A 68,005-nucleotide genomic window follows, 5' to 3' on the forward strand; every position below is an offset into this window, starting at 1 on the left:
GACATGTGGGATTCCAGCTGGGAATGGGCTTGAGAAAATCACGGGCTGCCTGGGGAAAGTACATCCAGATCCACCCGAGTGTGCCTGGAGAGAGCAGAGGAGTGCTCACCCCCAAAGCATCCCCGGGCTGAGGGGTTCCTGCTTCCCCGCTGAAGGGTTTCCAGAAAGGTCCCACGGAGGAGCTGCAGCTCCCCACCACTGGATCTCACGATGCCCTGCTCAGGGCACGGGGGAGGAAGAGCCACCCAGGTCTCCCAGAAAACCGGACTCAACGCTGGTAGGGACTGGGGGACCGTGACGGCCCTCCCCAGGAGGCTCCCCCATCACTCTCATGCCCGGCTTGTGGACGCGACAGCGCTGCCATCGCACGTGTCAGCCCGGCCCAGCCCCGGCTCGCACTCCCCTCACCGCTGGTTTTGCTGAAGCAGGAAAATCGATGGCGGCTGTCTGCTGCTGGCCAGAGCGGGGCAGGGGGATCAGACCAGGAGAGGCGGGGGCTGAGGCAACGGGGGGAGGCAGAGGAGGAGCAGGGGGACCCCAGAGGCTCGGGGAAAGGCAGCGGAGCCGTGTGGCAGGAGAAGGTTTGGACGGAGGAGACCTGCCAGGATTTGTCTCCCGCCCCCGGAGGGTCTGGAGGACTCACCCCGCTGATGGAGCCCCCTCTCCCAGCCCCCCCGGCAGAGACCCGGCTGCCGTAGACACACGGGAACCGCCAGAGACTCTGCTTTAATGCGAATCACTTATTGACCCTGCAGAGCCGAGGGCGGAGGAAGATTGAAAGGAGGAAGTGTAGGGAAAGAGCTCCAATTAGCAGCATCAAAGCTATATATTATCCTCTGGAGCGAGTGCCCGGGCCGGCAGGCAGCCAGCCAGCACAGTGGCCGCTGCGCCGCATGGTGCTGGGGGTGACCTGGCCTCGCACGGAGCCTGGGCACCCCCCAAAGCATCCCCAGGAAAGACCCCGGTGCCCACCACCCTCCTCCGCAGGCAGAGGCTGCCCGGCGCGGAGTGGCCTCTTCGGCAAATGCGGAGGGTTGGGAGAAGGGAGCGGAGCCGGGGAGCTGCCAAGCGGCTGCTGGGACCAGGGAAGGGGCAGGAGACATTGTGGCAAAGGAGGGGCAGAGAGAGACCTTCCTCCTCGGCCACTTGCGCTCTCCTCGCTGGCCCCAGATGCCCACAGCGGTGCCCTGCATCGTTCGAGCGATCCCCTCCAACTCGCGCAAGGCGCTGAGATGCTGGAACAGATGAGGAACTTTGCTGGGAGCCCTGGGAAAAACTGCTCCACGGCAGATGAGCAAGAGGTAGAAGAGCTGCTGGGGTGTGGGGCCAAGGCAGGAGGTTTGGGAGCCGCCTGCGGTGCCTTGGCTGGGAGACGTTCCAATCTCCTGCATGAGCACACCAGCAGGAGCTGGGTGGTAGAGGGTGACACCCGTATTTCCTACTGTCCTCTCCAAAGGAGGGGACACCCAAAGCGTGTCTTCAGGCCCCCTCCACTGCTGCAAAGAAAAGTCCACTGAGAGCGAATGCTCCATTTCTAACAGAGAGACAACCCCCTGTCACCTTCTTGCTCCAGCATTTTCCAACACACCACTCCCTCCAGCACCTCCAGCATCTTTGTTTACCCTGGAAGGGTTCCAGAGACTCGTCTTCTGAGCCCACCCAAATGCGTCTCCAGCCCCAGGGATCCTGGGGGACGAGGCAGGGTCTCACCTCCCCCAGAGCCACCCCAACACCCCTGCGCAGATGCTCTTCCCAGGAGAGCTTCAGAAGTTTCCTCATCTGACCAAGCCCCCGTTGCACATTTGTCTTTCCCTTGACCCACATCCCTGCCCTCAGCTGGGAGCAGGGAGCCAGAAGACAACAAAGCCTCCAGCCCCCGACCCATCACTCACTCACGGCACATATTCAATACCCCATAAATATTCGCCTTTTACAGGCCACATTGAGACCACATTCCAGCTTGGAGGAAGGAGAGACTTTCCAACCCAATGGCTCGCATCAGGAGCCGTGGGATGAGCTCCTGACGGATTGCTCAGAAATTGGAGCATCCCCATCTCCTCTGTCTGGGGTCTGAACTGGGCTCGGACATCACTGGATGTCTGTGGTTTAGTGGGACCTGCCTGGACGAAGAGGGTGAAGGTCTGTGAGAAGAGCACAGCTCACACCCCCTTGCGGGTTCCCCCCCTCCATGGTTCCAAAGCCAGGGGTGAACCGTGGGTCCCAGCCACACCGTGGGTCAGCGGCTCAGAAGACGACACCAGGGCAGGGCAGAGGGATCATGGGGAGATGTTCTCCTTGCAGACGTCCCACCAAGAAAGGTCCCGTGAGCTGTGACAAAGGCGCTGGCTGTCTGAGGGGGAGCGGAGGGAGCAGAGGCAGCTGGCAGCCCGCGGCCCCCAGGCCAAGCTAATCGGAGAGAAACCCTGACGTCAGGCTGGGGGAAGCGGGGTCCTGGCCTTTCCCAGGCTCTGCCGTGCTCCACGCTCCAGTTCCTTGCCAGTTTATCGGCCACTGGAGCGCGACCAAGGGAACATCGGCCAGGACAGAACAAACAAACATCCGAGTTTGGGCTTCCTTCCTTCCTTCAAATAACCAAAAAAAAGAGAGGGGGGGGAATGGGAATTAAATTAAATTAAAAAAAAAATGATACCGAAACAAGTCAAATAAATAAGCATTTGTGTTTCCATGGGGATGTGATGCATTCTTGGGAGTGGGAGCTTGGCCTCGGGGAGAAGTAACGCCGGAGCAGCAAAGCCAGCGACACCACGAGCAGCCCCGTGGGCAGCACACTGCTGTGCCCGGAGGGACCCGGCACACGTCCCCTGGCTCCGATGGCCCTTGGATCAGGCGCTGTGCAAGCGGCCGCACACCGCAGTCAGGATCGCATCCGCATCAGGGGCTTTGCTTCAGTTTTAGCTCGCTTTCGTAACACAGCTGCGCGCTCCAGGTTCTCCTGCTGGGCTCTGTTCCCTCAATCCTCTTGAAATCACTGACCAAAGTCACTGTCAGTGACAGATGTTTAGAGGTGACTTTAGTCCTAGTGTCATGAGAGTGCTAGGAGGAGCAGAGAGGCTCGACCCCTTGAGGCTCAACCCCTTATTACACACCAGAAAATCCCCCTGGACTCCCAGGTCCCTAACACACAGCCACGTTTCTCCAGTTCATAGCCTGTTTAGAGGGGAAGTCCTGGCAGGCAGAGGTTGTTTTGCTCTTTAAATTTCATTACAACAGCCTTGCAGCAGGGATAGGTCAGGACCAGTCAGCAACTGGAGCTCCAGTCCATGGACCCTCCTCTGTCTCACCTTTCTAAAAGGTTCTCTGGATTTTCCTCTGACCTTGTTGTGCTGTGTCATCCATGATGGGTTTTGTTGGACTGTGTTGAGTTGGGGCACGTTGCATCATTCATGTCAGGTTGGGTTGTGTCATTCTCATTGAGTTGGGTTAAGTTGGGTTGTGTTATGTTGGGTCATTCGTCTTGGTTTGTGCTAGGCCATTCCTGTTGGGTGGGGTTGGATTGGATCAGATCATTTGTGTTGGGTTGTGTTGGGTCGGATTGTGCTGGGTTGTGTTACGCTGGGTCATTGTGTTGAGTCATTCCTGTTGGGTTGGGTCATTAGTGTTGGGTTGTGTCGTACTGGGTCATTCACATTGGGTTGTGTTGGCTCATTTTTGTTGGGTTGGTTTGTGCTGGGTCATTCATATTGGGTTACGTTGGGTCATTTGTATTGGGTTGGGTCATTCGTGTTGGGTCGGGTTGTGTTGGATCATTTCTGTTGGGTCGGGTTGTGTTGGGTCATTCGTGTTGGGCTGAGGTGGACTGGGCCGCCTCCCTCATGTTGGGTTGCACTGAGTTGTGCTGCTTGGGTTGCATCAGGTTGAGCGTGGCTGGACGGTGACATTCAGGTCAGGCTGGACATGCAGCAAAATGAAACAGTTCCGACACCCGCAGTGACATTTTTCCGAATTTCTGTCCTACGAACCATTTCCAGGAACATCCCCCATCTGCTCGCCCGCCCTTTGTTCTTGCTGCTTTTGTGGAAATTGCCACATTTCCTGTAAAATGTGAATTCCCTATCCTGACCTGTGGAAATATCCCCCTGGCCAGCCCAGGAGCCACGTGCAGAGAGAAACCCGCGTGTGCCCTGCACGTCACAGAGAGCTCCGCTTGACATCAGCGCCCACAACGCGGCCTCCAAGAGACCCCGCAAGCAGGGAAAGACCCATTTCTTGCAAGACCCATCAGAGGGGAAGGAGCGAGCCCAACAGAGGATGCATCTGTAGGATGCGGAGCAGTTTTCCTCCATGCGTGGTGATGCGTTGCTGAGCTCAGAGCCCCACAGCGCTGGAGCTGTCAGCAGAGCCTGGCAGCGCCGTTCCCAGGCTAATTTGGGATCCTCCGGGCCGGATGCAGTATCTCGTCACCAGCACCCGTTGGAGAAGGGAAGAGCATTGTGTGGGCTGTTGCTTTTTTTAAAACCGTTTGTGACCCCGGGACTAGCACGCGAGTGAGAGCCGCTGCGGGAGGAAGGAGGGGAGAAGAAGGGGAGGGGGCAGAAAATTCCCAGATCCCAACTCTCCCTGGGAAATCCCCAAAAAGCTCCCAGGCACTTTCTTTCCCAGCACACGAGATCCTATGTGCCGGGGCCAAGTGGCAGGTGCATGGCCAAAGTGCTGGGGACACCAGGAGAGACGGCAGCCAGCCAGCGCACCTCCGAGGGGCAGCCCCGGCCCCACACGACCCAGCTCTGCGGGGCAGAAGAGGGACGGCAAATCCCAGCGAGCTCCAGAGACCCCGCTCCGCACCCCGAAGGGTGGCACAACCTCACAAGCCACCAACTGTGAAACCTCCTGATGCCGCCGCACTGCCCGTCCCAAACAGAGACACCACGTGTCATTCATTTAGTGGCCAGCCCAGCCACTAAAATTACTGGAAATTGGCTGTTCTACCCCAAACGAGGACACCACAGGAGGGGGATCACCCCTCCTCAGAGTCCCCCAGTCTCCCCCAGACCCCTGATTGTAGCCCTTCACCTGATGCACTATTTGTTCATATTTGCTCGCATCAGGAATGCGCCTGGATCCTGCAGACACCCAGGCGAGTCCTTGCTCGGCTCCGGGGCTGTGGCAGAGGTGCCGCGAGTGGGAGAGGGGCCAGGGCTCCCTGCCAGGACCGCGGCGCACAGAAGGACCAAGGGACAGGCAACGGGCACTGCCCAAGCACGAGGAGCACAGGGCCAGCCATCACCTCGTCCGGGGAGCCAGCACCGGGGCACACTCACACCCTGGCAGCCTGGGAAGGGCCCGCGACAAATTCTCATAGAGGCTGAGATGCCTCTGCCATGAGCTCAGCGAGTGACTAACTTGTTTATCTCCCCTGGGAGCTGCACCGAGTTTTTGGGAAGCAGCAGATCCCCGCCAGCTCCTCTCCCCGTTCCAGGCGCCGCCCCCACCCCTTTCCTGAAAAACACTCTTGGAAAACAAGCAAGCGGCGGTGACACACCACCACGTCCCCTCGCTGCGAAGGCAATCACAGCATGCGGCTGCTCTGCTTCTTGTCAGACCACAGGAGTGCGATGGCAGGGTAACTGGAAGGACTCAAAAAGCCTGAATTTTGGAAAACTGGGTGTGGAAAGTATAGCACAGCACAGATACCACACTGGGTAAACGCACTGGGCACTCCACTGGGGCGGTTTGTCTACACAGGTAGCGGGCAGGGAGAACTGAGACCTCGACCTGTCCCATCGCCAGCACGTGAGCCAGGGCAGCTGGCTCCCAGGGCTGCAGTCCCCATCCCAGAGTCACCCGGTCATGCAGCACCTCTGAGGACGCCGGGGCTCAGCACCGCTCAGCATGTGCCCGATGTGCTGGGTTAGCCCACTCCGGCAGGTTCTGCCCTCCCCACCGCCTGCCAGCACAGCTTGTCCCCAGCTGTCAGGGACATCCTGGGACACCCTCCGGGCCAGCCAGCCACCCGCAGGGAGGAACAGGGTCGGGAGGGGCTTCTCCACAGCACCACAGGCGCAGCAGACAACTGCTGATAGGACGAGCAGAGGATGGGGGGCGGGTATCAACCCCTCTACAGAAACATCACATTTAAGCATAGGACGGAGGGATTCAAGCCACCCACACGTAACCAACCCTCAGCGCTCCAGTGCCACCGTGTGTCATGTTGTCTCACCCCTTGCCACCTGCGTGCTCCCGCTCCCCCCGTGCCCAAAGGCACCTCGGTACCACTATCCTGCCCTGAAGATGCTTCGTGCCGGAGAACAACCTGACGCACCCGGTACCTAAGCTGCTGCCCCAAGGAGCCCCGCGGTGTGTGTCCCCTGCCCAGGGCAGGGTCACCAGCAGGCCTGGCTGGGAGAAGCCCCCGGGCATTTTCAGGGCTGGGAACAGGCTCCCAGCGAGGCGGAGGGGAGGCGGCAGCCGCCACCACCGAGGCGAGACGGCCCTCCAGCGGGCGGACCCGCGGCCTGCCCGCCTCCGCCGCCCGGCTCCACGCCTCCCCCGCACGCGAGACGGCGTCACGGTGCCTTTACATGAAAATCAGCACTTTATACCCCAAAAGGTGATGTCTGAGCCCCACTCCCCACCCCCGGCCGATGCTGGCATCTCCCGACAGGCCCACCAGGCCCGGCCCGCGGCCATCATTAACATGGAGGCCCCGGCGCCGCCCCGTGACGCACGCCCCGCGACGTTCTACACTGCAGCATGCCTCTCTATGGTCTCCCCCCCGGGGAGCTCCACGGTTAAAGCAGTAATACGCCTCTTCGCCGCCCCGCCTGCTGGCCGGCGGGACCCTCTCCACAGACACTCCCTGTGCGCAGCGACTTTCCGCCGCTCCCGCCGTCTCCACGCTCTCAGGACACCGGCTCTCGCTGCGGCGCTCTAACCGCCCATCTAGGTCTCTATGGTGTGTGTGCGGTGCTCTATCTGCCCTGCTGGGTCTCTATGGTGTATGCGGCGCTCTATACGGCGGCCTCCCAGCTCTTTACAGCCGCTGGAACCGCTCACGGCAGCGTTTCCCGTTGCCGCCCGATGCAGGCCGTGCTTTGCCCCTCTCCCGCGGAGGGCGGCGTTGGCCCGGCCCGTTCCGACCCTGTCCCCTCATCATGCCGTACCGTCTCTATGGTGCGGGCGCTCTACCCCACCCCCGCCGGCCTGTCTCTATGGCGGGCGGCGCTCTAGCCGGGCCCGCCCGCGCTCAGTGGCCCGGCCCCGCCTCGGGGCGGACCCGCCGCGGCCCCGCCGCCGTTTGACGCCGCCTGAGGCGGCTCCGGCTCCGCCGCCGCTCCCCGGCCCGGCCTCGCTGCTCCCTCGCGGCCTCGGGGACCGGGAACGCCGCGCAGGAGGAGCTGCCGAGGTGGGTCGGGGCCTGAGGGAGAGCCCGGCTCCGGTCCCGGGCCTGGCAGCGTGGGTCGGGCCTGGCACTCACTGGGGTCCGTCCCTCCCTCCCGGGGCCCGCCGCGCGCTGCCGGGACGGGCGGTGGTGGTGCGGGGGCTGCTCTTGGGCCGCCTCAGCTGAGGGACCCCGGAGCTCAAAGTTGCAGTTTGTAACGTGGTTGTTACTTTATTTTTATTTTATTTTTGTCTTTAAAAGGTCAGCGAGGCCCGGATTTAAGAGCCATTGGCTTCTCGGGTAGCATCGGCATCCTGATGTTCGTGCGGCAGTAAATGTGTAAAGGCTTTCCAGCAGTGTTCTTGGCCTGGTGGGTGCAGGGACCAGGAGAAGGGAGCAGAGAAGTGCCGTGGCCATCAGCAGAGACCGTCTAATTCGTTTAACGTCCCAAGCCCCTCTTGAAGCCTCGCTCCATCTTTTCCCCCACCTCAGCCCCCTGCTCGCACGGTCCCAGGTAACGTGAACTGTCCCAGGTTGCTGTCTCCCGTGGGGACAGGCTGAGAGAGCTGGGGGGGTTCAGCCTGGAGAAGAGAATGCCCTAGGGAGACCTTCCAGTCCCTAAAGGGTCTCCGGGAAAGCTGGGGAGGGACTCTGGATCAGGGAGGGGAGCCATGGGACAAGGGGGAAGGGTTTTCCACTGACAGAGGGGAGATTGAGATGAGATCTGGGGAAGAAACTCTTGGCTGTGAGGGGGGTGAGCCCCTGGCCCAGGTTGCCCAGAGAAGCTGTGGCTGCCCCATCCCTGGAGGGGTTCAAGGCCAGGTCGGCCGGGGCTTGGAGCAACCTGGGCTGGTGGGAGGTGTCCCTGCCCAGGGCAGGGGGTGCCACTGGGTGGGCTTTAAGGTCTCTTCCCACCCAAACTGTTCTATGAACATTTTGTGACCCAGAGGTCGGCAGGGATTAAGAGGTCAGATCCCGTTAGTCTGTGAATGAAAGCTTGCAGCCAAGGGCAGCTCTTGGGCAGAGCTGTTGTCTCCCCTTCCTTGGTAAAAGACAACCCCTCCCTGCCCAGGAGAGCTGCCTGGCCCCTCTCTGCCAGGGCAGGACCCAGAACGGGTGAATGAAGTGATTTAATAATAAGAGTTTACTGCAATAAGTATCCCTGTGGGGGAGATACACCACGAGGGCTGGCTGCTTTGCTGGAAAAAAGAATTAGAGCTTTTTTTCTGCTAAGCTGGGCAGCCTGAAAGGGTTTTGCTTGAGATAGATGAAGAAACTGCAGAGAGGAGACTGCAATAAGGTTATGGGAAGGGGGGTCTGGAGTCAGGTGGTTGGTGTTAAATGTGGGGTGAGCAGATAATTACCTTTACTTCTAGGAAAATGAAGTAGCTGTGAAGCTGGCAGTGTCTGGGATGTCTTTATTAGCTCCTTAATTTAATTGAAATCCCTTGCGGGGCAGGGCTGGAAGGGGAATCTGATTCCTGACAGCTGAGATCTAATAGAGTTGTCTGCTGCAGCAGTGTGGGCTGCGGGGGGGCAGGAGCCTTGCTCAGCAGGGGCAGCCAATCTGCCTTTTGTTTCTTTTGTAATTAATAGGTAAGCTGGGTCACCTCGGGCTGTTAAACCTTTAACTCTGCTGGCAATCTAGTGTCTGAGATGCCAGCCATCCCAGCGGGCTTGGCCTGCCACAGCAGGGTGTGTGTCACCAGGTTAGTGTACTTTGGGCTCATCTGGTTCTGGCAGAGCCCCCTCAAGGCAGCAGCCCTGTCTCAGCTACTTTTTCTATCTGTGCTACCTTCGCTCAAGCAGTGGCTCTGTGTGGTGTTGGGGTACGTCTTCCGAAGTGGATAGAAATGTCAGTTTATACGAGCCATATGTAGCCAAGAGGCCAGCAGGATGCGTGCCCTGTCTGAGATTCACAGACAGTATGTCTCAGGCTGCCTTGAAAAACAATTTATTTTCACTTTCTCTCTCTTTTTGAAGTGTAAGCCTTGTTGCGCTACTGAAATTTTCCTGTTTCTTATGAGCAGAAACCTTTGCTTTAGCTGGATGCTTCTAGCAATGAAAAAGGATGTGTGAGTGTAAGCAACTGAATGTTTGGAAGTGCTTAATGGAAAACAGATAATTGTTTTCAGATGCCAAATGAGCTTGAAAAACAGGCTGGACACACTGTCACAGAGTGCTGAAACAGGTCTGATCACGGCATCAGCAGCCAGGGCATCAGAGTGGCTTCCCTAATGCCAGCAGGCCGGTGTCACCGTGTTACTGGAAGGTTTTGGCTGAAGGCTGGCTAAAGACCACAGATTTTGTGTGATTTCTCCTTCCATACATGTTTTCATTGCTGAAACTATTTGGTTACTTATTTTTCCAGCTTGGTATTTTTCTTTGCTCAAAACGGTAATGTGGCTTTTTATCAAAGAGCTTAACCCCCAGTATTAGTTACTTCAAATGCTGCCTGTGTCAGCAGTGAGACAAAGTGCTGAGGGGCCAGGCGGGAAGTCTCCTGGACGGACCAGCCCCTCGTGAGGCCCACTCTTCCTTCCTCCTCCTTTCACAGTGTCTCTCTTGTCTTTTCTCTCAAGAGACTTACAGCAGTTCCTCAAATTACAGTATATTTGAGTTTTCTGTCTTTCCCTCCAGCACCCACAGCTCTGTTCCTCCTGCTCACCCTGTCACTTCTAGCGTGGGTTCCATGCATACTCCTATTTTTCATCCACCCTGCCGTGGACTCTTGGATGGTGAGCCATGCAGAAGATATGCATATTTAATGTCCGCACGGGATTTTGTCTCGCTTGGGTGGCAGGGCAGACTTGGTAATTGAACACCTCTCCCCTCTCAAAGTCCACTTGCGTTTATGCATAGGGTAGTTTAACGTCTTCTCCCTCCTGCCCTTTCTGTTTGAATTTCAAGGGAAATTTTGTCTGGGAATCTCTCAGCTGCTGCCTTTCGCTGTTGCCCAGGTGAGCTGCGTGTGGTCTGGACAACGTAAAGATGAGAAGCGTAAAGGTCAGGTAAACAGGAGGACTGGGGGAAGGAGTTAGCTGTCCATGTAATTAATTCCAGCCAGGAGAGAGCTGTTAGTTCTGATTAAACAAACACAAAGGCAAAATGTAAATCCTGTCTAATCATATCGATTTTTTTACTTCCATCTCCTCTTAGACTTAGTATATCTCAGAAAGATTTAATTTAAGGCTTCTCTGTGAACTGTGTGGTGTCTGCTTCCAGCAAGAACAGCAGAGAAGCAAGAGGTCTCATTGATTAGATTAAATATCTGGGTCACTTTCCATTACCTGTGTTTATTCGCTGGTAAGTTTTGATATTGGAAGAGGCCAAGATAAAAGGAACACGTGCAGAAAGAGATAACTACGGCTGGAGCTGCCCCAGGCAGAGGCCACTTTCTAAATGGATTTGTAGATGAGCTTTTCCTATCAGTTTTGGGTCCTGTGTGAGGCGATATCAGGCGTGTGCAAACAAGCTTGCGTCTTTTTTCCCCCCTCTTTTGGGTTAGTGGATATCCTTCGTGTCCAAAAGCCAACCTGGACAGAGTCTTCTGTCCTGTGTGTCTCAAAGAATAGTCTTCAGCTTTGTGAGTTGCAGTGCTTGGTTCAGGAGGTTAAATCATTTCTCTAGGCTTTGTAAAGCCACTAAACATTGTAATCAGCTCCTGGTTTTCTATAGCTGCGGATTTTCTTCACTTAGTTATGAAGTTTGTGTATTAAAGTTGGCTAATTCTTTTTCCTATACTAAATTTTCAAAGCTGGGGTGGGTTGAAAAGCATTCTTCCAGAACTTAGCATTGGCATTTCTACAAAAACTCATATTCTGGCTGGAGACCACCAAAGGGAAAAGTGAGTGTTCTCGTGTGTGTTCAGATGCCCGGTAACTCTGGCTCAGGCTGTGCAAGTTCTCTGGTGCCCCAGTTTCTCTGTCTGTAGTGAGGATGCTGGAGCCTTTCAGGATGTTGCAGCTCAGTCAACATCGATAAAGAGTTTCACAGGCTTCAGTCTTTGTATTGAAGAGTTGTTACAAATCTCCCTCTTAGAAATCACCTTCTAATCTCTGGCCCAAGGTTAACCACGGCTGGTTTCTCTTCTGTGCCAGCTGTGTCCTTCATGGGAAACAGAGATTTTCTTCCTCGTTGTTTTGCGTACTTTTTTTAGAAGTGGCTGGCTTACTGCTTCCTCTAGTTCTTGCTTCTCTACCCAAGGTCACTTTTCTCTGCTTCCTTGATCACTCTAGTTCTCTTCAGGAATGGTGATACAAACTGGGAAGGCTGGAGAGGGGACAAGACCTGCAGCAGATGAGGTTTTGCCAGTGTTTTGCACAAGAGCATTGAACACACAGCTGCCTCTTCTGGAATTGCTTTGCCTGGTAAATCCTAGGATCTCAGTGGTTTCTTCTCGGGACTGTTTTCTGCTGTTGCTTATGGTTGTCACAAAATAAGCAAGACACCCTCGTCTCTCCTCCTTCTGTTTCCAGCTGATGTGTGTGGATTGGATCAGCTTGTTTGTTTAAAAAATTCATTGATCCCCTAATAGTTAATTCCCTGTTGCTTCCATTACATGCAGTTTTTGAGGGCAGCCAGTTTTCACGTGCAACTTCATGGTCCTCCTCCAGGGTGTTGGTGATGTCTGCAGAAGTATCTGCTGCAGCTGGCCTAAGCAAGGGTAAAGCACTCAATTTCATGGAGGTTGTTGCGTAGTCTGTTGTGTGTTGTTAACAATAAGCGTAGATTGTAGGCACTGGAAAAAGCTTGGCAGCATGCCTGGTTGCCTTGTCACTGGGAGAATGCAAAAGTGACGCTGGTACTTGGACTTCACAGTGAAGGTGTTTAATACCAGACTCTCCAAACTCTGTGTTTAGTTGTTTTTCATGTCCAAATGGTGCCTGGGAGGTGACTTGCTCCTCTGGCCAGGCTGCCGGTCACTGTACCCTCTTCTTTTCTTCCTCCTCAGTGGGCTAGTTCTCACTTGCCTCGTTGTTAGTAGACTGAATTGTGCAGGACAATACCAGCTTTCCGAGAAGTGCTTACAGTGCTGGCATACGAGCACAGAGATCCACACTGGGATGTGATGCAGTAGCACAACTGAGTCACCTTGTTCTTTCTCTCTCTCCTGGCTGCTCAGGATGTGGTGCAGGAGGCTGGCGTGGCTCTTCAAGGTGCCGTACCAGCTGAGGGGAAGCACTCGACATAGCTCGCTGTGGCTGCCCTGTGACAGAAGGACCGTCCCCGCTGCTGCAGCTCGCTGGCATCACACGGCCCCAGAGTCCCTCAAGTGTGCCTGGCAGTTACACGGTGACCATCTAGGTAGGTGTGTTGGGTGCGTGTGTATCTGCTTTTGAGTTGGTTTGGGGAAAGGAGTGAGACTTTCCTGACCTCGTTCCCTGGGAGTGATTTTTGGGTTTTTTTTCTGAAATGGCCTGTGTTAGAGGGATGCACGCTGGTGTCTGTGTTTCATGTTCCCTTTGGGAATTCCCAAAGGCAGGAGCAGGTTTGTCTGCTGGTAGTAAGTCTTTTATGACAAACAAAATGATGCTAAATTGGAAATCAAATCAAGGGATTCCTGAACAATAACTGCGTCTGAGCCTTGCCCTGTCAGTCACTTGTCTTCTGTGTAATGCTCCAGGCTCTGACTTCAATCAGGATGGCTGGTTTGGTGTGTGCCCTGCTCCCTAGCCCCCACTTGTGCCGGTTTTCCTTAAAACACTGATGGTGAAACGCAGTTGTTGGAGCAGGTTTGCAAGCAGCCTATCTGTGTGGCTGGATGGAAAGGGTTATCAAACATTGGAACAGGCTGCCCAGGGAAGTGATGGAATCACCGTCCCTGGAGGTATTTAAAAGATGGGCAGATGTGGTGCTGAGGCACATGGTTTTGTGGTGGTTTATGGCAGTGTTAGGTGAATGGTTGGACTGGGTGATCTTAAAGGTCCCTTCCAACCTAGACAATTCTATGAGCAGCAGGAGCCAGCGGGGCACAAAAGCCTTTTTTGATGCAAAGTGTACCTCACTGTGAGACTGCTTAATCAAAAAGCAAGGAGAGTGTGTCTTAATGGAAGGTGACGCAGCGAGCCAGTTGTAAATGCTGTCTAATGCTGATTTTTGGTAACTGAGGCACATGTTTCCCCACGGCCTGTTTGGTTTCTCCAGCACCTGTCTGCCTGGATGATGTCTGCTGAGGCTAGTTGGTGCTCTGAGTCACTTGTAACCAAAGGGTTCAGCACTTTATCCAACATAGTGACCCCAAGAAAGGATATTGTTTTCCCACTGCAAAATGACCTCGGATACTTGGAGTTCAAAACTGAGCAGGGCTAGAGCGGGAAATGCTCTCCTGTTGCCTCTGCTGGCTCTGACCCCCTTCAGAAGGGCTTTGAGTATTCCTAAGCTGTCCCAGGATGGAACAAGCAGGAGAAGCTTTATTGTGATGCTAAATGGATATCAAGGCTTTGCGTCGAGGTGGTGATGTCTGTAATGTTTGGATGTTGGTGTGATTATTTGGTTGACTCTTACCTGTATTCCTGTGCTGGGGACTACAACTATGTTTCGTACAGCAGCTGCTGTACAGCTCCGAATGTACCATCGTTGAAGAGAGACGATAGAGGTAAGTGTGTGGCCAGCATGTTTATTAGCTGTGCTCCTTCCTGTTGCGGGATGAGATTGCCTGTAGACTTGGTAAGAAGGGAGACCATGGCGAGAGCCAGGCTTTCTATGAAGATATTCTGCGTGGTCTTCATCGTATGACGAGCTAGCTTAATTTATGTACAGAGGTGCTAAGTCTCACAGCCTCTGCATCCCCTATGAGTAGGATCATAACTTGTGGGCTCTCGGCTTCAGTTCTTGGCTTTGTTTTTTCTCACTGCTCACGCCGATGCGTCATTCAAGCCTGACCTTCTTTGCAGAGCTCAGGTATGCGAACACCCTGATGCGCTTCGATTTTGTCTGGCTGCGGGACCACTGCCGCTCAGCTTCCTGCTACAATGCCAAGACGAACCAGCGCAGCTTGGACACGGCTAGTGTGGACCTGGGAATCAAACCCAAGGCTGTCCGAGTGGATGAGACCACGCTCTTCCTCACGTGTAAGTGGCAAAGTGACTGTACCCTGTGTGTTTTATGGACCACCAGCCCTGCTCAGAGGGAGCCTTGTGGATGAATCCCACCCTTAGGTTTGCTGTGAGAGGGCAGCCTTATCTCTAAATCAGTAGCTGTTTTGGGAAGAGATTTAGCTGTAAGCAGAACTTAAACACTGCTCATCTGAGCAGTGCTGTTACTGTAAACATGCCTTAATCTTAAATTTGTGTCTGTTTTTCCTCCCCTTCTCCCCCCAGCCCTTTTTGGGTAGAGAAGTGTGTATCTTCAGGGTCTGGGTATTTTACTGGTTTGTTTGAACACAGCAGCAATGCAGGTAGTGAACAGATTGGTCAAGAAACGGTTGTTTTCTTTTTCTTACCCTGTCCTATTTGAGCTGGTGTCCCTGATCAGAATTCACATCTTCTGTCCTTTCTCCTCAGCTTTCTCCTCAGCTTCCCAGCTGCTTGCTTCCTTTTGTTGTAGCTTACCTTTATTTATGGGCTTGATTTCAGTGCTTTACTTCTCCTTGGAGTCCTGTCAATAGAAAACAAAACCGCTGAAGTTGAAACACTTAGCTCTGAATTTGGAGTTGTTGCAGCAGGGGCAATGCTTTTAGGACTGGTGGCCTTAAGCAGATAATATTTTGGGTGGCATCAGGGTGCAAAGAATCTGTCACCAAACAAAATTAAAAGAGTGAGGACTGTCCTCGGCTGATGGTTGCACTGACCACAATCTCGGGCTGTTCAGTGCAATTGTGGTGACTGTGACTCTTCTCCCTTGTTGAAGGGCCGGACGGGCATGTGACGCGGTATGGGCTGGAGTGGCTGGTGAAGAACAGCTACGAGGGGCAGAAGCAGCAGGTCATGCACCCGCGCATTCTCTGGAACGCAGAAATCTACCGCCAAGCCCAGGTCCCATCCGTCGACTGCCGGAGTTTCCTGGAGACAGACGAGGGGCTGAAGGAGTTCCTGCAAAACTTCTTGTTATACGGGATTGCTTTCGTAGATAATGTCACTCCCACCAAAGAGGACACAGAAATCTTAGCGGAAAGGATCAGCTTAATCAGGTAACTAGGGCTGCCCTGGGAAGGCCACTGACAGCTTTGGAGAGGAGCTGTGAAGGGCAGACTGTAATTTTACTTTTGTTTGGAAAGGTGCTGCTGTCTGATCCCTATGTGTTGTGCAGTGCAGCCTGGTTTGCAAACAAAAGGTCTGGGTCTTCTGCAGTCTCTGTGCAGTCCACTTGAACTGAGGTGGAATATTTCAGATCCCCCAGTGCACTCTATTTAGGGGGGAGCCTGGAGTCACCAGGTTGTGGAGCTGCCTCGGGAGCATGTGATGACTTTTGTGACAGTGGGACTGCGCACAGAGGAGTGGCTGAAGGAAGTTGCCTGTCTGGGAAGACTTGAGCTTTGCAAAGAGAGACATTTCCTGTTATGACTTGAAAGGTTAGGAGGGCAGCCCTGGCCCTGGGAGCCAGGGAGAGCAGAAACCTTTTGTAGCTCTCCCTAAAGAAAAATATTGAGAAATGTTTCTTCTGTGTTTAAAACACACCAGCAGCGTGGCAAGCTGGGGTTTGAGCTGCAAGTTTTATCTAAGCTGCAGAAACAGTTTAACTTGCCTTGGGCCACTGGAGGAGGAGGGACTTCTTTTAATGAATAGTCATTCCAAATAGAAATGAGGTGCTCCAAGGAATAACCAGCCAACTTTTTTCTCCGGGTACCCTCACCCTGTACCCCCTGAGTACTGTTTGTCGTTGCCTTTTGTCTCTTCCCATCCATGCATTTTGTCGGGGGGAGGCGGGGGAAAATGCAGGATCCTAAGAACAAGAAATGGGATTATTGGGCAACCCTGCGGTGGTACAGGCAAGGGCTGGCTGTGCTTTGGCACCTCCTCGTGTTGCTCAGTGGCTTCCTTGATTTGGCTGATGTTTGGTGTGGAAAGATCTGTATTTGTGGAGGGGAAGCAAGACTCATTGCCATCAGTCTTTTGGGGAGGAAATAGTGAAACTCAATACTAGAGGAGGTATTAGAAGCCCCATCTCTGGACAATGTGAATCTTGTTAAGTTGTTTTGCTTTAATTTACTCAGTACATAGGATGGAGGGGAGTAACCTCAAATGCAAGAGAGGGTCTGCTCTACCACCACGCTGGTCCCCGCAGCACTGTGGTAACTGCCTGCCTCTTTTGCAGGGAGACCATTTATGGCAGAATGTGGTACTTTACCTCTGACTTCTCTCGGGGAGACACAGCCTACACCAAGCTGGCTCTGGATCGTCACACAGACACAACCTACTTCCAGGAACCCTGCGGGTAAGTGCTTGTGCTGCTTCACAGACACACAGTGGCAGGAGCGATTCTCAGTGATGCCGTTTCTATCAGCACAGGCTTCGTTGTCTCCAGTGCTGCCACTGGGATGTACTTCTGCTAGTCACACAGCAGTTCTGGGGCCTGTCTGATCCCTGTGGAGTGGGATAGTCTGTACATACTTTTTCCTATGGTTGAAACTTCTACGTCTTCCAGAATGCAGGCAATGAAGGGTTTGACTGTTAGATAACCGGCTGCTGTGTGGTACGCTGTGGTTCAAGTAGTCTTGTAGCCACAAAGAAGGCTCAGTGCTGTAATCACTTCTGTGCTACCCTGAAGCTTATCTGACAGTCTCTTCTGAAATCACCCTCCTCGGTGTCAAAAGTGACACACAGCATTCAGCCTCCCGGAAATGAGCAGTTGACCTGATTTGTCTTTTGGGTATCTTTGGCAAGGCTCAGCTCCTGCTGCAAGTGTCCCTTACCAGCTGTTGGACAAAGCTGCTACAGAAGTTCACTTTGACTTGATACTGCTGACCTGGAGCAAGCCCTCCTCGCCCACATGAGCACCTCTCTCTCGCTGGCTGAGCCCTGTTAGCGGTAGCCTCCAGGGAAGGAGGGAGAACAGCCTTGGCACAGCCTGCAGCCACTGCCTCTGCCCTCCCAAGCCACGAGCGGTACGTGCTGTGCTCACGTATGCTCTGTGCAGTCACTCTGCCTCGGTTCAAACAGGTTGGGGTTTGCATTTTGGCACAGTGGTGGAGCCCTGTGGGTAGCCAGAAACCAGGCTTCCCCAGCCCTTCGACATTCGCACCCGTCTGTGCTTTTTAGAAGCTGTTTGTAGCTACAGCATTGTTTCCCAAATGCTAGTTTGCAGACTGCTGTTCTGGTACAGCCTCTGGGCTGTGAGTTTTACACACAGCTGGAGAAAGAAAGGCAGCAGCCCTGGTCATGGTTCACAGTGAAGTGCAAGAGATTTAGGCTTAATTTCTAGCTTAATTTTTTTTTTTGTCTGCTTTCATCTCAGTCAAGAAGGGAATCATCGGGAAACAGCCTGGGGGAGAGCTGATGGAAGTGCTGTGATCTCCTGGGGAACTAGGGCTACAAAGAGGAGTCATCCAGTCCACGCCTCCTGCCCTGGGGCGGGATTAGCCCTTCCCAAGTGAGGCTGTTGACTTGCTGAACATCTTAATGGGAAAGGCCCGTGGTGCAGAGCTGTGGAAGCAGAGGGGGACTAAGGGGTGAGATCTGGTGGGACAAATGTGGATTTCGGAGCAGCCCTTCAGACCAGGGAAGGTAGAGTTACCCAGGCGGCACCCTCAGCACTGTTCTCTGCCCAGCCAGGCAGGAAGATTTTGGGTGGTGATATTTGTTCTGAAGCAGCTCAGTGTCAGGAGCAAAGTAAGTGGATTTTGTTGTGCTCTGTGGGGCTAGGAGTATATGCATAAAGCATGGGTCCTGCCACATGCTTCAAGCCAGATCTAGTTGGCTTCCCTGGTTTTGGTGAACAGCTGCCTGCAGAACCCGTGTGTTTTCGTGACCTGCACAGTGTTACCTGCTTGGCTGACTTGTGTTAGGAGCTCACAAAATCTTCCCTAAAATCAAATCAAGTAATTAGTAATCAGAATTTCAGCCTACAAAAGAGCTTTGATTAAACTGCTTGGTGCCAGAACTATAGTGCTCATTAGCTATTTTTATACCTTTCTTTTCCACTTGGAAGGGTTCCCTTCAGGTAGGCGTATTCGCATCTGCAGCCAACTGAAGTGTATCAAACGACAGCATGGGCTAATTTAGCGGGGCTAACCATTAGCGCTTGCAATCCTGCAAAACCATAGTTGTGCAGGAAAAACATGAATTTCTGGCTTTCCTGAGCCCCCATCTCTGCCAGAAATCCCTTCTTCCCAGACTGTTTCAGACTTGCTTCCAAATCACTTGAAACAGTCTTTGACCTGCTTCTAAATGAAATGGGGTGTTTTTCAAGAAAGATGTGTTCATTTGAATGTCTGCTTTCCTCCACTGCTTTGCTGAAATCAACCAAATCTGACAAGTCTCAAGTTAAATTATTGCAAAGGGTAGAGGATAGAAACTCCCCAAGCGATGGGAAAGACTGTACCCATAGAGCCTACCCTTAGAAGAGGCTTTCTCAGTGCCCCGAGCCGCAGGAGGAGGCGGGTGCCTTTGAGGCACAGTGTGTCCTTTGCTCCAGTGCTGGTGGACTGACTTTGTAAAATTATCCTGAACCTGTTGTGGGTAGAGGGGAGGTTGGAGCACCCAGGTGAAAAGGTGAGGGTGGAGCGGGGAGCTCCTGCCACATCACTTGCTGTGGGACTGGGTTAAGAGGCCCTGAAGGGAGATCACGAGATAAAGGCTTTCCCAGAAGGTCACAATTAATTTTTTATCAAGTGAAGTTTGTACACTGTGAAAATTGGGAGTAGGTGGCTCGAGGCAGCTCCTGAGTTTTTGTTCCTAACCAATTTGTACAATGCCTGCCTTGCTTGGATGAAGGGAAGGAGAAGCTTCAGAGATGGAATAGAAGGACAGAAGCTGAGTTGGATGGTTTCCCACTGGGGAGGGGATGTCCCTGTAGGTAAGCTTCTCTGCTCCAGGCTTTCCAAAGGGTCTTTAAGGGTGTTGAGGGACTTCTCTTGACTGTTTGTGGGAGACCATTGAATTAGAGTCACCCTGGACTCCCCTTGTCTTTCCTGGAGACCTCAACAGTACAACCAGCATTTCTTTAACTGTCCTCTTGTTCTGAAATATTCTAGAGAAGCTGGTTTTATGCTTTTGAACCTCTACATCCTACTGCCTGGATGGACTTTGGGTGACACAGGCCTGATCCTACACCACTTGAAGTCTCCCAGACTCATGTCACTTGATCTGGGAGGCCGTGTAAGCAGTTAACCACCTTCTCGGAAGCCAAATGTCTGAGATTGGGCCTAAAGAAACGGCAGGTACAGCCATTTCTTGCTGGTCTGTCTCCATTCCTTGGCAGGTCTTAGTGAAGTGAGAAGGGTGACGCATCCATTGACATCTGACTGGGTCCAAGAGCAATGCTGTCTGTCCATGGGGCGGGCAGCCAAGGTCTTTTCTCCTGGTGTACTTTAATTCTTGGTGTACTTTAATTCTTGATTCTTTTGCCCATGCAGCATCCAAGTGTTTCACTGCCTGAAGCACGAGGGCACGGGCGGGCGGACGCTGCTGGTGGATGGTTTCTACGCGGCAGAGCAGGTTCTCCGGCAAGCCCCTGATCAGTTCGAGCTCCTCAGCAAGGTGCCCCTGAAGCACGAGTATGTTGAGAACGTGGGAGACTGTCACAACCACATGATCGGAGTTGGGCCAGTTCTCAATGTCTATCCCTGGAACAACGAGCTTTATCTGATCAGGTAACGTCAACATGAGGTCTCTTGCTTATGGGGAGGAGAGGGGATTGTGGCAGATGGTAGTGGTGTTCCAGAAGATATTGTAAACTGAAAACCAACGTATGTTTGAGGGGTGGGGTGAAACCACAGAAACACTGTGCATTTCCTCCTGGGCTGCACATTGCTGCTTTATCGGAAGTGTCAGAACCACCAATACAAAGATGAGTGTCAGTGCTGAGCTCTGATTTTTCACTCCTGTCATCATCCCTTCAGCCCTGTGCCCTCATCTCATTTAATTTGAGAGGCAGTAGAATTCAGCCCTTCCCTGAAAAAGCCTCTAGAAGCTAGCCTGGCCTATAGGGAACAGGGAGAGCGCAGACTGGTCCCCTTCCAAAGGAAATTTGGGCTGCTTTCTGAAACTGTCTGAGTGCAGGAGGATGTCCAGCACCGCTTCTGCTTCCCACTGACTCTGCACAACCCTCAGTCCTGCCCATTGCAGTGGCGCATCCTTCCATGGAAAACCAGCAAGAACAGTTTTACACTTGACAGTAACCTCCTCCTTGCTCCCAGGGTTGTGTAGTCTCCTGAAAATCCTGCACTTGCAGCATAACCTCCCTAGTCATCTCTCTAACCTCCCCTAAATACTGACTAATCCTACAGGAATCCCTTTGGAAATTCTTGGCTGTGCTCCTGGAGCCATGTGGGCAGTCTCTTAGCTCTTCTTTACTTCTAGGTACAATAACTACGATCGTGCTGTCATCAACACCGTGCCTTATGATGTTGTGCATCGCTGGTACGCTGCTCACCGCACACTCACCACAGAGCTCAGGAGACCAGAAAATGAACTGTGGGTCAAACTGAAGCCGGGCAAGGTAGGACTTGGAGTTGGGAGGCTTGTGTGTTTGGTACAGGGAGGGAGGCAGGGCGCTCCTTTGGATGTGCACGCTTGTTGCCACTAAGGTAAATGCTCCAGGCAAGCTCCATATGCTGCAGTTTTCCTCCTTACAGCTGTTTTAAGGTGGCCTGTGTTACAGTGTTGTAATATCTGTTGTATGTGTTCCTACTGTCCTGAAAGAATATGAGCTTCCAGGTAAGGCAGAAAAGATGATCATATCAGAGCCCCTACGCCTCTCTCTTCCCAAGGATGCCTGGGGGGAAGTGACACCACAGAGGCTGAAAATGGCCACTTTCTGTTGCTGGTGAACTATTGCCCAACCTCTCCGGTAGAAAAGCAAAGAAGCGGCTCAGAATGTATTTCTGTGCTTTGCTAGCTGTCGTGTTTTAATTTGTGGTTAGCAGCAGAGCAGAACTGCTGGCTTCAGATAAAACAGCTGTGCTAGATCACACAAAACAGCTGGCTGTAGTCTCATGTGCATCTGACAGAGTTGAACAGGAAGGGTCATGCCCACTGTGCCATACCCTTACTTGCTCTTCCAGTCTCGAGGGATCTTCGGCTCCGGGACCTGTCCTGTCAGAGGGTCCTGGCCTTGGCTGCGGTGGCTGACCTTCCTCTGACACCTTTCCTCTTCCCCTGCAGGCACTGTTCATAGATAACTGGCGCGTCCTGCACGGCCGGGAAGCGTTCACAGGGTACCGCCAGCTCTGTGGCTGCTACCTGACGCGAGATGACGTGCTGAACACCGCACGCTTACTGGGACTGCAGGCTTAGCCCAGAGCACCCTCCGCGGAGAGGCAGTCCGACCTCCAGCACCGCCGTGCGGGTGCTTCACCATGAGGAAGATGTTGCACATACCTCAGACACCTCCACCCTTTTCAAGCAGTTCTCGGAGCCTGTTCAGGAGAGGGAGCAGGTGGAAGCCAAAGGTTACGGGAGCTTTATGGGACCGTGTTCTGCCTTCCAGCATGGTCAGCTCTTGCTGTCTGTGCGCCCAGCCTGGGCTTTCCAGCCAGCCAGTCTGTCACAGCTCTGCTGAGTCAGGGTTAATCGCACCCCGGGAAGTTCTCCAGCACCTACTGATGTGAAGTGCTCCTCCAATCAAGTGCCTTCAGGATTTTAAATCTTTGTATTTTTCCCTGTTGTTCAGCCTTTTTGTCAGCTGGACATTCTAGGTTTGGATTTTTTTTTTTTAGCAGAGCAGAATGGAAATCGTGGGGGTCTTGTCTCACCTCAGCCTGGACTTTAACCTGTCTAGAGAAATGAAAGTCTCTGGTGCCTATATAATGAAAATGCCACTACTCAAAGTGAGGGCTGTTGGCATGTTTCAGTGACTACTCTTGAATACACTGTGTACCCCATAACAGTCACTGATGGGAGCCGTGCTGCCTGAGGGATGGCCTGGAAAGAGAACCTGGTGTAGTTAGGGTGTTTCTGAAAAGGTTTAGGTTAGAGGGAATGGGGAAAGTAGCAAGATCTGCATGTTGGGAAGGAGAGATGACTGTGTTAGACGAGGGATGTATTGCTCACGTTTCCCTGAGTTCCAGTAACGTAATGCTTGTGTTCTTTCTGCCTGTTGCACTGTGCTTGTATCAAGGGCAAAGACGCAGCAGCTGCAGTATTTGCTGACAAATTTCCTACTCTGCCCGCTCCTTCCCCTTTTCTGAAGAAGGAATTTGTGTTAGGGCATCTTTACACTGGCTGCTCGATGAGGCTGACCTTTTTTTCCCTGACCAGATTCTCCTGCCTATGAAGGTGATGAATCCAGAGGTGCCTTTCAGCTCCTGGCAGCTGCAGGATAGACCGGAGTCTGGCACATTGAAGGGCCGTAGTGCAAGGAACAAAGGCAAATCCTATCATTATTAGAAACATTGGAATTTTAGAACCAGGAGGGGACTTTAGCATTTGTTTATTTTTCATTCTTCCACATCTTCGGCGGCATTCACTCCTCTGACTGGACCTTAAAACAGGGCTGGTCCCTCTCACTCCCGGCTTTCCTGTGCAAGGAAGATGTTCTCGTGTCCAAGGTACAAGTGCAGCGCAGATGCGTATATGCTAAACTTGCTGCCTTTGTTTAACCTAAATACTGAATATATAGATCCCAGTGCTAAGAGACACCCTTGAAAGCTTCTCTTCATGTGGACTGAGCTGCCTGATGCTGTCTCTCACAGTATTTTGCGTCTGCGGTGAGCCACCGCTGCGGTGATCAGGAGTTGAAAGGGGTTTCTGAGCGAAGGCTTGGCAGGAAGCTGTTGATCAGGGGATGTGTGAGGAGGTGACGCAGGAGCAGTGGCACAGGTAATACAAGCGTGAAGTGAGCTGGCTTCTGTCGGGTACGTCTCCCAGGGCCTGTGAACAGCAGCCTCAGGCACAGGCAGGAACCTGAATTTTCCTCTGGGCTGAGCCAGTGGATTCCCTGAGCAGCCTGCAGCGTACGTTCTGTTACTCTTTGTCAGGCGTTTCGTTTGTAGGTTGCCCTTAGGTGCAGGTTACACCAGTACAACTTAGATGCGAAGTTTTACAAATCTTCGTTAGTCACGTTGAAGTAGCAAACCACGGCGGTTATGTTTGCTGTCCCTCGCACAGCCCCGCTCGCGTGCTGTGGGCTTGGTTTCACCCAGTGCTTCTGGGAGAAGCCGTGGGCTGGAGCATGGGGCAGGAGCTGGTGCCACAAAACAGTCTCTGTGTTGGTTGACGAAGGACCCTGATCGGTATTTGATGCCCTTGGGCAGTGGAGCTCTCTTTCAAATTATTCGAGGGTATTAAGGATTTCCTGAGCTCTTTTTCCCTCCTTGTGCCCCCAGGCGATGAGGGAAAAGTGCTTAGCTCGTGTGGAAGCCTTCCCTTAGTCAGTGAGATCAGCTTTACCTGCCCCTGCTCAGGGGACCTCCATCTTTATCAGCTGCAAGCTGAAAATGTGCCGCTACCCTGAGCTGGAGCGTGGGGGACCCTGGCTAGCACAAGGGAGAACCGGCCAAGGTGTATCCGTGACAGGTTGTCGTGACACAGGTGCCTTTCTGCCAAGGGCTGTGCTCTTCAGCCACCAGCCTCCTCTTCTGAGCCAACTCCAAGCCAACACTCCTCGAGGTGATTGTGTGATCTGTTTGGGGGAAAATTGTTCACCGTGAATGTCAAAGAACCACGTTCCCTCATAGGTATTATTGAAATGAATCCAGCCACCCCAACAATAAGATGTGGAGTGGGGAGGGCTGCGTGTAATCCCGTGCTCCACCTCTCCCCGCTTCTTCCAAAGGGGCTTGTGAGCATCAAAACTTTGTTTGAAGGAACAGGGCTTCTTGGCAGTTGCCGCCTGCCTGCTACAGGCCTTTGTTGTGCCGTGTTATGGAACAGGTTCCGTTTGCTGTAATGATACCGGATCAGGTTTTGTAATCGAGCTTTTTCAATCCTTCCAGCCAATAAATGATGAACTGTTTCCTTCTCCTTCCCACTGCTCTGGGGATCCAATCTATGTGTTTAACACGTTTTCCAAAACTAAGAAATAAGGTCTTCAAACCAATGATTTATAAAGTGGTCAGCTTCACAAAATATGTATTTCAAGCAATCATGAACTTGAGAATAAGTCTGTATTACCCTTCAAAGGTGGAATAAACGCGAGGAGCAGTAAACCAATGCATCTCTGTTGACTTCTCGTCATTCATTCTTTCACTGGCCACACGATGGCAGAAGATGCAAGAAATTAATATGAAAAAGTCAATGCCAAGTCCCATCCTGCCAGGCTCTAGGGCTGTAGCGGCGATGCCCGTCCTTTCTTCTGCCGGGCTGTGCCCGTTGCTTTTGAGAACTCCAGGAATTGCTGTTCAAAAGCCAGTGCGACTGTGGACGTTTTTCAAGAGCTGTGGGAGGTGGTGCCCGTCATCCCAGAGACAGGTGGGGAGGGGAATGGAGATGGTGAGAGGGGACATGTGGAGGGACACAGGGAGCACGGGGGGGTGATCTGAGGGTGCCTGGAGAAAAATGGAGCTGCCCCATTTGCCCTCCAGTGCCCCCCACATCCCTCTGGTTGGTGTCTTGTCACCCCGGGATCCCCTTGGGGCCGCTCTGCTCCCCGTGGGTGTGCGGTACAGCCCATCACTCAGCTTTTGGTGCTGCCCAGAGCCCTCAGTCCTTCAGCCAAACCAGAGCACGCACACCCCCCCGCCATCTACCTGCTGGTTGCATCAGGAACCCCCGTTTTTCCTCCAGTATGCCCCAAGAGTGTTGTGTTTTCCTCCCAGCGTGCTCCAAAGCCCTCTGCTCAGGTCTCGGGATTGCTCTCTTTCATCTCCTGGTGTGTCCACCCTCTGGTCCCCTCCTGTGGCCCCCCCTCCCGTCCCCTGGTGCAGCCAGGACTTGCAAAAAAATAAATAGGCCACTTTCAACCCAGCAAAGAAGAGTTTGGTAGCAAGAGAGGCTACCAAAAAGGGAGAAGAATCTATGTGTTTTGTTCTTGCAACCGCTTGAGCCATGCTTCCCTTGATTATCATCTACATGTAGTGATTAAAAGCCTTTTCTTTATATAAAAGAATGTTTTAATTCTGCACTTAGCTAAACTGAAAAATATTTGCATTTTTAGCTTTATTCCTCATTTCTTTTCCTTTTTGGCTACTGGAAAACATTGAAGCTATTTTAACAGGGTACTTTAAGTTAACTAAGAATGTAGTACTATAATAATTAATTATAGTAATATATAGTAATAATAATATAATATATACTAATAATATAGGAGTATGTAGTAAAAATATAATAATTATTGCCTCGAGTAAAAACCGTAGTCAGACCAGAGCTGTCGGGATCGGAGAGGCAGGAGGGGGTTGCTATGGACATGGGGCAATAGGAGTTCACAGACAAATGAGGCAGGAACAAACTAACGGGGCAGGTTATCGCAGCTTGGAGGAAAGAGAGATGGTGCAAGCGCGTTCCCTTGTGATTCGCCTGGGAGACGGGCAGGAAGGGCGGGCTGCTGCTGACGGCATGGGAAATATTAAATGTATTTAATATCTGCAGACCACGCAGCAAACCTGAGCAACAGACTCTCCTGGAAACTCCTCCTTGTGCCTTCTGCTCTGCCTAAACCCTTAAATAATGAGCAGCAACGCAGACGTCTCAAGTGGAGAGTTTTGAGCAGGGACGCGTGAGTACTGCCTCTCCCGGGAGCCAAACACTCCGTATCTGCTCATTTTACCCAGTGCCTTTTTTCTCCCCACCTTTTTCTGTTTGAATTTCAAAGATCTCCTTTGTCATCAGCCAGAGGTGGGTATTCATTAACCATGTTGCTGCACTGCTAACGGGCAGTACCTTTCCAGTTCATTACTCGTCATTAACTGTATTGTCGTAGCACTTCGAGCCTGGGGAATGTGACCACGATAAAAATATTAGATGAGGGAGGGAAGCAAATTATCACTAAGGTCTGACTCTAATAACTTCAATAGATTTAATGAAATAAAGGGAAAATCTTAAACTCCTAGGAGTCTGGGGACTATCGCCCCAGAGCGAGATTTTCCCAGTGATTAATTATTCTGCTGATATTTCACACCGGCCCATTATACAGACAGATATAATTGGCGGGGGGTTAATGAACCCCTTGCAGCACCTCTGAGGCGTTTGGGGTAAGGGCACAGCGGAGACGGGGCTGGCAGAACCCCCCGCCTGCCGGCACAGAGAGGCAAAAAGTGGGCAAAAAAAGGAGTTTTCTGTGAAAACAGCCACTAGGGCTCACCATAAAACCTGGTGCTCAAAAGCACTTTGGTTTCTCAGAACAGCCAAACCTCAAAACATTGTAAAGGCGGGGAATTTTATTATTTTACTGGGGGGAAAAAAAAATTAAGGCAAAACCAGCTTTGGGGTTCAGAAACGCCTGTTTGGCCCCCCCTGGGCAGAGCGATCCGGTCTCTGCAGAGCTCGAGATACCAGTGGGGAATTCCAAGAAGATTTTGAGCTTGAAAACACTGGAGAGGAGGAAAGCAGAAGCTATAAGAGGAGGCAAGAGGTGAAAGGCTGCTGCTAAGCAGACGAGATGATGTGGAATAAAGGTTCCCAGACGTCAGAGTTACATTCGGAGAAAACATTGCACGTTTAAAGAAACCATCCCCCTCCAGCACCAGTTAAGGACAATTTTAAATACGCGTACCTAAGCTCTGGTGAAATGCTAGCGGGAGTTTCACTCCCAACATTTGCCGAGTCAGACTTCAGTGTTAAAAGAGAGGGGGAAAAAATGAGACTTGTGGAAGACAAAGCACAAGTCACGGGGCTGAGCGCGGGAGCCGGGGCGTTAACCCCTTCTCCTGCATCTAAATCCTGCGGTTAATACAGTGGTTGTGCAGAAAACTGGTTTTTCAGGGGAAAGCAGCGGTTGGTCCTGGTGGGCGTCACACGCTGCTGGGTGCTGCCCGCTCTCCATCTGCGAGTGGTTATTCCTTTTAAAGGTTGGGATTTGGCTGAAGGGCACGTTAATGTAACACACAGGAGCCACGGGTGGCGACGCTCCATGCCGAGACATGCAAGAAGGGGAAAAACTATTCCCTGTGTAAATTTAGGGAAGGAAGAAATGGATATATGTTGAATGACAAGATTATATATATCCACGTCCTTGAGGACTTCAATTTAACTCACCCGGAGAAGCTGAGGCGCTCCGCCGGGATGAGCTCCCTAAAGACAGGCTGAAGCCACTCGGAGCAGAGGGACAGCCCTGACAAGGCTTTGCATCCGCAGGTTTGCAGCAAAACACCTGGAGGAAGGATGCACGTAAGCTTTTTCCTCCCGTTCTCAGCTTTAATCTTGATTTGCACAAGATTTTCATCTTATTTCTACGTCCTTTCCACGTGTTGGCAGCCACTGCATGTATCTTTCTGGATCGTGTAAACAAGTGCTTGTCCTTCACCTTGGCCCCAGGTGACAGGATTTGAAGGCAATTAGGTGATAACAGGGCAGGGCTTTTCCCACAGTGCGTTGATGAATTGTGGCCCATAAAATCAGCCTCAAAGCTTTCCCTGGGGAAGGGAAGGGAGGCGAAGGGGGTTTTCTGTGCACGAAACGAATGGACAGTAAGTCCTGGGAGTGGGAAAGACGCCTGTTTCTGTGAGCAGCAATAACTCGCTGGGCGCTCTGATATATAGTCGGGCAGGGGATTTTCCGCTGTTCCCAGAGCGGTTTTTGAGGAGGAAGCCAGAAGGGAACTGCTGTGTCCCAAAATTAGCTGGTCCTCGCTAGGAAAACGTACTGTTATATCTCAAATATGCTGGCGGTTTCCAGGCTAAACGTGAAAGGAGACAATTTTACTCTTTCCCGCTTGTCCTCCCCAAAAGCTGGGAAAAACTGGGCATTTTTGGTGCTGCGCAGATATGTTGCACGGTGTGTTTTCTGGCGGAGATGCTGCTTGCGTTGGGGATGCCCCAGCACCTACGCAGGATGTCAGTGCTAAAGAAATGACGTAAATGTTGCCGATCAGAAGGGGGGGATGTTTGTCGCGTGGCAAATGTTCACGAATACAGGTTTTTGTGGGTGTAACTCTTCAGAAGATGAGTTCGTAGGGCATGTGGTGACAGGACGAGGGGTGATGGCTTCAAACTGAAAGAGGGGGGATTTAGGTGAGATCTGGGGAAGAAATTCTTGGCTGTGAGGGGGGTGAGCCCCTGGCCCAGGTTGCCCAGAGAAGCTGTGGCTGCCCCATCCCTGGAGGGGTTCAAGGCCAGGTTGGACGGGGCTTGGAGCAACCTGGGCTGGTGGGAGGTGTCCCTGCCCAGGGCAGGGGGTGGCACCGGGTGGCCTTTAACTTTCCAAACCAAATCAGTCTGTGATTCTGTGTTAGTGGCAGGGGCGGTTTCCCTGCGGGAGAACAGACGCGTTGGATGTGGCTGCGCTGAGCTCTTCCCCGAGAACGGGTCCCCACCACAGCTCACCGACAGCGTGGGGGGTACAGCGTCACCGTCAGATGGCAAATGCCAGCCAGACACGTCACCTCACCACACGCAGGTGTCTTTCCCCCAGCGACACAGGTTGGGGCAGCAGTAGTTGGGGTGACAATGGCACCGGCCACACTCGGGGCAGGAAGGAGGGGGTGGGAGCTGGGCCGTGTCTCGCCCACCCGTGGGCAACAGGCTCTGCCGTGAAGCCTGGCAGTTCAGGGGTGCCAGGGACCCTGCTGCAAATGGTCATACTTTTAACATTTATGCACTTTTAATCCCTGTTCGTTACTCTTGGTGCTTTGCACATCCTTATTACCGTGTGGTTTCTCGAGCTCTGCTGTAGATGGAGGAATTCTTACATTCCTAGTTCTTTCACTTGCTGGTTAGCCTCCTCCTGCCTTTGCTGCCGCCGCCCTGCGAGGTCCCCATCGTCGTGTGGGGCAGTGGCTTCCCACCCTGCAGGCAGGCGATGCTGTCCTGCGGCGCCGAGCCCACGCTGCACCCCGGGACTGGCACCTCCTGCCCGGGCATCGCTCCGGCTCTACAATAGCCGTGGCGTGACAGTGGGCGTGTGGTCCCCGGAGCAAAGCACAGGTCCCGCGGTTGCCGGGACGTGTCGGCAGCTCACATGGAAATGGTATTTCTCAGGTATTTCTGCAGTGGGTGCTTGGTGGTGGTGGGTGACACCATTTGCTGAGCGTGCACGCAGGTCCGGGAGCAAAGGAAGCATCTAAAGACAACACCTGTGCCACTAAACTTTTATTTTTAGCAACAAGTACGAAGGTGTGAAGGGTAGGCAGGATGTTTCTGTGTCAACACCAGAAAAGTACCAAGGAAGGGATCTTCTGCCTCTTGGGAGGCTGCTGGAGGTGTCGGGGGCGAGGACGAGCTCATCCGCTGCAGCTGCAAATGCCGTTTCCGAAGGACATTTTTTAGGTGAACGTTGGTGGCTGTGGCCAGCTGCAGAGCGCTGGCATCTGCCCCTAAATCCTGGCTGCTCTCCCCAGAGCTGACCCACACGGGTGCCCTCCCATGGCGAGGCACCACCGGAGCAGAGAAGGGCTTCTGGAAGCGCGTGAGGACTTCTGCAACGTGACTGTCACCTCCACCAGCCCAAAGCAGGCTGGAGGCGACAGACGCCGCCGAGTGCTGTGCTCAGGGCTGGGATGTCGCGGGGCGGTGGCAGAGCAAACCCGAATTTTGTGATGCACCTCATGAGGTTGGGGGGACTTTGACAAGCCGGGGGACACTTCAGCTCAGGGAGGGAGAGACTCCTGCAGAGCTTCCACCCGTCCCTCGCTTCAGCCCTCAAAGCTCCTTGCGCTGGGTTTGTCGGCAAACTTGAAGCCCTTAGAGCCACAACGCTTTGTGCTTCTGCTGCTAAGGAGATCTCCAAGAAAACTTTGAGACAAAATCCACCTTAATTAAAGGGAAGTTCTGAAGTTTTCACAGGCTTCAGAAAAGCTGCCTAAACCCCCTGCTCCGGTGCTGAGAGGGGAAGTATCTGCGCGGAGTACTTCGTGTAACCATCAAATACTTGGGGTTTTTTAATATTAAAAAAACGAAAAGCAACCACAGCTTCCAGAGCTACAGCTTATGAAAGAGGATCAGGACCGTGAATGTGCTGTAATAACAAGAAGTGACTCTGGCACAGGGATGGCTGTGGAATACGTGGCTGACCGCTGGAATAAGGCCAAATTCGTTGCTGAGAATGAGTTCTTGAGTGTTTCCAAGTCAAGCAAGGTCCTTGCTCAGACCTCGGCCTAATCTGGGATACGCAAACTCTGGGTGCTTTGTGCCGGCATCACTTCTGGGTTTATTCTCTGCGAACATTCAAGCTCATAAATCCCCCGTTTGGCCGTGACCCTCGCTGGGTGCAGAGCCGTGAAGGTGACGGTCACTTTGCCAGACCTTAGAGGACAAATCCTCTTTAAAATCGTGACAGTAAACAATTCTGATCTGTGCAGTCCAAGGATATTGTTACTGCAATGTAAGAAATGGTCAAAGTTCCCAGGTAGCCGGGGAGGGATGCTGGGGACCTTCAGGGGAGCCGAGTCCTGCACAGCCCTGTGCCTTGTCGGGAATACCAGATAGCTGAGGTAGTGGTATGGGAAATGCTGAACTGGGGTATGGATGTAGCAAAACTGGGAGGAATGGGGTGAAAAACAATGAAGGGTGGGTTGTTTATTTGGGAGGAGTCAAGGCCGGGGGGAACAAGTGCAGTGAAGTAAAGGGGAGGGGGGATAAAAGGGAGAGTTCCCACCTATCTTCTCTGTGGGTGTCCTCCCCAGTCCCTGCCTGGCCCTGGCCCCGCAGCGGAGTGGGACCAGCCTGGCTGTGGGGCAGGATCGGGGGTCCGGGACCAGCCTGGCTGGGTGTCAGACTGGGGGTCTGGGACCACCTGCAGGAGGGACGGTGGGTCTGGGCGCAGGAGAGGAACCGGGTCCCGGCCATTTGTGTGATGTGCCCAAGCGTGAGAGCTGCGAGCGAGTGTCGGCCCCACCAGCTGGAGAGCAGGATCAGGCCCTTCCCATCCTTCGTGTTCCCGTGGGGGCTGTGTGTGGGTCTGGGGGTGCCAGTAAAAGCGGTGCTCGCTGGCCGTGCCCATCTGCCGGCAGCCGGCTGTACGGAGAGTGCCTGCCTGTGCTGGGGTACGAGCTCTGCCTCATCGCTGCCTGGGCTTGGCCATGGGGGACAGACTCGAGGGTGTCTTGGGAAGGAGAGCAGCCTCGGGGAAAGGCAAAAACATCAAGTAAAATGCCATCCTCCAACTTTCCTTTGTTCCCAAACCCTTATAGACTTTCCCCGCCCTCCAGAAGCCGCTATTCTTTCCCAGAGCATCGCTATCCTCTGCAGCTCCTCCATCTGCCTCCTGAAACGTCCTTGCCCCCCATCCTGCTCACCCCCCTGCTTCGACACCAACCTTCTGATGTACCCTCATCCCTCCAGCACCTCCCCGAGCCCCCCGGGCTGGCTGCACCCCCCCGCCCGGTCCTTGCGTGTCATCGTTTAGAGCTGAAGGGAGATTGCAGAGGCACCTTCCTGCAGCCGGACTTCACCAGGGCGGTCTCAAATGGTTAAAAGCCGACGGCCCGAGGCTGCTGACCACTGAGCATGTTGCTTCATGCAAATTTTGAGGTCAGCACAGATGCTTGACTTCCTACAGTGTTGCTTTCGCTGCACTTCCAAGGCATGGGAGACATGAGCTCTCTGCGGGGATGCTGCACCCTCTGCTCCGTCCTGCTGCTCGCCGGTGAGTCTGGGAGGGGGCCGGCGGAAAGCGACTCGGGGGGTGTGTGACGCTGGTGAGGACACATCTGGAGCGCTGTGTCCGGTTCTGGGCTCCCCGGCTCAAGAGGGACAGGGAACTGCTGGAGAGGGGACAGCAAAGGGCTACCGAGATGCTGAGGGGGCTGGAACATCTCTCTGATGAAGAAAGGCTGAGGGACTTGGGTCTTTTCAGGCTGAAAAAAGACAACTGAGGGGGGAGCTCATCAACGCTTATAAATACTGAAAGGGGGGGTGTCAGGAGGATGGGGCCAGGCTCTGCTCAGTGGTGCCCGGGGACAGGACAAGAGGGAATGGGCACAAAATTGACGATGGGAAGTTCCACCTAAACACGAGGAGGAACTTCTGTGCTGTGAGGGCGGCAGAGCCCTGGCACAGGCTGCCCAGAGAAGTGGGGGAGTCTCCGTCTCTGGAGACATCCCAAACCCGCCTGGACGCGTTCCTGTGCCACCTGCTCTGGGTGACCCTGCTCTGGCAGGGGGCTGGATGGGATGATCTCCAGAGGTCCCTTCCCACCCCTGCCACTCTGTGGTTCTGTGAAGTGAAAGCTGGGACTGGGATAATGCTGTGCTGATACGACAAGGAGCTGACGGTGACCATGGAGTGCTCACCTGAACCACAGAAGGCTAGAAATTTGGGCGGAAGCATAACAACGTGGTTCATACACTCGCTGCCAAGCGTCTGCCAAAGCCACCCCCTGAGAGAGCAGTGTCCTGCTGGACCCAGCGCGGCCTTTCACTGTGCTTCTGCTCACCGCTGCTACGGCTGTGTCCCCCCCGCTGCTACGGCTGTGTCCCCCCCGCTGCTATGGCTGTGTCCCCGCTGCTACGGCTGTGTCACCACCGCGTGATTCCCCACTGGTCGTCTCGGGACAGCCCAGGAAGGGTGAGAAGGGCAGGACGGATGTAACTGCAGAAGATCTCTTCTGCTTTCATCTATGTGATGCTAATATACATGTGGAAAGGCTTTCTCTGGTTTACAATGTGGGTTGGAAATCACAAATTCCACCCTGGGAGGGCATTTCAAGAGCCAGCCCCAGCCCTGGCCGTGCCCCTTCCTGCAGGGGACAAACAATTAGCTCTCGGGCTGATTGACTGGTGTTTCCCAGCCCAGGCAGTGCCCTGCGAGCCCCGGGGAGGCAGAGCCCGGCGCTGCCAACGCTCGGGTCCCCCACAAATGCCCCCAAAAATCTGGCTGCGGCAGCTGGGTGTCGCGGAGAAGCGGCTCCTGCGCGGGGGGCTGCGGGCGGGGGGCGAGGGGGGCTGTGGGCGCCCGGGGGCCGGGGAGGGGAAGGGGCAGCGGGGCAGCCCCTGCTCTCCCCGGGGCAGGCGGGGGGGGACGCTGGCACTGAGCTGCCCCTGCCCCTTCTCGGCAGGGGGAAGCCTGGCTGTCCTCGTCCAAATCCATCAGGATTCGCTCAACGGCACCGTGGGGCAGTCCGTGCTCCTGCCCGTCTCCTACACGGTTGATGCTCCCTCTCACTTCCCGATGTCGATTCACTGGACGTTCCATAACTCCTTGGACATGATCATCGCCTGTGCAGTGTTTCATTGCTCCCTGGGTCCCGGGGGAGCTCCCAGGAACTGCTCTGCATCCTGTTTCCCCAGACTCACGTACCGTGGCCGTGCTGAGCTCTTCCCCGAGAACGGCTCCCTGCTGCTGCGGCACCTGAAGCTCAGTGACAGCGGGGTTTACAGTGTCACCTTCAGACCATCATTCCAAACCCGGCACATCTCCCTGGCCGTGCATGAGCAGCGTTTCCCCCCTGGGCGTCCAGGTAAGCGTAAGGTCCAACCCTGCGCCTGAGCCCCACAACTCCTGCCCGTGGGCTTTGGAGATGGGAGAGGAGCCAGGGTCATGGACCAGCCTGGCCACCCCGTCCTCTGCTTCTGTCCCTCACCCCATCTCAGCACTCTCGCCACCATTGAGAGGGGACGTTTCGGGGGGCCCTGGCCAGGGGTGGCTTCTCTGGGGCAATGGGGGGTTCATATTCCCGTTCCTCATCTCACAGGGAGTAACCCTTGATGCCCAGGGCTGCCATCGGTGCAGTTACCAGGGCAGAATGGGCAGCTTTGTTTTGTGGGATGGAGCAGGTCAGGGTCCTCTTTGCTGCTGCCCTGCTGAGCAGAGGGGATGGGAAGCGTTTCCCAGCCTGGGCGCTCCCAGCTGTGCAGGGCAGGCAGCAGAGCTCCCTCTCCCCAGCAGAGGCAGGAGGAGGAGGAGGCCCCGGGCAGGCAGGCAGGGGGGTGGGCAGCTCAGGACACCCCCTGGGAAGGGCTTGTGCTGCGCTCGGGAAGGGACATGGCGCCGCACACCAGCTCTGGGAGGGTCTGGCAGGCGTTGAGGGCCCTCAGCTACTCTGCCCTGCTCGGGGATGGCGTCGAACCCCCACGGAGACGTCCTGCGGGCCCCTGGGGAAGGCAGGAAGCCCAGGAGATGGAGAGCAGGAGGGACCGTGGGGTGTGCGTCGGGGCCTGGGAGCAGGAGTCAGCGGGCAGCGGCCCACGTCAGGCCGAGCACGTCGGCCCCAGGCCTCGCACACGGGGAAAGCTCCGCAGCGAACCGTGCCCAGGAGCGTGCCCATCTCTCCTTCCACAGACACCGAGCCGGCCGGAGGAGGAGGGACTGCCCCGCGCATCCCCTGCTATGTCTTCGGAGGCTGCTACTGCTTCATCCTGCTCTTCCTCCAGCTGCTCCTCCACCTCCCGTGGCTCAGGGTGAGCGCACACCTCTCCTCTCCGGGGGAGGTGACCTGGGCTCTCGCATCCCACGGGAAGGGCAGAACTGCCGGGCTCCTCCGCGGGGGATGGGGCAGCCCGGCTCCACGCCATGGGGGGGATTTACCTCTGGGGAGGCTGCTCCGGGCAGCAGACCCGTCACACGGCCAGGACCCCCCGGAGACACGCAGCGGAGCCGTGGGAGGAGGGACGGGGTCGGCCCCGGTCTGCTGCAGCCGGGCGTTTCGGGGTGACTTCTGCTTTGTGCCCACAGCCAAACTCCCGGGAGGCGTCGAACACCGAGCCCCGCTCAGTCTCGCACCCCCGGCGCCGGCAGCGACGGCCGCAGCCCGGAGCAGCTCCGCCGCGGGGGGCGACGCCGCGTCCCGACGCCTTCGGGCGCTGCTGAGGAGCAGGGGGGGAAGGTGGGGGGGAGCAGCGGGCAGCGGGACCCCGTGGGGGTGCCGCCGCTCGGGGCAGCGCCCTGACGGCAACGCCTGCGCCGGAGAAATACACCCGGCCCTTTCCTCACCCCCGTTTGCCCGGTGGCTCCCGCTCCGGCTCCTCCCCGGGGCTGGGGAACGCGGGGACGGTCCTGCTGCAGAGCCGTCGTGCTCTGCCCCGCGGCACCTCCCGTCGCTCGGCACCCGCGCCTGTGCCCGGGAGGTGCCTGCTGCCCGGGCAGAGATTTCCCCAGCGTGGAACGGTCTCCCAGCGACCCCCCTCGACTGGCCCCGCTTCCCCCCCGCCCAGCCCCGGGCAGCGGCAGCCGCCCCGTCCCCGCCGTGGGCGCAGGGTGGAGGGTGCCCGGCCCCCACCCTCAGTCCCCGCAGGGCGGCGGGACCGGGGCTGGGGTCTCACGCCAGCGCCGCCCACCCTGGCACGGCCCCCAGGGCCAGCCGCGGTGCGGACGCCTCGGCGGCAGCACCTGGTGTGGCTCCTCCTGCCCCGGCCCCGCTCCGCACCCCGGGGAGGGGACGGTGACCGGCTTGTCGTCAGCCACGCACCCAGACACCCCCTCCCCGCTCCGTGCCCCCTCCCCAGCCAAGCAAACACCCTTCCTCCAACAGCCTGCTCCCCGCAGAACCCGGGGCCGCCCCTGCAGCATCCCTTGGGCCGGCCCAGCGGCCGAGCGAGAGGGCAGAGAACTTCCCCAGAGCTTCTGGCGAGCCCAAGGTGGCTGAGGCAGCCTCGGCGCGGGGCTGCCGGGGGCCAGGGGCCGCTTCTGCCGGGGATTTGCTGATGGTTCTCTGCGGGCGGAAGAGTGGGCACCTGGGGATGCCTCGGCTGGAATCCATGCTCGCGTTTCCCTGCGTGCGACCAGGGCAGAGGGGGTGACCCCACACACCTCTGGCCATGGCGTGGCAGCCGGGAGGGCTGCGGAGGTTGGTAGCCATGTCCCCGCTGCAGCCCAGCCCCCCCAGCAGCAGCCCACATCCTGCTCTCACGGCCACCAAGCCGTGGTCAGCTTGGAACAGCGGCTACCAAGACTGAGTTCGAATAGCCGGAGGGGGCTGCGCTTCTGCTCTGGCTGTCTCTTTGGGGGGGGGCGGCTGCGTGCAAGGGGGTCCCCACCCACCGCCCCACTCCCCCCCCAGCTAACAGGGTGCTGGCCATCGTTAACAGGGGCAGCAGGAGCTGCGGAAGAGTGCGGCCCCGAGGAGCTGGCACAGGGACACAGGGGGCTGGGGGCTCCCGGGGACTGAGCTGTTCCCTTCTTCCCACATTGGCAGCTCACTGTCCCCCTTCCCGAGCTCGAGTCCCCCCGTCCACAGCCGCAGCAGCTTCCTGGCACAACCACTGCCATGTTGGGGCTTCCCCTGGCCCTGCTCGGGGAGAAGCTGTTCCCTCTCTGCAGCCGTGGAGCCTCCTCTCCTCTCCGCAGGCTGCGACCTGCCTGCATCCCTGCCTGCATCTCTGCCTGCCTGCCAGAGCCTGCCTGCAGCCCTGCCAGAGCCTGCCTGCTGCGACCTGCCTGCAATCCCTGCCTGCATCCCTGGGGCCTGCATCCCTGCCTGCCCAGGGAGGGCTTGGGCAGCTCCCAGTCCCGCGCTGGACCTGCTGCCTGTGGGTTTGTGCCTCTCTGCAGCCATGGACCCTCCTCTCCTTCCTGCAGGCTGCCACCTGCCTGCACTCTGCCTGCCTGCCGGGGCCTGGCTGCACCCCTGCCTGCATCTCTGTCTGCCTGCACCCTGCCCACATCCCTGCCTGCATCCCTGCCTATGTCTCTACCTGCTTGCCTGCCCACCTGCATCCCTGCCTGCCTGCATCCCAGCCTGTAGGCCTACCTGCTGGGATGTGCCTGCATCCCTGCCTGCCTGCGTCCCTGCCTGCTTGCTTGCTTGCCTGCATCCCTGCCTGGAGCCCTGCCTGCATCCTTGCCTGCCTGCCTGCATCCCTGCTTGCCTGCACCCCTGCCTGCCCAGGGAGGGCTTGTGCAGCTCCTCGTCCTGCACTGGACCTGGGGGTTTGCGCCTCTGGCTGGAGCTTTGCAGACCCTTTCCCTGGGCGAGGGACAGCACCAGCAGGGCAGGGGAGCGGAGCCGGCTCTTCCCTGGGAATCCAAGGGGCCAGGCTGGGCTGGTCCCTGGCTGGGACCCCCTCTCTGCCCCGCGTCCCACCACCGGCACTCGGAGCCGCCCGTGAGCCGCGATTGCCGAGCACAGGAAGAAAGCCGGGGCTCGCACGCTCGCAAATGAACCCTGCGGCGCGCACGGGACTGAGGAAGAGTCACCGACTTCCTCCCCTGCCGAGGCGCCGGCTCGGAGATGCTCACTGGTGGCCTCGCTGCAGAGGCTGGTGGGTGCGACCCCGTGCCGGAGGCGTGGTGACCGACCGACCAGAGCTCCCGCTTCGGTTCCCCTGCTGTGCTCGGCGCTGGCCCCCGCAACCGGAGGAGATGTCGGCCGGCCGGCACCGCTGGAGCCTCGGCTCCCTCCTGCTGCTCCTGGGTGAGTCTGGGCTGAGCTGGGGGTCGTGGGGGACGGGGAGCCTCGCCAGCAGCAGCCGGCGGAGAGGTGCGGGGCAGGGTGATGCTGCTGCAGCCCCTTGCCTGGGTGGCGGTGACACCTCAGCGGTGGCCCCCAGGACCCTCGTCCCCACGACACGTGGCGTGGGGGACCTGCGCTGGCATCAGTCCCAGGCAGGGCCGTGGTGGCCGGAGCTGCTCCATCCACCCGCCGGTAATGAAGAGCGGGGGGGGCTGTGCCTTTGCCTCCCCCGTTCCCATGGGGGCAGGAGGACCCAGAGCTGCTTCACGTGCAGATGGGCAGAGGGGCAACAGCCGTGACGCGGTGCAGGGCGCTGAAGTGCCAAGGGACAAACGGCGCTGGGGGGGTGTTGGGGGTCTGGAGCCATCTCTCAGCCCCGGCTGGGGCTCTCAGGCCAGCTCAGACCACGCTGCGAGCCCCGGGGAGGCAGAGCCTGGCACTGCCAGCGCTCGGGTCCCCTACAAATGCCCCCAAAAATCCGGCTGCGGCAGCTGGGTGTCGCGGAGAAGCGGCTCCTGCGCGGGGGGCTGCGGGCGGGGGGCGAGGGGGGCTGCGGGCGCCCGGGGGCCGGGGAGGGGAAGGGGCAGCGGGGCAGCCCCTGCTCTCCCCGGGGCGGGGCGGGGGGGGACGCTGGCGCTGAGCTGCCCCTGCCCCTTCTCGGCAGGGGGAAGCCTGGCTGTCCTCGTCCAAATCCATCAGGATTCGCTCAACGGCACCGTGGGGCAGTCCGTGCTCCTGCCCGTCTCCTACACGGTTGATGCTGCCTCTCGCTTCCCGATGTCGATTCACTGGACGTTCTGTAACTCCTCGGACAAGATCATCGCCTGTGCAGTGTTTCATTGCTCCCTGGGTCCCGGGGGAGCTCCCAGGAACTGCTCTGCATCCTGTTTCCCCAGACTCACGTACCGTGGCCGTGCTGAGCTCTTCGCCGAGAACGGCTCCCTGCTGCTGCGGCACCTGAAGCTCAGTGACAGCGGGGTTTACAGTGTCACCTTCGGACCATCATTCCAAACCCGGCACATCTCCCTGGCCGTGCACGAGCAGTGTTTCCCCCCTGAGCGTCTAGATCCAGGTAAGTGTGAGCCTGCTCAGCCACCGCAGCCAAGCCTCCCGCGCTTCCCGGGCCTCCTGCGTGGGAAGGAGCGGGCGCCGGGAGGGTGATTGTCCCACCTCTCGAAGGGACGGGCTGCTGCCAGGGAAGGGAGGAGTCCCAAGGATGTCTTACACGGTGCTGTAGGTCTCTCTTCTTCTTTTGAGAGGAAACCCATCCTGTCCCGCACTGCCAGCTTTACCAGAGCGCAAGGGCTTCCTGTGCAGCTGGGTCTCTCTGCACCAGAAACGCTCTTCTGCCAGCCTGGCGCTCGCACCTGCGGACGGCTACGGGGCAGAGAGGGGCTGGGAAACCTCAGCTGGGGTCCGGGTCCTGCACCGCAGCAAACGCGGTACTCACTGGGGAGGGGAGAGCGCTCAGGGATAAATCTGTGCCTTCATGGGCTAAGGAAAACACACCGAACGATCGCGATTTACGCCTGTGCAGGACGGGTATATCACAGGGCGGTCAGTTAAGCCTCGGTCCCTCGGGCAGGACGGGCTCCTTCGTTAACCTGCCGGAGCCCGGGGTGTTCGTTGCCCTGACCCCAGCCCCAGTGAGGTGCCTCACGCCCCCGCTCGCCCTGACCCTGTCTCTCGCTGTTCCCTGCCCTGCTTCGTCACTCTCCGCAGCGAACACGGCGGGGCTGAAGTCCCAGCTTCGCACCCAGTAAATTCCCAATCCCCTCCCTGGGTTTTTGCCTCCTCCGCTGGATCTCCGCCACCTGTTCGGTGTGCGGGGGTGTCGGAGCCACGGCAGCCCCCGCGGCACGGTGGGTGCCGGCGGCACAGGCAGAGGCGCAGGAAAGGAAACTCATCGATACTCGAGCTGGAGATGGGGGTGGGCTTTTTGCAATGCAATATTCCCTTTGGCCCGCGCGTCTGCAGTGCTGCCCCGCCAGCTCCTCCTGCTGATCCCAGGAGAGTGCCGTAATCAGCAGGAACGCTCTGGAAAATGCGGTGAAACTGCTGCAATTGCTTGTTTAGAGAACACTTCACCGCCTGTTTTCTTTCAAACAGCGAACACCGAGGAGCCAGAGCACGTCTATTACTGGGCAATTGGAATTTGTTCTTCAGTCGCCCTCCTTCTGCTGTTCCTGCTCTTCTGCTGCCTACGGCGCCGGGGTGAGTGGGTCTGCTCCTGCTTTTCACCCTTCCAGGCTCCATCCTCCACCCAGGCATACTCTTGGGCGCTGAAGGCAGTGGAGGGATGGCCCAGGAGTTGCCTGGGTTCTGCTCTTCACACCAAAACGGTTCCTTCTGTAAGAGCACCTCCCAGACGTGCCACCTCCTTCCAGTCGCAAGAGCTGCTGAACGCATTTCAAGTTCGTAATGCAGCCTAACGAAGCAGAAGCACGGCACGGGGCTGTTGCAAAGGTTTTCTGGAGAACTCACACCTTTTGGTGCTGAGACCAGGATCAAGGTCCTGCAATGTATCTGGTCTGCCAAAGAGGTACGAGGTCATGGACTCTGAAATGCATCCTCTACGTGTGGCCGTGACTATTCTGTTGTACTTACTTTAAAACCCCAGCTGGGGAGATACCCTGGGGTGATTCCACTTTAAAGTAAGTCAACAAGGTGCCTATCTCCACGGCTTCCATCAGCGATGCCTTGAAAACCTTCATTGCTGAGGATGCCTTTGTCAGGAAACAAATTCATGTCTTTCCACGGGGGAGATTTCACTTGCACTTAGAGAAAGTACTTAGAGAAATCTCCATCTTAAAGGCAAAATCCATATCACCCTCCTCTTGAAAGCGCCAAGGGCGTAATCCTGGCTCTCCAGCGCTGGGAGACAGGAAGGTGCAGACCATCAGTGTGTCTGCCGGATAATAAAACTGTCCTTTTCCTAGGTGCAGCTCAGCAGAAGAAGAGGAGAATCACTAAACAGCAGGTACAGGGGGGATGTGAAGGCTCTTGGGCACAGGCAGCTGGGTACCTGCTTCCCGCTGCCTCGAATACAATGTACTGAGCTGCAAGAATCGGGGCTGGATATAAAATTAGGAAGTTAATTCATTATCGTAAGGGAAGGCTGCCAAGTGCCTGCCCTTTGCCCAGCTGGACACTTTCCCTCCACCTCCCTCCCTGTCAGACCCCAAACCAACCTCAACCTGTCCTTCACGGCAGGGAAGCCTTGGGGCAGCTTTGGCCAGCAGCAGTGAGGAAAATGCAGAGAAATGTGCAGATAATCAGCCCTCCCTGCTTCCCCGTCCCATGAGTCCACGTTAAAGCACTTCTTCAGGGACCCGTGTGGACGACCTAGGGACTCAACGGGGTTTTACCTGTGAAAAATAAATAAAGCAGAGAGAAAGAGGCACAGAAACCCAAGTAGATGGGGCTTTGAGCAACCTGGTCCCATGGGAGGTGTCCCTGCCCAGGCCAGGGGGTTGGAAGCAGATGATCTTCAAGGTCCCTTCCAACCCAAACCGTTCTATGATTCTGTAAGTAGGAGACGCGAGAGCAAGATGGCTCAAGTCATTTCTCTGCCCACCACGTAGTGCTGGGGAGGATGTCTCCGCGGGGGTGGCAGGTGTCCCATAAGTACCAGAGTGCTCCCGAGAGCACGTCTTGCAGATCCTACCAGCCTACAGTTGTTTCCACACAAAGAGGGCAAAGAAGGTTTTGTGATTTTGTTTTTTCTGGTGAAAATAGCCAAGGTCGAGGGTAGGTTCCCCACCCTGTGCTCTCTGGTCTGGAAACCACGACAAAACTTCAGCCAAGGTTTTCATCCCTGTTTCCTACCTGGTGGGCTGAGCCAGTTTTGCATCCATGGGGTGGGGGAGCGGGGCCCAATGTTCCCCCACCGATACCCCGGGTAAAGCTCTCTGGACTTTATGTAGCTCCTGCCTCTGCCATCTCCTCCTTGCGTGCAGCCAGTTGGCAGCTCTGGACCCCTCCTGGTCCCAAGGCAGCCTCTGGAGAAGGCCCTCATCTTCGGTGTTTCCTTTGTACTTCTCTAGGTCTCCAGTGTGGAGGAGCCCCACATGGGAAGCACTGCGGCGAGGGACATGGCAACCATTTATGCCAGAATTGGAGACAGGTTTGAAGAGCCACAGCCCAGACCGCCATCGGAGGTCGTGTACACATCCATAACCGAGCCTGGGCCACCAGCACTGGACACGGGGCTCTACCATCTCCTGGTTTGACTGTGGGAGCTGCCTCAAGCGGGAGCTTTGCGGAAGGCAGTCGTGCCCCAAAGCGAAGAGGATGTTTTTGTCGCTGATGCTGCACCCTGGGCGCTCCCCCTCCTGAGCCCGGGCCGTGAGGGATTTGGAGCCACGGCACACAGAAATGCATTAGTTTGACTCGAACTGCAGACTCTCTGGAATTCGAGGGGTGAGCTGGTTTTAGTGTCTCCTTGAGACTTTGTAAGAGTACAAAGACACCCGGCGTAGGAGAAAGATGCCTAAGGCAAAGGCAAGCCAACAGCTCGTCCCTGGGAAGCTTGCTTCCATGGACTCGCCTTCGCTTGAGGGGTAACGGAGAGCATTACATGGATTTTCATTGTGTGTCCCCCATTCACTACCAATAGTCTTGTCATATTAAAAGGCTATAAGACCCTTTGACCTGAAAAGTTGTCCTTATTTTTATAAATTTGGCAAGTAATTGTTGAGCAGACTCTTCCTACAATGAAACTTGCTTGACCTCGAGATCCCGGGGCAGCAGGTTCCTCTGCTGTCGGTTTGCAATGTCCCTTTGAAGCACGAGGAGATGGGGCTTTCTCTGCAGTGGGTGTCCTGGCACGTAATGCCGTTTCCTCAGGACTGTATGCATGGGTGGAAGGAAGCTGAGCTGTGTAATTCTAGCTTAAAATTAAAAGGCCACGTCTCCCCCAGCAGCACCGGCATTTTCAGGCATCTTTAAAGTTCAGTGAGGGCATAAATCGATTTTGTTTCCCTCCGGGTTCCACGGAAAGCCGGGTAGTGTGTACCGAAACATGGGGCTTCGTCACTAATAATAAACGGATGCTACAAAAGGATGAGCCCTCGATGCTGGCCGATACACCAACAGAAAAACTGCATTTTTCGCTTCGTGCTGTTGAAACTCTGCACTTCTGTGGTGGATGGCAAGCTTAGCCCGGGGGGGGAGGAGGACGCAGGCCCTACGCTTGCCTCGCACCGCCGAGCCGCTGCCAGGTCCTCGCAGCAAGCCCACAGCTCCTCCTGCAGCCCCAGAGACCGAGCGCCCGCAGGGTTGCAGCCGGGGTCCCGCTTCTGCCTGCGAAACAGAGAGGAAACTGCAGAAATTAATGGGGGAGGGAAAAAAAAAGTGAGGGGAAACAAGGCTGGCCACATTTGCTCCACGACGCTCGTCATGCTTCCCTATTTCTGCCTTCTCCTCTCCGTGTCTTTGCTCACCCTGAGCTCCCGCCGCAGAATATGCTTGGTCTTCGCCCACGCTGTATCTCCCATCCCTGTCTCTAACCCACACCTCAGCCTTACTGGCCACCTCTGCCTTCTCATTTCCTTCTTTGAGCAGCTTCTTCACGGGGCTTTGCCCGCCAGGCCCTTCTATATTTGCTCATTAAGAGCTTCGGTGTGGCTTTCCTTGTGGCTACAAATGGCTGGGTGCTTGCAGACTCAGGCGCTCGCTGGTCGCATCTCAGAGCAAGCTTCCTCCCACTGGATCCGCACAGCGCATTGTCTTCTAAAGACTTCGAGCGGTGCACCGGTCCTCTCAACGGCCTCGCTGCTTGTCATAATTTATCCTTCCACGTTTCGATCCACCCCAGGCCCATGTGGCTGAATATCATCCTTTGAGACTGCTGCTGAATGAAGGTGGACCTGGTGACAAAGGACAATGCCTTCTTCACCTTGTTTTTTTGCCAGCAAGACAGGCCTTCAGCAATCCAAGGGCCTGGAGCAAGTCCACAGCGAGGAGGACTCCCTCGGTGGGAGAGGATCAGGTTCAGAAGCAGTTTAAGCAAACTGGACGTGCCAATGGGCCCTGAGAGGATGCACCCACGAGCCCTGAGGGAGCTGGCTGACGGCATTGTGAGGCCACTCTTGATAGTCTGTGAAAGGTTGTGGCAACTGGGAGAGGTTTCTGAAGACTGGGGGAGAGCTTCTGTCCTCAGAAAGGGGCAAGAAGGAGGACCCAGGGAACTACAGGGCAGACAGCCACGTCTCAGTCCCTGGGCAGGTGATGGAGCAGCTAATCCTGGGAACCATTTCCCAGCCCATGAAGGACGAGCAGGTCATCAGGAGGAGTCAGCATGGATTTCTGAATGAGGAATCCTGCTTAACCAGCCTGGCAGCCTTCTGCAATAGCTTGGTGGACAAGGGCAGAGCAGTGAGTGTTGTCTACCTTGACTTCAGTAAGGTTTTGACACCATCTCCAATAGCATCCTCATAGAGCAGCTGGCGAAGCGTGGGTTAGATAAGCAGATTTATCAGTTTCATCGGTTGAAAACAGGCCAGACAACTGGAGCCAGACACAGTCCTGGGCAACCTGCTCTAGGTGACACTGCTTGAGCAGAGGCTTGGACTGGCTCGTCTCCAGAGGTGCCTGCCAACCTCAGCTATTCTGTCCTTCTGGGATTTGGCCACACTATTTGGTTAGAGGCAAAAAGTGTCACAGTTGTCCCTCATACGGGGGTTGCTCAGGGCCTATGGGATGCGTATCACGGCTACCCGAGCTGATTTCAAGCAAAGAACACAGCCCAGTCAAGATTACAGTTGTCTGCCAAGGCTCCGAGCTGCCCCTCTTTGTGTGTCCTCAGGCTGGAAGAGCTCGCTGTCCCCTGGTGTCCCACGGCTGGGCCTCCAGGCACCACCTTCTCCACTGGGACTGACCAGGTGAATCCGACTCCTTTTTACCGATTGCTTTTTTTTCTCTCGTTTAAGCCTAGGCGGAGAATTTCAGGAACCCCCATATGCAAAGCTCTGCGTGGACACCTCCGCTGGGCACCCAGATGGATACTGGTGATGGCCAGGAGCACACCGGCCAGAGCAAAGCCCTCTCCTTGCCCGGACTGCCCCAGCACGCTACTGTCCCGCTGTGGGCAGGACTCATGAGTCTTTCCCCGTTGCCCTTGACTGCAGGGGGGTGGCGGTTTGTCTTCTCCAGCCTGGGGACCGCAGCAGGGGGTGAGCAGCCATCAGCTGCTCCCTGCACGTGCCTGCTGCATCCTGGGCTTGGTCCTGCTGGCGGTGGAGGGGTCTCCAACCGCTGCCTGCAACAGGGATGCTGATTTTGACTAGAAAATGCAATCGGCTTTCTCATCTGCGCACTTCTGATTTCTAGCAGAAACCGACGATCGTCCTGTCGTGACTTTGAGGTCGCAGCAGCGTGGGAGGCAGGGACCGGGGCTGTGCTCTCAGACAGCCTGTGGCATGAGCTCCTCGCCTGCTGGGGGTCACCTGCCCTTCTTATCTCTCCCCAACCACAGTAAGCCACGCTCCCCCAAGCAGCAGCTGTGCAGCCTCTGCCTCCCCGCCAACATTTACAGGTTTGCGCCGCTGTATTTGCCGCCTGGTCTCTGCCAGCCCCTCAGAGGGCGCAGGGTGCAACGCAAGTGCCGGAAAAGCTTTTAAAATACTTGTGAAAGGAGTTAAGCGCTAGCAGAAGCCTGCCTCGGTTTTTCATTTAGTTTATTTAAGATTAAGTGGAGAATGTTTTTAAAGTTTCCTTCCAGCAACCTGGAAGGATTAATGCGGCCAGAGGGGCCTGACTGATAAAAATTACTCTTTGGAGCAGTTTAATGAAGATGGATGTGGATGACGGGGACGTGGTGGGAGCGGTGGGTGGGCGCCACTCATCCACGGCAGCTCATCCGTCCTGCAAGCAAATGAAATATCTGCCTGGAGAGCGAAAGGTTCCCCCTTCAGCGTCCTTCTGAAGGCACCATCAGGGGAACGGTCACCCCAAACGCTGCAGCTTCCAAGGGCCACCCCAGGAACGTGCTGGGGAAAGGACAGAGCTGTTCCTTTCCATAAATCACATTTTCCTGCCTGTGTCTTGTGCCCGTGCCTTCGCACTGCTTCCAGCTGCTTTTAGTTTCTCAGACGTCCCAAAATCACATAAACTGCAGGCAGAATGCAGCACACTTCCCTGCCATGACAAAACGCCGATGGACGTGTGATGTGAGCACACAAATACCCGGCCCCGCATTGAGGAACCGCGCGGCTGGGAATAGAGAAACTGCACTTTGCTGGGCAGGGGATAAAGGAGAAGTTAAATTAAAAATGAAAACGCACAGTCGGGCACAAAGCAATGTGACAGGCAGACTCTGGGTGGGAGCAGCCTCCTCTCTAACACACAAAATTAAAACCCCAAACCAGACAGTTTTCCTGGGCACACAGTTCACACTGAGCTAGCCGTAAGCTCCGCTCCTCTTAAAGGTCATTGCCCTTCCCCTCCAAAACCGTCCGTCCGTCCCCCCGGGGCCCCAGGCGAAGGACACGGTGGCTGCCGGGGCTCCAGCCTGAGGCCAAGCAGCCCGGCCAGGGCACGGGGAACTGCTGGAATCAGCGGCCGTGACAAATGACAGTGTGAGGAGCAACAAAACTCGGAACTGGCGCACGAGGCATGGCTGAGGTGGCTGAGGAGGGGAAATGAGAAATAACCGAACCTAAAGGTACCTCCCGTCCCTAAAGGGGCTCCGGGAAAGCTGGGGAGGGACTCTGGAGCAGGGAGGGGAGCCATGGGACGAGGGGGAACAGTTTTAAGATGATCTGAGGAAGTTTTATGAGATCTGAGGAAGAAACTCTTGGCTGTGAGGGGGGTGAGCCCCTGGCCCAGGTTGCCCAGAGAAGCTGTGGCTGCCCCATCCCTGGAGGGGTTCAAGGCCAGGTTGGACGGGGCTTGGAGCAACCTGGGCTGGTGGGAGGTGTCCCTGCCCAGGGCAGGGGGTGCCACTGGGTGGCCTTTAAGGTCCCTTCCAACCCAAACCGTTCTGTGACTCTATGACGGAACTTCTCAGATAAGCGTGAGGAGCTCTGGGGACCTCCTGTGGAACAGACTTGCAACACCAGCATTGCCCAGGTAACAACAAATTGGCAATACTGGCTAAAGCCAAGATTGTCTGGGTAAAGGGGCCAGGAATGCTAAATTTGGGGATGGATGTAGCAAAATAAGGACCGATGGGGAAAAGTAATTACAGGCATATTTGTTTGGAAGGAGGCAGGTGGAGAAAGGAAGGGTCAAGAAATGGGACAAGGGGTGGCAAGGTCAGCATCGGACTGACCACAGCATAAGGGTCTGTTATGGCTTGAGGAACCCACAGCAATTTATTGTCCTTTAGACAATTATTCCATCACCCGATGACCCCTCCCCACCCAGGAATGGGAATCGGGAAAACGAGGGAGCCCGAGGGTTGAAATGTAAACAGATTTAATAGAATAAGACTAGATAATTAGCATTAATAACACTAAAGAAGCAATATCGATCCCAATACTAATGGAAAATAGACGAGGACTATCCCCAGCCCGCTCCCCAGCAGAAGCTGTGCACTCCCCGCAGGGACAGCCAACGTGGGACCCCGCGAGTGCTGCGGCTGCGGAGGAAGGGAAGGGCTCAGGGCTCCGGCACCGGGGCAGGGAGTGCTCAGGATGAGAGAGAGAGAGAGAGAGAGAACTCCTCAGCAAACTTTCTAATTTATATTGAATGTGTCATTCATGGGATGAAATAATCCCGTTGGCAGCTTGGGTCAAGTGCTCGGGTGTTGCTCCTCCTCGTCCCTGCACCTGGGGAGCTTGAAAACACCGAGACCTTGAAACCCACACCCCAGAGCTGGCTGTAAAGTAAATAGTTTCACCAGTTCAGGCACTAGAGCCTTCCAAAAGGGCAGTTTTCCCAGGCGTTAGAAGAGAAATGAGTCCTGTGTTGCTCAAACCAGGACCAGGTTGGATGTGCTGTGGTGGGTTTGGGCTGGGCTGGCCCCCAAACCAAATGACTGATGTTCACTTTTATTCTCCCCACTCCAGGCAGACGGTGCGGGCTGGGTGCTTTCCCTGGCTGGCAGGGCCACACGGACGGGGCTGATGGAGCCAACGGGTGTCATCGTGTCGGTGCTCTGGACCCCACGACATCTACACCCACCCGCCGCTTCCTAACGCTTTCCGTGCAGCTGTCCTGCCCAGCATCCGTCTCCCTCTGGTTTTGCTGGTGCGGGGGAGTCGGACGGGGCCAGCCACGCTCGGCAGGGCAGGAGAGCTTCCCCGGTGCTCTGGGGCAGAGCTCAGCCCTTCCCAGGTCCCCACGTGCTCCTCTGATCCCAGAAATGTCTCTGCCTTAAACTGAAATTGCCTTTGCAGAAAGCTTGTGGGACGTGGATGATCCCGGTCCGCACCTGCCTCGGTGGAGGAAAAAGCTGCCGGCAGTGGGACAAGTGTTGAGGAGCCTGCCCGAGCCCCTGGCCACCGCGGGAAACAGGCTGGAGGCTGAGCTCAACCTCTGCTCCGGGAGGTGGGACGCTCCCCGGGGGCAGGATGGAAGATGAGCGAAGTGTAAGAAAGGGACGGGGACGGATCTCTTGGCCTCGGGGCATGGAAATGATCCGGGACATCCCCTGTAATTTTTATTGCTGCAAGAACTGAAATAGGAAACCTCCCCTAGAAGCGGAGTCAGGTGGGTTATTCTCCCTGGCGTGGGCTTTTCTCGCAAGGGGGCCGTTTCTGGGGTGCATGAGCAGCTCTGCCCGTGTGCCCCCTGGGGCTGCCGCACGTCCCCTTGGGCATCCCCGGCACAGCGGCCATCGCAGTGCCGGGAGCCGCTGCTGCCACCAGCCAGCTCTGCCTTCCCATGACGCCGCCCGCCGCGACAGGGAGCGGCCGGCACCGGAGAGAGCCGGGAGAGAGCGGGAGGGAGCCAGGAGAGAGCTGGGAGCTGCCACCCGGGAAAGGTCCGCGTGAGAGGAGGCAGCAAAGAAGGAGAGGAGCAGTTGGCAGGAAAACGGTGAGGCTGGAGCCAGTCCAGGCTGGGACCATCCACAGCACTGCCCTCACCATCGTCAGAAACCCAGTCCTTCCTCACACGGTACAGCCTGACCTGTTATTCTCATTAAAGAGCGGGTTTTTAAGGGGGATTTTTAAAAACATGGCAATTTTTGTGCCATTTTTCCCTGACAGATGCTGATGTGTCATCCCGCGGAGCTGCTGGGGACCAACTGGATGCTCCTGGCAGGTAAATGGTGCCCAGGCTGGGCGAGGTGCCCGTGCCGTCCAGCGGGCTCCGGGCCAGATCCTCGCCTTTTGGAGACCCGCGGAGAGCCTGAGGCTTCAGCAGCCGTGCACGGGGATCCCTGGTCCCTACAGATTTGACTTTTTAGATGGGGCAAAACGCTTAACCTGAACGGGCAGGGTGTCTCTGCTCCGCTGCCCACAGGCTGAGGAGGCAGAAGCAGCTCAAGCGTTAGGCGCGGTGCCAGGGCTAAAAGTCTACTGCGGATAGATTTATACCGGGGCTGATATACGGAATAACACCAAATTTATTGCAGTTATGTGAGCCGTCTCTCTGGGGTCCTTTACGTATGTACTGGCTGCCTTGAAGCACTAATGTACAAAGATTTTCAGGGTGAGAATCTGAAATAGAAAAGAAACCCACTTAATATAGCTAGATTATAATATAGCTAGATTATAATATTATAATTATTATATTATAATAAGGTATAAAAATATATAATTGTGTTATAATATATAATTACCTATTATATATAATAATATATAATTATATATAAGCTATGTAATTATAATAAGCTATAATAAGCTAATATTTTAATTGTAATAAGCTAGATTTTCAGATGCCGTGGGGGTCAGTGAGCTCTGTTTGAGTGGCTATAGGATGAGCTTTGGATATCGCAGTAGTAAAAGATGCCTGTGATGAGGTATTTTCTCTTACCTTTTGCTAGTGGTCCCGCATGTCCCGTATAAACAGTGTTTTGCTACAGCAAGGGGATTTTCAGTCACGAGATTGTTCCTTCTCTGGGCGCATCTTACAGGTTGGGGGGCTTGAAGGCACAGAAATAAAAGCCGATAGCTGCTTCTTCAGGTTATGAGAGTGAGAAATGCAAATCACACAGAATCACAGAATGGTTTGGGCTGGAAGGGACCTTAAAGGCCACCCAGTGGCACCCCCTGCCCTGGGCAGGGACACCTCCCACCAGCCCAGGTTGCTCCAAGCCCCGTCCAACCTGGCCTTGAACCCCTCCAGGGATGGGGCAGCCACAGCTTCTCTGGGCAACCTGGGCCAGGGGCTCACCCCCCTCACAGCAAAGAGTTTCTTCCCCAGATCTCACCTAAATCTCCCCTCTCTGTTTGAGGCTGTTACCCTGTGTCCTATCATTACTGTCAGGGCTGGCGGGTGGCGGGGTGGACGCACGCTGAGGGCTGCTCGGTGGGGCCATCCCGGCGCGGGCTGGGGGGCGAAGGGCCGAGGCGGGTGGGGGGTGCGGGTCTGCACAGACCCCGCAGCCCCCGGGCAGCTCAGAGCCCCCGCTCCCACGGAAGGGCCAGGCTGGCGGCTCCGCCGAGGAGACCAGCACCTTTAGCAGAAATCCTGGTGCCTCTCAGGAGTCCTGGGGTTGCCGCTGCCATTAACTGCCCCTCTGCCTGGGTGGATAATCGCAGAATCACAGAATCACAGAATGTGTCGGGTCGGAAGGGGCCCTTAAAGGCCATCCAGTCCAACCCCCTGCAGGGAGCAGGGACATCTTCAACTCGATCAGGTTGCTCAGAGCCCCATCCAGCCTGGCCTTGAATGTCTCCAGGGATGGGGCCTCCACCCCCTCTCTGGGCAACCTGGGCCAGTGTCTCACCACCCTCAGTGTAAAGAACGTCATCCTAATGTCTAATCTAATAGATAAATACCTAACGGATATCTACTATCTAATAAATAAATACCTTTCCTTTTGTTTCCTCTGCCTAGGGCTGGCTCCTTGCTTTAAACCCTTTAACCTCACCTTTTTTTTTTTTTAATCACCTTTACAAGATAGGGCTGTAGCAGTGATTTTTGCCTGGCTTTCCTAGAAAGCTCATTTTTTTCCTCAGGGCTGGAGCTGTGACCTACAACAGCGGCTCCTCTTCAAGTCCTCAAGCGCCCGTTACGAGCCCAAGTCATGGCAAGGCCAGAAATTGCCCTGTGTTTGGGGGAGACATCTGCATCCCGCTCTGCTGGGAGGGTGTCGACATCTTCAGCCCCAAGCGAGACCAGGAATTGGGAATGAGCCATGGAAATTAGGTCAGGATTAGAAAGTCCCTTCTGGGCGCAGGCTGGGAGGCAATGCCACCACAAAGCTCAAGCAGAAAAGGCTCGCAGCCCTGCAGCCAGGTATCTCCAAGGAGCCCGGGCTCTATTTAGGCACCCGTATCAGCTCTGGCCAGGATGTCCCCCTGCCCGGCAGCACGACGGGCGATGGCGATGGCTTTGTGAGAGGCTGTGACCGAGCAGTCCAGGTGCCCCATGTGTGTCCTTGGCACAGGGGGTACCAAAGCCTCTCCCAAGCCATGCCCACTTGCTCCGTCTCCCCAGACCACCTTCCCTTCCCCTGCCACCCAGGGCTGCTGCTGCCTTTGCAAGAGGCTGCCGAGGCGATGGGACCCCTCGAGAGAAAAACCGCCGCTGTGGGATCCTCGGTGCTGCTTCCCGGGCCGGATAACGTCACACACATCTACTCCACGCGGTGGGAGCGCCTCAACGGCACCAGCTCCCGCACCATCCTGCAGTACTACAGCAGGTCCCACAGCCCAACCATCCACCCGCCCTACGCAGGACGAGCCATTTTCCACCCATCCAATGGATCTCTCTTGCTGGAGGACGTCCACGAAAGTGACAGTGGCATCTACAAAGTGACTGTCAACGTGGGAGAGAGGGAGAGCCTGCAAATCTTGCTGGAAGTCCTCAGTAAGTGGTGGGCATGGGAGGGAGGAGCGGGGTGATGGGTGCAAGCAGAGCAGCGGCGTTATTTGTATATGGCCCATATGCCAAAGGGATTTGGAGAAGGGATTTGAGTTAAGTCTAATCTTGAGGTTTTTTTGAACCTGCCATGTGTGGAGACATCACCAGGGAGACTTTGGGAAGAGGTTCCCAATCTGTCCCAGTGGAGGTCTGGTGGTGCTGCCCAAGGAGACCTTCTAGGGTGCCTGGCTGTGACAGAGGGCTGGGCTCCATCCTGGAAAGGCAATTCCCTCCCTTGTGCGGGGACGGAGGGACAGGTGGGATGCCACGTACCCGCTGCCACCTGCGGAGAGAACCCCCGGCACCTTTCGAGAGGGGGCCCTGGCAGAGCCCGTGGAACTGAGCCCAGCAGGGTGGAGACGTCACGGAAAATCTCCCCCTCAGACCATGGTGACTGTTTGCAATTTGCAGGCGTCAGCCACCGTCACAGAGATCAGAGCACACTTTAAATAACACAGAAGTTCTTCCTCAATATTGCTCTTCGCACTTCCCTTAATTTGCTCTGGCGCTATATTTTCCTGCTGTAATAACACTGCTGCTACAATGCCACCACAGCCCTTCACCACCCATTTCTCCTTTCCACCACACAGAAATCCGAGAGGCATCTGAATCCTTTTCCTCTTTTTCCTCATTTCCTCACATATTTTAAAATGCCCCGTATTTACCCAAACGCAATAAAAACAATGACTCAGTTGGAAAAGAAACCGCCCCAAACCTGGAAAGCGGAGCAGCCCTGGCCAGGACAGGACTTTCCAGGGGAAGCACCTGCCATTGCACCGCTGCGGCCCCAGGGATGCTGCAGTGACAACTGCAGCCCAGATCCCCATCGCGGATGCTCCAGGTCACGTCTGAGAGACGTGCTGGTGTTTCTGTCCCCTCTCCAGAGCCCGTGTCTCGCCCTCAGCTGTGGACCAGTGTCCTCGTGGCCCGGGCCACCGGCAAGGTGCTCTGCGATGTGGCGGAGGGCAGGGTGGACACCGTCGCCTGGAAGAAAGATGGGCAGCCCCTTCCCCCAGACAGAGGTTTCCGCCTCTCCGAGAGCCTCAGCGTTTTGTACCTGAGATCGGCGAAGAAGTCGGACTGCGGCTGCTACTCCTGCAACGCCAGCAATGGGATAAGCTGGCAAGAAACCTCCCTGAACATCACCATTGCAGGTGATCGCTGCTGGGGTTTCACCCTCCCACCGCTTTTCCTGCTCTCCACCCTTCCCTGGGGCTCCCTGGGTGGTTTCATCCCATCCCTCTGCCTCCATCCCCCAAAGCCTGGCCGCCCTCCCAGGGTTGTGGTCCACGTGCTGTTGACAGGAGCTCCCCACGGCAGGATGAACAGCAGCAATTCCCAGTCTCTGATCCCACCAAGGCACCGTCCTTGGCAGGAGACTGGCTGTTCCCTCTTGGAGAAGGTCCCAAGTGACGGCACTTGGCCAAGGTGATGGTGAGGAGGACATGGGCGGGGGGTGGTGGATGGAAAGCCTGTGGACAGCACACATCCCACGTTGGGCATTTCATGGACCATCGACCGCACCAGAAAGCGCTGATTTGGCCACCAGCTGGAGAATAAATTCAATCTGTCCTGGTCACAGAGAAGCCCCATGGCCCACTGGCGCCGTCCATGCTGGTCCTGCTGGTGGCCTGACTCCTGGCTCCTTGGGTTTTTTCCAGGTCTCTCCCCTCCCTTGCAGGATGCGCTGAGGCTTGCGGTGGTTGCTCTGGTCTTTGCTGCCATCTCGGGATGGGGATTAATTTTTCCCGTCTGCCAGTCTGAAAAGCTAAGAATAAGTGAGTCTGCAGCTGGGGGGCAGCTGAACCCCATTTCCCTTCTCTGGTGGGGGAGAGCGAGGAGCGTTGCTGTGGGAAGAGCTGGTAATCAGCTAATTCCCTTTCCACCTGTCGAAACACCTCATCTTCATGTCATCTGGCAGGTCTTCCTAAGAGTAGAAAAACTTTCCTTGGCAAACGTTTTTTTAACGGTGAAAACTGATTTTACTCTGTTTTCAAGCGGGGTTGGATCCTCGCACTTCCCAGACATTTTTGTCCTAGAGAGTTGAGGCGATCGATTGACATTTTTACGGAAAAAGATGTTTCTCGGGAGCATTCCTTTTACTACAAGGCTCCACTGATAAGTTTAACACACTGTACCGGGGGGCACAGAGCCCTTCCCAGCTACCCATGCTAAAGAGCAGGTCAAACCCACCAGGCCCTGGCCAGGGATACCCCGGAGCATCCCAGACGGGGACGGGCTGCATCCCACCCTGAGGAAGGGGTGGGGGCTGGCGCGGGCCATCAGGAGGGGTCACAGCTGTCACCCCACGCTGCTCTGTGTTTCTAGGGGGGGAGCTGTGGAGGTGGCTCAGCGCCTACACCTGCGGGCTGGTGTGCATCGCCTCCGTCCTGGCAGGCACCGCCGGGATCCTCTGGATGCGAGAGGAAGGTACGAGGTGGCCGCGGGGCGGTTTGGGGTGGGGGACCCCAAAGCAATCCTTGCTGTGCAAACCATACGGGGTGCAGAGCCCACGGGAGAGGTAGAGTCCCACGGAGGTCAGGGAGGAAGGCAGCGCCCCGCAGAGGGAGGGTCATGCAGCTAAACATGCGGGAATAGACCCGGCCAGAGCCACACGTGGCTGCCCCAGGCGCGATCTCAGCTAGTCGTGGCCGCCTGGACCACCATCCATACAGTTACTACAGCTGTTCTCCTTTACCCAGAGCCCTTTCCCAGAGTTAACTGCAGAAGGGCATGGAAAATCATAGAATCACAGAATCACAGCATGGTTTGGGTGGGAAGGGACCTTAAAGCCCACCCAGTGGCACCCCCTTCCCTGGGCTGGGACACCTCCCACCAGCCCAGGTTGCTGGGACAAGGGATGATCAAGGGATGGAGAGGGTTCTTGCAAGGACCGACTGGGAAGGCTGGGAGTCGGGAGAGGGGGGGAAAGGGATACAACGGGGCGTTAACAAAATTATGAAGGTGGCTGGCAAGCGCAAGAACTGCTGCTCTGCCTTGTCCTGCTTTCTTTCAGGCCCTTCTATTGCGATCATATTGCCAGAGATTGCCCTTACGTACGTGGTCGTGGTGAACCTCGTCGTCTCCGCCACTGTCACCTTCCAGCCTACAAAGTTCACCCAACTCAAAAGCAAAACAGGCGAGCGGTTTTACCAAGGGTGGCAGGGAGGGAGACAAAACTGGTCGACGGGGGTTTTACTTTGCCCCAAATCTCAACTTTTTAAAATGAAAACTTTACTTCTACTTCTGCGCTAACTCAGGCTGGTGGATTCTGCACCAGCCCGTGGGTAAGGGCGGGTCTCCCCACCCGTGTCCCCTAACGCGCACTAACGTCGCTTTGTCGCCTTTCCCTCGGCCAGCACAGCGCACCTTGGGCTACGCTGCTCCCGGAGGGGTGGTTTCGGTGGTGCTGACGACCAGCGTCCTCATAAAGAACATCCACCATCGCCACGGTGAGAGGGGGTGCCCCAGGGACCACCAGGGGCTACACTCACCACACTCAGGCTAAAACTCGTCCACGATGTGTAACCCCAACATCCCTCCAACTCGGCCACTCGGAGTTAGACCTGCTCCAAAATAAAGCCAACAAATTGGGGGTTTCCGGGGAAGTGAAATCTTTGCAAAAGCAAAATTAGTTTTCAACATACACAGACGTTTGCCTTTCTCCTTTCTCTCCTTCTGCTTCGGACGGCGTTTTGTGCTGACGCCGGGTTTGTTTGGCCGCAGAAGAAGGATGCACGGAGTTCGTGGATGTGACCACCCTGACGGTCAGCACGGCGGCCGTGTCGGCCCTCCCGCTCCTCGCCATCTTCCTCTGCTGTAAGTCTCCCCACTCCTGCATGCCCCTGCCTTGTGTTTACCGAGCTGGTTTCCCTCTGTCCCCACGCCATCAAGCAGCCGTGTGAATTATTTAAAAATTACGTGTTTGGCTCTTGTGGAGACGCCAAGACCCCTCCATTGAGCGTGTCCCATCCCCAATGAGTCCCAGACCCCGTCCCCCGAGGGCAGCATCCTGTGCTGCGCCGTCGGTGCCTCTCACGCGGTTCCTCCCGACGCCTGGGCACAGACCTGTCCGTTTGCAGATCACACGACTCAGGGGTGGCTGAAGGAACGTGACGCCGGCTGCGTGGACAAGGAGAGGTAGATCCCCCATTGCCTTTTTCCCCATAAATTCAAACCGTCTTGAAGGGAAAAGAGCAGGATAAGGGAATTATCCTTGTTTTAAGTCTTAGACCCCAAGAAAGATGCAGCGCAGCGCTGCTCTGCCAGCCCCTGCTTTCACCCCGGGTAGCTCTGGTGGAGGTCCCCATCCAGCAAAGCGCTTGAGCCCCGCTCGAGTCTCCCCACAAACCTCTCCTTCGTGGCCTTAGCCTGAAGCGTTTAAGCCTTAATTCCTGCTGGTTTCATCCGAGCACTTTGGGATTTGGCTATGCCATGGGTGCCTTTGGGCTTAGCCAACCTGTGGGAAAGCCCCCGGGGCATCACAGCCTCATGGGGGAGCAGCTCCTCTTTGTCCCAAACCATCCAGAGGTGCAGAGGAAGGAGTATCGCAGCCATTTGTAGGGTCTCCGTGTGTCCTTGGGGAATGCAAGGGTGGGCATGGAGAGAGGCCCCCACCTCTGCCTGGGGACAGGAAGGTCCGGACAGGCATGGCAGAGCCCCTGGCTCCAGAGATGCTCAGCATGTCCACCCACCTCTTCCTCCCAGGGCCTTTGAGATGTCTCGGTGCAGCAGCAAGGATGCTTCCTCCACCCAGTAGAGGTCGGTCAGGGCATTTCTCACTCGGCTGAGTCAACCCAACCCATCGCAACCTCACGGGCTCAGCCAGCTTCTTTTTTTCCCCTGGCCAAAACCATCCAGAGGCGCAGAGGAAGGAGTATCACAGCCATTTGTAGGGTCTCCATGTGTCCTTGGGTGATGCGAGGGAGGGCACAGAGAGACGCCACCACAACCCTGGCCTCTGCCTGGGGACAGGCAGGTCCGTACGGGCACAGCGGAGCCCCTGGCAGCGGCGATGCTCAGCACGTCCCACCTGCCTCGTCCTCCCGGGTGTGTCGGGAGGACATCTCCCTCGAGATGTCTCGGCGCAGCAGCAAGGATGCTTCCTCCACCCGGTGGAGGTCGGTCGGGGCATTTCTCGCTCGGCTGAGTCAACCCAACCTTCCTCCCAGGTTTGGTGGGTTCGGGGCTCTCGGTTTCAGGGGGGTTGATCCTCTGCGACACCTGTAATAAACGGTCACGAAATGAACTCATTTCTGCCCTTTTATTTTTTTAACACCGAAGCGGCGGGGGGGGGTGGGGGTGGGACACCAGATGCGCATTTTTTTCCGTTTCTTTCTCTTTCAAGCCAGGCCCTACAGTAGAGAAGCGCCTTTAGAAGTCGCGGCAGGAGTCTCTCACACCAGTTTAGCCCAGTAATGAGGCCGGATCTTTTTTTCAACACATGCGGGTAACCAAAAGCGCCGACCCCACCCTTCCCCCCCCGCCCCGCCGCCCGCCCCCGCGCCTGGCAGCTCCCTGCCCCCACGGGTGATTTGAGGGCAGTTTTTGGGGACAGGGGGGTGACAGGCTCTCTCCCCCCGAATCCACAGCTCTGGCTGCTGCCTGTCCCCTTTCGGATGGGCAGCATCTCCAGGGGACCGTGTCCCCCCCTCCCACCACAAGGCTGGGGGGTGGGGGGGGCAGCAGCTGCCCTGAGCCTGCTCGTTAATGGTTTTGCTTAAATGCAAATCACTCTGTACAAGCCCTGAGCTGTGGGGGAGCGTTGATATGATCTCCTCCCCCCCGCCCTCCACTTACCCCCCCCGGCGTTTTCCTGCCTACAAGGAGGGGGCTCGGCTGTGGGGCAGGTCCTGGGGGGGCGATGGGGGGCCCGGACTGGGTGCTGCCTACTCTGCACTCCTGCTTCGGGGGGAGCGTGGGGGGGGGTGTCTCGCTCCTTGCGCTCAGCAGCACTCTGGATCCTTATTAACTTTTTTTTTTTTTTAAAGTCCTTGTTTTTTCCTGCTTGAAGGTGTGTCATATCCTTAACATCCACATCTCAGCCCCCCCCCCCCGCTCCCCCTCTTCCCACGTAGAGACACGACGGCTCCAGGGCCTCTGGTATCATGAGGACATGGAGAAATCCCGTTCCCTTGGGCAGGAGCCGTGCTCGCCAGGGCCCCGGCGCCTCACGGGCAGAGTTCCCAGCGTTTGCCCAGAGCCCCTCCGAGGAGCGTCCCTGGGACGGCTTCACAAAGCGGAAAAATAGGTGATTTATGGAAGCGACAGACAGAACAGGCTGGGAATCGCCGTTGGTAAAGGCACGAGCTGCACCGGCGGTAACGCACGGTGACGGTGCCAGCACCATAAATGCTGTCCCGGGTAACCCACACCAGGAGGTGACGGCGCCCACCGGGGCCTGGGGGGGAAGAGGGGCACAGCCCCCCTCCGCCTCCTCTGGGTCTCCATCCAGCCTCTGCTCTCCCGCAGAGAGACTTTCCTCAGTGGCCTTTAAATCCTGACCTTATCCGTTCCCCTCCCACGATCTGGGTGGGGAGTCATCTGTGTTCAGCATGGCCGCCGTGGAGCTCATTGTCGTGTTCAGGGCGTCAGCTTTGATGTTCGTAGGACGGATAATCAAGCAAAAGCTCTTGCTCCAGACGCCACCAACTTCAAGATACTGTTTATCTGTTTATTCCTGCAATCTTTAGCCAAAACAGGACAGTCCTACCCCGCAAAACCCCCTCCTTCGCCTGCCTCGTGGATCTCCAGCATTTTTAACCTCTTGTGTACAATTCCCGCAACCCCTCTCCAAACGGCCTGACCTGGGAGCAGCCTGCAGCTCAGCATCAGGAGTTAAGTAAGGTGGAGACGTAAGAAAAATAGACATTAAAATCAAAAGCGGGGGCTTAGGCTCTGAGCACCCTGTGGTTTTACCCCGCTCCCCCCAGTTCTGTGGGTGGTTTTAGCCGTTGGGATACAGGGAAACCACAGCCTGCAGCAATGTCAGGAGATTCTCTAACAGTAACAGATGGGAAGAAGGGGGGCCATGTTTATATATCTCTCAGCCTTACTTCCTGCTTTCCTGCTGCAGCAGGAGCAGTGAAGGCAAATTATTTGATTTTACGTTTCTGTAGCCCTTGGCAACAGATTGTCTGCTTTGCTGTAATATCATTAAGGTTTAAAAACACAAATGGCTGATTTAATCCAGCCAGCTAAGCTAGACACGCCGAGGGTGCGCGGTTGCTCAGGACCAGGCCAGATGGCTGCTGAGTGCGGACAAGGATGGAGACTCCGCAGTATCCCTGGGCAACCTGCGCCAGCGCTGGCTCACCCTCGCAGTAAGACAGCCTTCTCTTGTACTCGGACCGAACTTCCTTTTTAATGTGTGCCCGTGGCCTCTCAGTGGGCACCACTGAAAAGTCTGGCTCCCTCTTCGTTACGGCCCCCTTTAGATCTTTATCCCCCTTGATGAGACACCCCCCCCCCAGCCTCCTCTCCTCCAGGCTGAGCGGTCCCAGCTCTCCCAGCCTCTCCTCCGATGGGAGATGCTCCAGTGCCTGAACCGTCTTCGTGGCCCTTTGCTGGACTCTCTCCAGTAAGAGCGCCCGTAGTTCTTCCTGTACTGGGGAGACCAGAACTGGACCCAGCGCTGCAGATGGGGCCTCACCAGCGCTGAGCAGAGGAGGAGAGTCACCTCCATCACCCTGCGGTGATGCTCCCCGTAATGCAGGACACCCTTGGCTGCCGTTCCTGCACGAGCGCATCGCTGGCTCGTGGTCAAGGTGGTGAGTCCACCAGGACCCCCAGGCTCTGCAGAGCTGCCTCCCAGCCGGCCAGCCCCTGCGTGCCCTGGTGCCTGGGGCTGTTCCTCCACAGGGACAGGACTTGTGTCCCCTGGCATGTCCCCGGGCACTGCACGAGGTCCCTCTCAGCCCATTCCTGCAGCCTGTTGAGGTCCCTCTGGATGGCAGCGTGACTCTCGGGTGTACCAGCCGCTCCTCCCAGCTTTGTAGCATCAGCAAACTGGCTGAGGGTGTACTCCGTCCATCGCCCAGGTCATTAATGAAGATGTTAAACAGGACCAGCCCCACTGCTGACCCCCGGGATGCTCCGTTAGCGACAGCCCTCTGGGTCTGGCTGTTGAGCCAGTTTTCAACCCACCCCGTGCCCACTCACCTGACCCAGACCTGGTCAGCTCACTCACGAGGATGCTATGAGAGACCGTGTCCAAAGCCCAGCTTGCCCAGTGTGTGGGTAGAAGGCAGCACTTAGTGAGGAGCCAGAGGCCCCAGGGGATAGGGATGGGCTGGAGAGAATTCCTGGAGCCAAAATGTCTCTTGGGAAGTAGAAAGCTGCAGATGCAGGTCCCTGCAGAGGCGGGTGCATAGGTCAGAAGGAGCATTTCGCTGGGTGGTGGTCCCATACTGTTTATGGTTTGAGGAACCCACAGCAATTTATAGTCCTTTAGACAAGTATTCCATCACCCGATGACCCCTCCCCACCTGGGAAGGAGAATCAGAAAAAACAAGGGAACCGGAGGGTTGAAACGTAAACAGATTTAATAGAATATGACTAGATAATTAGCATTAATAACACTAAAGAAGCAATATCGATCCCAATACTAATGGAAAATAGACGAGGACTATCCCCAGCCCGCTCCCCAGCAGAAGCCGTGCACTCCCCGCAGGGACAGCCAACGTGGGACCCCACGAGTGCTGCGGCTGCGGAGGAAGGGAAGGGCTCAGGGCTCCGGCACCGGGGCAGGGAGTGCTCGGGATGAGAGAGAGAGAGAGAGAGAGAGAACTCCTCAGCAAACTTTCTAATTTATATTGAATGTGTCATTCATGGGGTGAAATAATCCCGTTGGCAGCTTGGGTCAAGTGCTCGGGTGTTGCTCCTCCTCGTCCCTGCACCTGGGGAGCTTGAAAACACCAAGAGCTTGAATTCCACACCCCAGAGCTGGCTGTAAAGTAAGTATTTTCACCAACTCAGACACTAGAGTCTTTTAAAAGTGCAGTTTTCCCTAGCATTAGAAGAGACCTTCCCGAAAAGGGAAGGCTGAGAGAGCTGGGGGGTTTCAGCCTGGAGAAGAGAAGGCTCCGCGGAGACCTTTCAGCCCCTGCCAGTCCCTAAAGGGGCTCCAGGAGAGATGGGGAGGGACTCTGGAGCAGGGAGGGGAGCCATGGGACGAGGGGGAACAGTTTTAAGATGATCTGAGGAAGTTTTATGAGATCTGAGGAAGAAACTCTTGGCTGTGAGGGGGGTGAGCCCCTGGCCCAGGTTGCCCAGAGAAGCTGTGGCTGCCCCATCCCTGGAGGGGTTCAAGGCCAGGTTGGACGGGGCTTGGAGCAACCTGGGCTGGTGGGAGGTGTCCCTGCCCAGGGCAGGGGTGCCACTGGGTGGCCTTTAAGGTCCCTTCCCACCCAAACCCTTCTGTGATTCTATGACGGAACTTCTCAGATAAGCGTGAGGAGCTCTGGGGACCTCCTGTGGAACAGACTTGCAACACCAGCATTGCCCAGGTAACAACAAATTGGCAATACTGGCTAAAGCCAAGATTGTCTGGGTAAAGGGGCCAGGAATGCTAAATTTGGGGATGGATGTAGCAAAATAAGGACCGATGGGGAAAAGTAATTACAGGCATATTTGTTTGGAAGGAGGCAGGTGGAGAAAGGAAGGGTCAAGAAATGGGACAAGGGGTGGCAAGGTCAGCATCGGACTGACCACAGCATAAGGGTCTGTTATGGCTTGAGGAACCCACAGCAATTTATTGTCCTTTAGACAAGTATTCCATCACCCAATGACCCCTCCCCACCCAGGAATGGGAATCAGGAAAACGAGGGAGCCCGAGGGTTGAAATGTAAACAGATTTAATAGAATAAGACTAGATAATTAGCATTAATAACACTAAAGAAGCAATATCGATCCCAATACTAATGGAAAATAGACGAGGACTATCCCCAGCCCGCTCCCCAGCAGAAGCCGTGCACTCCCCGCAGGGACAGCCAACGTGGGACCCCGCGAGCGCTGCGGCTGCGGAGGAAGGGAAGGGCTCAGGGCTCCGGCACCGGGGCAGGGAGTGCTCGGGATGAGAGAGAGAGAGAGAGAGAGAGAACTCCTCAGCAAACTTTCTAATTTATATTGAATGTGTCATTCATGGGGTGAAATAATCCCGTTGGCAGCTTGGGTCAAGTGCTCGGGTGTTGCTCCTCCTCGTCCCTGCACCTGGGGAGCTTGAAAACACCAAGAGCTTGAATTCCACACCCCAGAGCTGGCTGTAAAGTAAGTATTTTCACCAACTCAGACACTAGAGTCTTTTAAAAGTGCAGTTTTCCCTAGCATTAGAAGAGACCTTCCCGAAAAGGGAAGGCTGAGAGAGCTGGGGGGTTTCAGCCTGGAGAAGAGAAGGCTCCGCGGAGACCTTTCAGCCCCTGCCAGTCCCTAAAGGGGCTCCAGGAGAGATGGGGAGGGACTCTGGAGCAGGGAGGGGAGCCATGGGACGAGGGGGAAGGGTTTCAAACTAGAGCAGGGCAGGTGTAGATTAGACATTAGGAAGAAGCTCTTTACAACGAGGGTGGCGAGAGGCTGGAACGGGTCGCCCGGAGACAGAGGGCGGAGGCCCCGTCCCTGGAGACGTTCGGGCGATAGTAAGAGCGGGAGCCTGACGGCGGCGGGAGGGGGCAGCCGGGAGGAGCCGGGTCTGCACAGCGGCGCCGCCCGCCCCGCCTCGCCCCGCCGCCGGCGGCGCCGAGCAGCGGCCCCGCGCCCGGTGAGTGTCGCGGGGGGAGCCCGGGGGGCGTCGCGGGGGGTCGGGGACGGGCTGCAGCCGCCGGGGCTGCCCGTGGGGCCGGGGAGATGAGCGTGAGGGCCGGAGCGCGATGGGAACCGGAGCGGGATGGGGACAATGGGGACAGGGCGAGGCGACCGAGGGCCGGAGCGGGACGGGGACAGGGCGAGGGGACCGGGGACTAGAGCGGTGGATATGGGGACAGGACGAGGGGATCAAGGGCCGGAGCGGGATGGGGACAGGACGAGGGGATCAAGGACCAGAGCGGGATGGGGACAGGACGAGGGGAACGGGGACTAGAGTGGTGGATATGGGGACAGGACGAGGAGACCAAGGACCAGAGCGGGATGGGGACAGGGCGAGGGGATCAAGGACCGGAGTGGGATGGGGGACAGGGCGAGGGGACCAGGGACAAGCGCGGTGGATATGGGGACAGGGCGAGGGGATGAAGGACTGGAGCGGGATGGGGACAGGGCGAGGGGACCGGGGACTAGAGAGGTGGATATGGGGACAGGGCGAGGAGACCAAGGACCAGAGCGGGATGGGGACAGGGCGAGGGGATCAAGGACCGGAGTGGGATGGGGACAGGGCGAGGGGACCGGGGACTAGAGCGGTGGATATGGGGACAGGGCGAGGGGATGAAGGACTGGAGCAGGGTGGGGACAGGACGAGGGGATCAAGGGCCGGAGCGGGATGGGGACAGGACGAGGGGAACGGGGACTAGAGCGGTGGATATGGGGACAGGACGAGGAGACCAAGGACCAGAGCGGGATGGGGACAGGGCGAGGGGACCAAGGACCAGAGTGGGATGGGGGACAGGGCGAGGGGACCAGGGACAAGAGCGGTGGATATGGGAACAGGGCGAGGGGATGAAGGACCGGAGCGGGATGGGGACAGGACGAGGGGATCAAGGACCAGAGCGGGATGGGGACAGGGCGAGGGGATCAAGGACCGGAGCGGGATGGGGACAGGACGAGGGGAACGGGGGCTGGAGTGGTGGATATGGGGACAGGGCGAGGAGACCAAGGACCAGAGCGGGATGGGGACAGGGCGAGGGGATCAAGGACCGGAGTGGGATGGGGACAGGACGAGGGGACCAAGGACCAGAGTGGGATGGGGGACAGGACGAGGGGACCGGGCAACGGAGTGGGACGGGGACAGGGCGAGGGGACCAGGGACAAGAGCGGTGGATATGGGGACAGGGCGAGGGGATGAAGGACTGGAGCAGGGTGGGGACAGGACGAGGGGAACGGGGACTAGAGTGGTGGATATGGGGACAGGACGAGGGGACCAAGGACCAGAGCGGGATGGGGACAGGACGAGGAGACCAAGGACCAGAGCGGGATGGGGGACAGGACGAGGGGATCAAGGACCGGAGTGGGATGGGGGACAGGATGAGGGGACCAAGGACCAGAGTGGGATGGGGGACAGGACGAGGGGACCGGGCAACGGAGCGGGACGGGGACAGGGCGAGGGGACCAGGGACAAGAGCGGTGGATATGGGGACAGGGCGAGGGGATGAAGGACCGGAGCGGGATGGGGACAGGACGAGGGGATCGAGGACCGGAGCGGGATGGGGACAGGACGAGGGGAACGGGGACTAGAGCGGTGGATATGGGGACAGGGTGAGGAGACCGGGGGACGCAGTGGGACGGGGACAGGGCGAGGGGACTCGGGACTAGGGCGGTGGAGGTGGGGTCTGGAGGGGTCATGCTGAGGACTGGAGCAGTGGGAGACGTGATGGGGACGGAGGGATGAGGCGGGGGCCGGCGGGGGGAAGTATATCCCCCCCGTTGCGCTTCCCTGCAGGGCCGCAGTGCTCTCCCCCACCAGGAACTGGGCTCTGCTCCCAAAGCTCAGCTCCCCCCCCAGCCCCAGAAATATTAAATAAATACTTACAGCCAGGCAGATTCGTCCTGAGTCCTCACAGGGCTGTTTATATACCTCCTAAACAACCCGCCTCCCCCCCCTGAGCCCTCCCTGGCTGTTTGCCCCCATCCAGAGAGCTCTGCTGAGCACCTCCAGCCTCGCCGCTGTGACGGGGCAGCCGCTGGCTTTGCCCCCCCTCAGCCACCTGCTGAGCCCCCCACACCCCCGCGCCAGCACTGGCTGCTCTGCCGGCAGGGGCCTGGTGGCCGGCTGAAGCCCCCTGGCACGTGCAGGAACTCATCGTGGCACGTACTTGCTATTGGGTTCGGTGGCATTTTGCGCATGTGATTTGGGCTACTTGGATCCAGGACTCTTTGCCAAGCTTGCTTTGTCTGCCCTGGACTGTGGGGCGTGAAGAGCGTTAGACAAGGGCAGGGTGAAGTTACCAAAGTCTCTGAAGTAACTCAGAATTCGTTTATGAGGAAGGGGTTTTTTTTGAGGGTTTATTTAGAGCCGCACTTACGCATAAAGCTGTTCTGCTCTAGCTGAGGGTTACACCTGCTGCTTTTTGGGTTGCTCTCGCTCCCGGTTTGAGCACAGACGCGTCTGTGGACTTTTTAGATTGTCTCAGTTTGTATCAGCCATGAAGAGTCTTCACGGTAGCCTCGCGGCTCACAGGAGTCTTGGGGGTTTGGCTGAAGGTATTTTTTGCCTTCCGTTACTGCCAAGTAGCATTTGACGGTTTCTCTCTCCGTCAGGGGCTGTGGCAGTTCCCCGCTGCCGCTCTTTCGCTGTGCCTCAGCAGATGTGAGGCCCAGAGAGCCGAGCCAGACACCGCGCAGTCGTGTTTGTTTCGTGTTTGCTATGGGATGGTTCGTCTTTCAAAGCTGTGCATGATTTACAACGGGATGATTTGCATCTCCTTTTTTCAGTACGAGGGAAGAACAAAGATCGTTCTCTATCATTTTGCGGTAGGGGCTTTATGGAGAGCAGGAAGAGCACAGAATGTTTTTAACGTATCTCATATGTCCTTATCAAAGGGGCTGGTGGTGCCAGGACATACCACGGATGCCTGGGCCCCTGGGGTGGCAAGTGACAATGACACACTCCTTTTCTTTCTTCCCATCACAAGGTCTGCCATCACAAGCTCTGCTGTCACCCATTAGTAGGGCTCAGCAGAAGTACGTGCTTTTAACGACCGCTCATGTGAACTCATGTGTTCCGCAGGAGGAGCCGGCACCTTCGGCAGGGACCCGCGTGGCCTCGCTCGCCCACAGCCATGCCCCTGGGTAAGCGTGCTGTTCCAGCAGCCCCATCCCGCGTGGGCAGCCCCCCTGCAGCCCACCCCCCCACAACGCCCAGCCTGAGACACCCCCACCATGCCCAGGGGCTGATAAAGGCCGTGTGTCTCCTCTTTACCCACCACCTTGACCTCCCCGGCGTGGCCGTACAGATGATAACGCTGGATCTAACAGCAGAACGCCTGCACCGGCGCTGATTGCAGGCGGCTGCAGTAGCTGTTTGGCTTTGCCAGACCCCAGCCAGCCCGTCACCCCACCTCAGGCCTCGCCAGCTGCGCACAAACCGCAGCAGCAGGAGCAGGAGGCGGAAGAGGCAGTTGCAATGCAGGCGGAGCATTTCTTCGCCTCCGCTCTGTCCCTGAAGGAGCCTCTCGGTCCTCTCCAGCGGGGAGGGCTCGCTGCGGGGAGGGCTCGCCGCCACGCTTGTGGAAGGGTGACTAGTGTCCTCAGCAGCCCTCGGAGCGTGGAAGGGCTGTCTAGCGTTGGGGAGCTTCCCTTTGTCCGACACAGACGTTTTTTGTTCGGATAGGGGATGGGTGCCTTGGTGATACCGTAGCTCCAGCTCCCAGAATGAGCTCTTTATTTTCAGCTGAGAAACAGCTGCCGCACATCCCGTTCCTATGAAAGGCTGGGTGGGAGGCTGAAATGCCTTGGATGTGTTTCCCAAGTGCCACATGCATGTAATGAAGATGCCAAGACATTCCTTAAGAAGTCCTCTTTGTAAAACTCCAGCAGGCCGCAGGGTGTTTCTGTTTCAGGTTTTCCATGTGGATTTTGTAAAAATGACAGATAACAGCGTAGCAGTGGTGCTAGAGGCCAAGGGGAAAACACGATAGCCTCGAGTATGTGCGTCTTCACGAGTCCAGTTCCTCTCCCTGTTCTGTACAGTTCCGTGACAACTTCTGAGAGTATCTGCCCCTTAACGAAAGTGTTGGTTCGCGTTTACAACTGCCCCTCAGCCGGCAAATATTCGGCTGTGCTGATGCCCTGGGGGAGCCGAGAGGTTCTTTTTGAGACAGAAAACAGTGATTGTGGGCAGCTGTAACCCAACCCCCACCTTGATGGGCACCTCTTCACCCAAAGGCTCTTCTCCGTCTCCCCAGCCACGTATCCGAGGAGGCTGGGCTGCTGGCGGAGGGGAGAAGGGAGGAGGAGGAGGAAGGGGGATTCGTTTTTGCGAAGAGAGCAGCACTGTGAGCAGGAGGTGCGGTACGTGCCCTCCTTCCCAATACGCCTTATTCTCCATCTCCTGGGGTGTCGTGGGTTGGGCCGCTGAAACGAGTGACAGATGCTCTCCCCGCCTTCAGGCAGAGGAGGAAAAGAGAGACGGGGATTTATGAGTTTTAAAAAAAAACCCTAAACTACCGTAATGAAAATATTAATAAAATAATAAAAAGAAAATAATGAAATATATACAAGGTATACAACGCCAGTATCGAGCTCCCAGGATGACACACGGAGATGGTCGGGGGCTCCCCCATCGGAGCACCCTTCGCCTTTCCCAACCCCTGTGTGGCAGTTGCCAATGGTGCTTTTCACGGTGTCCTTCACAGGCCCATCCATGATGCCCGGAGCGGCCACCCCGCGCGCACAGTGCTGCAGAAGGAGCTCGTTCCTCCGGCTGGTTTGAAAGAGCCTGCAGGGCTTTGCCATGCCGGCCTGGCTGCCGGCGGCCGTGGCAGGCTGTGAGTATGCAAAGGGGCTTGCGTGGGGCTTGCGTGGGCCACACACCTCCTCGCAGAGCATCTCCTCGCCGCGTCTCCGTGCTCTCCGTGCACCCTGCTCCGGGCGGCGGCGGTGTTGGGAGCCCTCCTGGCAGCCGCCTCCTTCCTCCCAGTGCCGCGGCATCACCGCACCTGGGTACCACCACCTCCTCTCCTCCACCGCATGCCTAAGGATCGCTTCCCTCCAGCCCCTTCTCTGCTCCCCGACGGTGGCGTGCCCACCGGTACCCTTCCCTGCGCCTCTGAGCCTCCCCTCCAGCATCTTCCCTCTTTGCTTAGCCCAGCTTTCCTTTAGGTCCCTGTTCCTGTAGCTTGTTCTCTCTTCAGCAACCAGCATAACCTCTAAGACCCGCTAAAAGCAGCTCCAGGATGACGGTTCTGGCAGCTTTTGGGGGCTGGAGATATCGGATGTGACTTTCCGCTTGTGACTTTCCACTTGCTACGTCCCGTTAACACCAGCAGGGCTGCGGTGGGATTCTCACGCCGGGGTTTTGTAGAGCCGA

General features: G+C 56.3%; 3 protein-coding genes and 1 long non-coding RNA gene across 23 annotated transcripts in view; 3 read left to right on the plus strand and 1 right to left on the minus strand.

Moving 5' to 3' along the window:
• The first annotated feature begins 7,215 nt into the window (after positions 1-7,215).
• On the plus strand, positions 7,216-42,695 carry TMLHE (trimethyllysine hydroxylase, epsilon). Of its 14 annotated transcripts, none has more exons than XM_054213971.1 (11): positions 7,216-7,363; positions 7,601-7,853; positions 8,936-9,048; positions 12,465-12,646; positions 14,236-14,412; positions 15,191-15,470; positions 16,595-16,714; positions 19,854-20,090; positions 20,800-20,938; positions 21,604-24,870; positions 25,966-26,204. In XM_054213971.1, the coding sequence occupies exons 3-10, from the start codon at positions 8,996-8,998 to the stop codon at positions 21,733-21,735; spliced, it is 1,320 nt and encodes a 439-aa protein (XP_054069946.1). In that variant the 5' UTR covers positions 7,216-7,363; positions 7,601-7,853; positions 8,936-8,995; the 3' UTR covers positions 21,736-24,870; positions 25,966-26,204. The 14 variants fall into 14 exon arrangements, with proteins under 14 accessions (XP_054069946.1, XP_054069948.1, XP_054069947.1 ...); XM_054213973.1 differs by lacking the exon at positions 8,936-9,048 and adding an exon at positions 11,578-11,709; XM_054213972.1 differs by lacking the exon at positions 8,936-9,048.
• A 3,558-nt stretch (positions 42,696-46,253) lies between these two features.
• On the plus strand, positions 46,254-56,680 carry LOC128914792 (uncharacterized). 2 transcript variants are annotated; one of them, XM_054214373.1, is made up of 14 exons: positions 46,254-46,522; positions 46,868-46,929; positions 47,871-48,513; positions 48,635-48,921; positions 49,014-49,068; positions 51,439-51,783; positions 52,722-52,991; positions 53,499-53,615; positions 54,166-54,267; positions 54,854-54,976; positions 55,197-55,289; positions 55,564-55,656; positions 55,920-55,977; positions 56,545-56,680. In XM_054214373.1, exons 4-14 carry the CDS (start codon positions 48,688-48,690, stop codon positions 56,594-56,596), a joined length of 1,542 nt encoding a protein of 513 aa, XP_054070348.1. In that variant the 5' UTR covers positions 46,254-46,522; positions 46,868-46,929; positions 47,871-48,513; positions 48,635-48,687; the 3' UTR covers positions 56,597-56,680. The 2 variants fall into 2 exon arrangements, with proteins under 2 accessions (XP_054070348.1, XP_054070347.1); XM_054214372.1 differs by having other exon boundaries at positions 47,871-48,921.
• A 242-nt stretch (positions 56,681-56,922) lies between these two features.
• On the minus strand, positions 56,923-65,613 carry LOC128914795 (uncharacterized). The gene is made up of 3 exons (XR_008468438.1): positions 64,508-65,613; positions 59,998-60,323; positions 56,923-57,060 (listed from the first exon to the last, which is right to left on the minus strand). It is a non-coding gene; the product is annotated as an uncharacterized LOC128914795 (long non-coding RNA).
• LOC128914794 (SLAM family member 5-like) overlaps positions 62,451-68,005 on the plus strand; it is a 17,135-nt gene continuing 11,580 nt past the window's right edge. For 3 of the 6 annotated variants that reach the window (XR_008468437.1, XM_054214374.1, XM_054214379.1), the window contains exons 1-2: positions 65,630-65,766; positions 67,332-67,463. Coding sequence is in view for 4 of the 6 variants with exons in the window: in XM_054214374.1 (XP_054070349.1) it covers positions 67,430-67,463 (34 nt within the window). In the remaining 2 variants the exon portion in view is untranslated. Of the gene's footprint in view, positions 62,591-65,629; positions 65,767-65,944; positions 66,212-67,331; positions 67,464-68,005 lie in introns of those variants that run through there. The other 3 variants (XM_054214375.1, XM_054214376.1, XM_054214377.1) reach the window with 3 other exon arrangements.

This window comes from Rissa tridactyla, chromosome 9, assembly GCF_028500815.1.
Source record: "Rissa tridactyla isolate bRisTri1 chromosome 9, bRisTri1.patW.cur.20221130, whole genome shotgun sequence".
In the NCBI taxonomy this organism is placed as follows: Eukaryota; Metazoa; Chordata; class Aves; order Charadriiformes; family Laridae; genus Rissa; species Rissa tridactyla.

Excerpts from the sequence above, each read along its gene's own strand:
- TMLHE (XM_054213961.1), top strand. The coding sequence starts at position 37,164 with ATGTGCCTGCATCCCTGCCTGCCTGCGTCCCTGCCTGCTTGCTTGCTT. Across the intron at positions 38,930-39,966 it reads CCCTGAGCGTCTAGATCCAG|CGAACACCGAGGAGCCAGAG; the intron begins GTAAGTGTGAGC and ends TCTTTCAAACAG. Across the intron at positions 40,838-41,903 it reads GGAGAATCACTAAACAGCAG|GTCTCCAGTGTGGAGGAGCC; the intron begins GTACAGGGGGGA and ends GTACTTCTCTAG.
- LOC128914792 (XM_054214372.1), top strand. The coding sequence starts at position 48,688 with ATGACGCCGCCCGCCGCGACAGGGAGCGGCCGGCACCGGAGAGAGCCG. Across the intron at positions 53,616-54,165 it reads GTCTGAAAAGCTAAGAATAA|GGGGGGAGCTGTGGAGGTGG; the intron begins GTGAGTCTGCAG and ends CTGTGTTTCTAG. Across the intron at positions 55,978-56,544 it reads GGCTGCGTGGACAAGGAGAG|GGCCTTTGAGATGTCTCGGT; the intron begins GTAGATCCCCCA and ends TCTTCCTCCCAG.